Source organism: Urocitellus parryii, unplaced genomic scaffold, assembly GCF_045843805.1.
Source record: "Urocitellus parryii isolate mUroPar1 unplaced genomic scaffold, mUroPar1.hap1 Scaffold_53, whole genome shotgun sequence".
In the NCBI taxonomy this organism is placed as follows: Eukaryota; Metazoa; Chordata; class Mammalia; order Rodentia; family Sciuridae; genus Urocitellus; species Urocitellus parryii.
This window is the reverse complement of record NW_027554068.1, coordinates 151,692-223,780: the sequence shown is the minus strand read 5'-3', so window position 1 is coordinate 223,780 and position 72,089 is coordinate 151,692. Positions and strand designations below refer to the sequence as shown.

The 72,089-nt window shown below is 44.1% G+C and overlaps 1 pseudogene; it reads right to left on the bottom strand.

Annotated features, from left to right (window-relative positions):
- Nucleotides 1-34,148: 34,148 nt before the first annotated feature.
- Nucleotides 34,149-61,051, bottom strand: LOC144252685 (ruvB-like 1; annotated as a pseudogene).
- Between the last annotated feature and the right edge of the window lie 11,038 nt (nucleotides 61,052-72,089).

Genomic DNA, 72,089 nt, shown 5'->3' with positions numbered 1-72,089 from the left:
AAAGCCCATATGCACTGCATCTTCATCTCAACCCAAGCATGCTTGCAAGCTATGAATGAAGTCAACTCCTCAATAGGAACACATCACCAGCCAGAGCAGGAAGCTGGGGAGCAAACTATCAGAGAGCACATGTGCCTGACCCCCCAAGCCAAACTGCTCTGGGTCTATTAGGTTTTTGTTTTTTGTTGAAAGGGATGGATGCATTTGGATTTCAGCATGATGGTGAATCTTGGAATTCTCTGGTTTGTCCTGCCTCATCTATATTCTTGGCTTAGCCATTTTCACCTTCCTGGATTCAAGTATAAATACTTTTCTCTGTTATTGCTACAACCTCCCCTATCTTTTTCCAGGCTGTAGAGCATCAAAGTATTCATTGAGAAATTATTTGTCTGGTAAAGCATCTCTAAAGTTCAGCTGAAAACTCAGGGAGCTACAAACCACTCACTTATAAATGTACAAGACAAAGAACCATTAGGGGCATGCTCAAATTAACTGGTTTATTTGTCCAAAATTTACTCTATAGAAAATTGAATCTCTTAATGTGTTAGAAATCATCTTATTTTTTTTTTCTTTTCTTAAAAATTAGTCTAATTTGTTTTGACAGCAGAATGCAATTCAATTCATATTACACATACAGAGAACAATTTTTCATGTTTCTGGTTGTACACAATGTAGAGTCACACCATTTATGTCTTCATACACACACTTAGGGTAATGAAGTCCATCTCATTCCACTGCCTTTTCTACTCCCACATCCCCTCTCTGCCTCTCCCTCCCCTTTGCCATAACTAGAGTTCATCTTTTCCTCCCATACTCCCCCCTCAATCCTCATAATGAATCAGCCTCCTTAGAGAAAACATTTGGGATTTGGTTTTCTGGGATTGGCTTACTTCACTTAGCATTATATTTTCCAACTCCATCCATTTACCTGCAAATGCCATAATTTTATTCTCTTTTAACACTGAATAATATTCCATGTGTCATTCTTATTTTTTTTAAAAGATGTTTCCAATACTGACATTTCAACTACTAAAAATATAATGCTTTATAATGCCTTCTGAATACTGCCTTTTGCACTACTGATAAAGGCCTATGGAACCCAAGAACCTGACAAAAGGTCATAACCATCAGACCTAGAAGCAGACTGTGACCAGGTGGAAATTTAAAGACTGCTAATGGAAATTGAGCCAAATCTAAAAAGATGATAAAATAGAGAAGCACATTTTCAGAGCTAGAAGATCTCTGAATACTTATTCTCCTAAGCAGTAACTGTTTTTATCTTATAATCTCTAAAAGTAAATTGTAAAAAAAAAATTAAACTAACTGCTGCAGAGCTTTGAGCAAAATTTGTAGTTATGCAAGCCAAGGTCAATGCTACAGGTAAAGTTTGTTTTTTGCTGATCTCATTCTCTGGTCTTTTCATTTACTCAATCTTTTCTCTAGTTTATATAATTACTATAAATATCTCTAGAAACTGTCCTAAATTCCATGCTTATTTCTATCCTTTTTTATTCTAAAAATCTAGTGCATGATCTTGAGAGAATTCTCAACAAAAAACAATCCTTTCTAATGTGTCAAAGTGGGACAATCGCAAGGTAACATGCTGGTTTATTGGAAAGATCACTGGGTAAGACAAAATAAAGGAAGGCCCTTCACAAATTGTAGAAAAGGAAACAGGTTTTTATTAGTACAAACCAGTAATCAAGCCTGGTAGTAATTATTGATATGATGCTTCCTATTATTTGGTACTAAAATAGAAATAAAAACCCCACAGTCTCCAAAGGGTTCATGATATGGAAGAAAAATAAAAGGAAAGTTTTCTTCTGAGCTTGAGAAGTTTTCACCCTAAAACTGACTACGTTTCTTAAAAAGATGCTACTAAACAAATATTTTATCTTAAAAAAATCTGTTTATACCTTCAACATATGACAAGATATATTCATCTTTTTTGACTTAAAATATGCCTTTTTTTCTAAAATACATTCCATCAGATTGAAATCTTTCAAAGAAAAGGGAAAAAAGAAATAGGAATTTCTTCTCCCATGCCACATGGGGAGAAGATGGATGGGACTAGCTGACCATTTATATGCCATATATTTTAATAGGTATTGTAATACATGCTACTATTTAATTTTTAAAGAAATATATTATTATTCCCCACTTTATAGGTGAAAAAAAGATATCAAGAGGGGTTTCTTGGTCAAGATCATAAGGTACATCAAGTTAAATGGTGAACGCTCAGAATTCATGACCTCTGATCTCAAATGTCCTCGCTATGCCTCAGCGCTTCAGCAAAAGTTATCGTTCTTCCAAATTAGTTGCACTGGGCCTGCTAAAGAGTCAGCTATGTAAACAGGGAAAGGAAGAATGGGTCAAAGGCAGACATAAAGGAGGTCCATTTTCTAGAAAATTTAGAAAGACTCAACTGCTTAAATCCATATGTTCTGCAGTGATGTGTATCACACTACTAATTATATATTTTTATAGCTTTCATTTGATTCCTTTTTGTGCTGCCGAGAATTGAACCAGGGACTCACACATGCTAGGCAAGCACTCTACCACTGAGCCACAACCCCAGCCCCACTAAGTATATTTTTACAGAGTAATTTGCAGCCTCTAATCCAGAGAAGATCTATTTTACAAAATTAGGTTTACTTTTCCTTTATTCTCACTTGGAGCCTTTCTATAGACTTGCAATGAAAATAAAGCAAAATAATTTGAGCTACAATATTTATTAAGAGTTCAACTAAGCTCCATCTTCAGATCAGAAAACCAGTAGGTGACAAAATGCTACTCTGTTTTGAAGCCCACTAACCTGATGATCTTCCAATAAAATACAGACAAAATTTCCCAGGCAGGCCTGCTTCCAAATTCTGTGGTTTATTTAGAAATGTATATAGTCATGTTTTGCTCTGGGCATGAGAGTAATAAATTCATATTTTCCATTTTGATTGTGCAGCAAAGACAGGCAGAAGGTAAGCACTTACTAAAAATGATCAAGCTTGTGTTCAATTTAATAAACTTTAATCTAATAGCTCCATAGTACATGCTGGAGACAAAAATGAGGGAGTCACAATCCCATAATCCAGGAGGATAAATTTATCTAGAAAAACATCTGGGAACAGGAGTCATTAGTTCCGTGAACTCAGAAGAACTGCCGTGAAAATGCTCTGAACCCTTGTGTTTGCTTTTATTTTAATTTGAAATTTAAAAATACAATATAATTTAAATTTTAAAATTTTTAAATTTCTCAGGATGACACAACAGGGATGGAAATAAAAATAGAATTTAAGGCAGTCTGTAGAAATAAACATAGTAAAAATACAAATTTGTATATATTCTGCTACCATCTAAAAAGTTAATAAAATATTGATAATTATTTAAAATACAACTTAAAAACAAACAAACAAAAACATAAGGAAGAAACATTCTAATCTATTCACTCTAATAAGGCTCTAGAGACTTCTCCTTGCCACTTACCGATTGCTAATGCATGCAGGATTTACATTTGATTCTAATACTTCCCCCAAAGCATGGGGGAAATTCAGTGATTTCAAATTTAAGAAATAACATATTTCTCATTTACTTGGTTCCCTCTCTTATGTATTTGCCCAAGCCCTTTGCACCCAAATTTAAGAATGTGTGTGCATTCTAGAAGAAACAAAAACTCAGCTGCAGCAGGGGCTTCACTTCAGGGAGGGATGACCTGGCTTGAAGGTGAGAGAAAGGAATCCTTGAGAATTGTCAAGAAATAAAAACTCGTCAAAGCCTCTGTAAAAACAACCATTGATAAATCTGGTTACCTTAAAATCCCTGTAAAGAAGCCATGCTCCAGAAACTATGGTAGCTTTTTAGATTCATAAGGAGTTCTCTGTGAAGACCTTGATGGTTCCGGGATGTTTTGACAGGATTGATCAATTTCTGGGGCCTAATGAGTTATGGATTGTCATCTTCCATGTAGTCTGGCTCAGCCATGATGTTTCTTGAGATTAGATATGAGTCCTTGGGGCTGGTATCCTCAAGAAGGCCATCTGAAAGAGAAAAAGAAGACTTACTTGCAGGCTTTTCTGCCAAGATTTTCTCACAAGCAGAAACCTGGCTGTGCCCAGTCCAGCACACTAGACATGTTACCCTCCCAGGTCCACATCAGGGATATCACTGGCAAATCATCCCATATGTTTTGAAGGTAACTGGGGAGCACAGGAGTAAGGAGCAGAGTGGTTTTCTTCAGTGATGACTATGAGGCAAAGGAGTGTGGTGTCTTGACTCTAATCACTGCCTTTCATATTTGTGCTGTGGTTACACAGGATGCTTACTGCTACCATGTCACAATAGCAATCTTGCAACAAGCATTGGGCACCAGGTCACTTCAGTCCCAGCAAATGAATCTGCACTGGAAACTCACAAGTCCTGACTCTGCATCAAGGTCAGAAACTTCCAGAGCAGTCTAATTTGACCTGTGATGCTCCTGGTCACGTCTCTTCCTCTCTTCACTTGAGCCATGTGGGTTTCATCCAGCCCAGATCCTTTCAGCTCTGTCTTCCAGTGGCACCTGCTCAGAGGGGCCTGAATACCTGAGAGCCCTGCTGAAAGCCACAGTCCAACCCCAGCACTTCCCCAAGTGAGCTATGCTACCAAATTTACTTATTTATGACTGAATGCACAGGGCATGAGTTCCTGAGGGTAAGGGTGACCTGTTTTCATTCCACTGCTCTATCCCCAGGGCTGGACCAGAGGAAGGCAGATAGCAAGGAGGAGGGAGGAGACCTTGCAACAAGAGCCTTTTGGGGCAGGGAGGGGAATGGATTCACTGGGGTTTCACAGAAGGAACAATTTTCTAAAGTGCCTGGACAGAGTCCCTTAAACTTTCAGGCCTCAGCCTCCTCTGGTCCTGATTCTTGGTCTCTCTGGAGTTGTCTATTCCATGACTCAAGTATATGTGTCCTCCTCAGTAAGAGGAGTTCCTAGGGAATAGGGCATTTGGACCTCTCTTTCCTACCCTCCCTGCAGCTCCCTAGGGTGGTGCATGACACATAGTGGGTGCCCTATGAATGCCAGTCCCATTTTGTGAGACACAAAAAACCCTAGTGGGGGCTGGGGTGAGGTAAACAGGATTGGCTGAGCAACAGACTGCAGATAGGGGCCAAGGTTGGCATCAGGTCACTGTGGACCCCAGGACTCAACTCGTGGTATGGATCCCATAACTGCTCCCCTGCCTGCAAAACAAACCTGGCCAGTATTTCATGATAATTACAATGCAATTTATTCTCTCCTGTTTGGGTGTGGTGACTTCAACTTCCAAACTGAAAATCAGATACCAGGCCTCTTTACACAGACTAGCTGATGGTGACCTTCTCTACAAAGTTCATGGTACACAATTCCTTACTGCCTGGCTAGTTCCACTCCCTTGGATAAAAGAATGATTAGAGAATAGAGGAAGGCATGGCAGGAGGAGGCATATCCAAACAGCTCACACCCAAAACTGCCACCTTCCCCACTGGTACCAATAGCAGCGTATGTGTATTTCTGTCACAAAATGCATTCTGACACAGGTTAACCACAGGTTTCTGTCCTTCTCTGCCAGGGCAAGAAAAATTTCTTCCCCAGAATTTTAGATACCTGGGCCAACCAAATGCCTGATACAAGGCACTGAATAAATGTTAAACTAAATGAAATTTGTACTAAAAAGGAGCTCCTCCATGGATGAGCTCCTAAATGCAAGTCAGTGCCATTGAGGTGGCCCACAAGCACACAGCTAAGAAGGGTGTGACAGAAAATAGATGGGAGCAGGGTGAACAAGGGGAGGCAGGTTGTACATCCTTGGACTCCAGCACATGTGAGGGTGGGAGACACTAGAAGAGAACAAAGACATGTTTGCAACTAAAATAAAAAAAGCACAGGCAGCAGCAGCTGCTTAAAAATCAAAGCAGGGACAGAGTTTGGAAGACACCAAAGAAGTCTCCACATATCCTTGAAGTGTCCCCAGACACTACTGGACTCTTAACACATCTGACTAGAAACTATACAAAGTGGCAGCCAGCGATTACAGAGAGCTTTGGATACAGCACATGCAGGTACCAAACCACATTTGATTCTGGCAATGACCTTACAAATAAAAGAACTAGAAAATTTACTTAACAGACAATAAAATGGGGAAATAAAATTTAAAATAAAATAAATCCTGTGCCCACTTATATTTCCAGCGGCATAAAGCTTATGTCCTCTCATCTTAAAACCTGTCTATCCTCCAAACTGTAATGTTTTGTATTTTTATACCAACAACTTGAAAATAAAGCAAATAAGAATCCAAAGAGGAAGTCAATTAAAGAAGAACTGTAGCTACAACTTTTGTTTAAATATTTATATCACTGTATATCAAGACTCAAAATTACTGAAGGATAAGGAATATGTGACAAGTTACCCCAAACATACCTTAGAGACTACCTTAGAATGCCTGCAAACTTAACCAAGTAGAGAATTACAAACCTTGTTCATGGTGAGTCAGAGAACCCATCACAGCCAGCCTGACCAATATGCAGTTTCCGGCCCTGTGGGGACCGCAGTGGAGACCCTGGACAGCAGACTCCCTCACCGCCCTTGATTTTCTCTTCTGAAAAATGGGGTCACTGCAGTGGGAGGGAGAGATGGCCTTGAGGGGAACTCACCACCGCCTTCCTGCACCAGCCCCCAGGTCACCAAGTCCCACTCACCACTCTGAAGACCCAGCCACCGCCCCTCACCTGTCCTCTTGTCCATCCCCAGGTCCAACCTTTCATGCCACCCACATCGACCCAGTCACACACCCACTGCTTCACCCACTCACCCTCATCCATCTGGCCATCCATCAGTCCATCTGTCTGTCAATCCATCCATCCATCTACCCACCCGTTTGTCCACTCAGCCGTCCACCTTCTCTCCTCTCTCATCTGCCCACCATGCCGTTCCCAGCCATCTTCCCCGGCCATCCCTGGGTTTGCAAGGTGACCACAGCCCTGGCAGTCCCATTTTACAGGTGGAGGAGCCTCCATCGCAGTAGAAATGAAAGAGAGCTCAGGGTCACGGTCAGGACCCCTGTTGGCTGGCCTGCCTCGGGGTGACAAGGGACTCTGCGGAGCCTGCTCTCTGTGAGGCAATCCCTCTTGGCACCTGTGGTCAGGGGAAATGACAGGCTATGAACAACACAGCGCTCAAGGTGGGTCTGGCCTGTGGCACAGTTTGGTGAGCACCTACTATGTGTTCCCCAGTTCTGATGGAACTGTCCCCATTCTACAGAGGAGGGGATCAAGTCTCTGAGAGGCCAAGTGACGGGACAGAGCCCAGGCCCCAGATCAGAGAGTGGGACTCTAAATTCCACTTGTCTCCGCTCTGTCACTTGGGTCCTGGTTTCTGCCCTGCCACCGTACACAGTGTGGCCCCAGGACACGCGGAACCTCAGTGTCCCCGTATGTCCTGAGAGTGGCCTGTACAGTTTCTGGGGCTGACGGCAGAAGAAGAGGGGAGAACAGGAGCCAGGGGTCGCCACAGCCCTCGGTGACCCCGGTCACTCACTCATTCAACAAACACCGTGTGCCCTGCATTCACCTACTGTGTGCCTGCCTGGAGCTCAGCGTTGGGAACACAGAGGGGACAAAGGCTTCCACTCTCTGGGGAGAAAATAGTAGCCAAGTCCACACTTATGTTCAGTGATGGTGTGGTGACAAAACTTCTATGAGAAGGGGACAGCGGCAGGAGGGCGGAGGGGACAGCCCTCCAGGAGGACGTGCTGCTTGGTCTCAGCACTGACCCCATCAGGAGATGAGCCTGGTGCCAGGTCTGCCGGGAACAGAGGACCAGGCAGAGGGAACAGCGAGTTCCAAAGGTGGTGATGGAGTCAGCCTGCTGGGGACATGGAACTGGGGTTGGGGACCTTGCCAGCCTCTGCTGGGGACTTCTCCACGTGGCTCCTGTGATATCATTTTGACTCCGGTCATTAATGACGGTGGCGTCTCTCCTGCTCTCTGGGAGAAATGAGCTGCGACTCTGCCTTATAATTCTCCTTCCCTCCAACAATCTGTGTTTCAAAATCATGTCCCTGTGTCCCGAGGCCTCTGGGTGCCAGGTATATTTCTCCAAATCCCAACAAATAAACACAGTAAATCCATGGGCTTCAAGGGGGTTTATGGGCCACTCTGCCAGGGAGATGGGCTGGTCCCCTGCAGGGCCAGGCTGAGTTATGGGGGCACTTGAAGCCTCATGATGGGGAGATGTGCGGCACCCACCTCGTTGGGCCCTGCAGAGTCTCCTTGGTAGGCATCTCCCTTGGGGCACACTGCATCCTCCAGGAGCACTTCATTTCTCCTCTCTCACTTCCTTTCTCTTTTGGTCCTGGGGATCGAGCCCAGGGGAGCTCAGCCACCTCCCCGCCTCCCCATCCTCTTGACTTTTATTTAGAGACAGGGTCTCACCAAGTTGCTTAGGATCTCACTAAACTGCTGAGGCTGGCCTCAAACTCAGAATCCTCCAGCCTCACCCTCTGCAGCCGCTGGGACTCCAGGTGGGCGGCACCAGGCCTGGAGGCTCATTGCTTATTTCTTGGGTGGCTCCTGCCGCCCTTTCTGAGGATCTGCTCCTGTCTTGCTCTTCTGGCTGGGGATGGCCTCATTATGGATGCTCCTCAGCTTGTGATGCCTGCCCTGGTGACCCTGGGCTGTCTGTCCTTGCCTGTTGGAGATGGAAGAGCAGGACCAGCCTGCAGGCCAGGAAGGACCCAGCAAGGGCTGATCCCCACTGGGGACCTGGGAGACCAAGCAGAGGGAGGCCCCAGGGGCTGGGTGCCAGGGAGACCCGCCCCTCACAGCTTTTTGTCATATGCTTTTGGACGCAGAGGGGCCCAGACACTGCGCTGTGGATCAGGCCCCGTGGCAGCTGCGACATGGCAGACAGAGCAAAATACAGAATTCGCAGCTGTGAATCCTTCTCTCTTCAGGGTGGTTGATTACCTTAATTACTTTTATTATCTTTATTTTTGAAAATCCCAGAATGCTCATTTCTGCCTCTCCTGCCAAAGGCGACCACAGATCTTCGCTTGGTGCCTGTGGAGTGGGGACCGTCAGAGGCACAGCTTTCTGTGGCATTTAGAGGAACTTTGATTCCTGCATGTCTTCTTGTGAGTGTCCTGGTGCCAATGAGCAGGAGCTGAGTCCTGGGAGATCCTGGAGGCCACGGAGCATGTGGGGCAAAGCTCCGAGTCTGACAGAGTCTTTCTTTTTCTTCTCCTTCCTCATCCCCCTCTGCATTCTTATTTATTTACTTATTTATTTTTGGTGCCGGGGATTGAACCCAGGGGAGGCTGGACTCCTGAGCCACGTCCCCAGCCCTTTCTATATTTTATTTACAGTCAGGGTATTGCTGAGTTGCTTAGGGCCTTGCTTAGTGGCTGAGGCTGGCCTCCAATTTGCCATCCTCCTGCCTCAGCCTCCTGAGCCACTGGGATGGCAGGCATGCGCCTCTGTGTCTGGCTCCTCTGTGTTTTTAGTTTGATGTGGGAAAAAAAAAAAAAAAAAACTTTCAACCCAGCAAATTTTAACTTCAACTTGAAAGAGAAGAATTACAGGTCTGGACAACTGTCCAACTTAACCCAGAAAATGAAAAGGCAGTTTGGTTTGACATCAGGCCACCCAAGGGGCACATTCTGAGGTTAAGGGGGAGAAAATCACCTGGTGCCTGGATCTGGAGATATTTCAAGCCAGGGGATTTGGGGACTGTCCAGGCAGTGGAAGGTGCCCACAGGCTGAGTGGGGACATGGTGTGGGGAAGGCCTGGGTACCAGAGAGTGACCTCATGAGGGGAGGGGGCGGCTGCTGGGTGAGTGCCCAGCTGTGGCAGTGACAGGAACCTGGCCACCATCCTCTCCTGGAGCTTCTTGGGCCAAGTGCATGGTGGTGTTTGGAGAGAATTTAGCAGTTAGAAAGGGGACTGTCACCAGAGCAGCCACCTAGGGAGCTCACCCGGAAGGCGAGGCACGAGTCCCAAGTCAACCAGGTTTCAAATGCTGGCTCTGCCAAGTTGGAGCTGTGTGACTCAGGCACACACCCCAGTGTCTTTAAACTGCATGGTGGACATGGTAGTCAGGGCACTCAGGACACTTCCCTCTCAGAGCCACTGTGAGGGACAAATAAAATGATGGCAGGTGTGTGACGCTGAGCTCCCCAGTGTGGTGGGAAACTAAAGCTCAGAGAGGTCAATTGCCTACCTCAGGTCAAACAGCTTCCTTCAGGGAGACGATGTCTTTACCCCACTGTCCCCTTCTAATTCTGTTTGGGGACTGGGAATCGGCACCCCCGGGCAGGGCTGCTCGAGATTCCCCGGGAAGGAGGAGTGTGAGGGAGATGAAAGGGAGGTGGGTGTGGGAACCGTCATGCTCACTGAAAGTCACGTAAATTGTTTGCAATTTCCTTTGTTGAAAAGCACCTGGAGAGGTGACAGAGGTGGCCTTAGGGTAAAACATTAGGGTGTAGAGAGAGGAAGATTAGGCACAGTGGCATTTGGGGATGGCTCTTTGGGCTTCCCTGGGCCAGAGAGACTGCAGCCCATTTCCCTACATCAGCACTCACCGGCCTTGGCCCTCTCTGTCCCTGGACCCTCTGTTGGCCTGTCCCTTTCTCCCTCCTGCAGAGCTCCCGCTGGTGCCAGCTCCTGTCTCTCCCTGCACCCCTCCTCCCACCTTGGACCAGAAAAACATGGCACCTGGGGGGGGCTGCCAGTGTGGAGATGGGGGGCAGGGCAAGGGGATGCCAGACTCTGGAAGGGGACAGGCAGGGGGCGCCCTCCAGCCCCCCCAGGGGCCTTGGAGGTTGCACTCCAAGACCTGCTTTCTGCACCCAGAGCCCTGGGCGACTGGAGAGGAGATGTCTGAGTTTTGTTAAATTATATTAAAATAATTTCATGGGCAGGATGAAGTAGGGCCGCCTGTCATCCCAGAGGCTCGGGAGGCTGAGGCAGGAGAAGCGCCAGCTCAAAGCCAGCCTCAGCCACAGTGAGGCCCTGAGCAGCTCAGTGAGACCCTGTCTCTACAGAAAACCCAAAATGGGGCTGGCGATGGGGCTCAGTGTTCGAGTGCTCCTGAATTCAATTCCTGGTACGCACTCCTGACCCCTAAATAAGTAAATGCCAAGTTTTTTTTTTTTTTTAATGTTGCTTTTAGAAAATTCAGAAAGTGCCTGTGTGTGGCTTTCACCCTTTCCTCCTGGACAGGACGGCTCTTGAATTTGAAGATGTCCATCCTGGTCAGCATGGAAGTATCTGTCCAGCCTTAGCCTTTGGTTTGTGGCTGCTTTTGTCCTCTGGTCTGTTCTCTGACTTTAGAAAGGAGAGAACATTCTCCTCCCACTGAAGCGAATGATGTTGAAGTAAGGAGATCAAGGAATTCTTGCCACTAATGACAGTTTCAAGGCCCCCCCTTCTGGAACCCACCCACCGTGTCCTCACGGGGGTCCGGGCAGTGAAGGTGACATCTTTCTAGACTGGGGTCATTCTGAGGCTCTGAGGTAGGTCCCTAGATTCTTCCCCTTGCTGGGGCCTGATATTGACCATACGAGTTGACTGGGTAAGACCCCAATGGAGTGAAGCCTGCTCTTGGCACCCAAGGCTGGGGAGACTTTGCAGGACTGCTGGGGTGGCCCAAGGAGGCAGCAGGGGCTGGTCCAGGGCTGAGTGGGAGCCTGAGGCCAGGCAGAAAGCTGATAGGAAGGCCTACACATATGCCAGGCACCTTCTGTGTGAGCCAGCCTGGACAGACACACTGACCCTGTGCTCCGGAGAGAGTGGCTGAGAAGTCCCAGGCCCCGTCACCCCGTGCTGGTGGGTCATAAGCACTGTCTCACCTGGCTACCATGTTGGTTCCATGAAGCAAGGTTCACTGCGCACCCTATGTCCCAGAAGAAGGGCCTGAGGTCAGAGAGGGGCAAAACCCACATTAGCTGGGTTCCAGTACTTCTGTGCATAGCCCCAGGCCCTGAGCCTCCCTGGGGCCTGCCTTCCTGTATGGTTGTGTCTGAATCCAGGGTCCCTGCTCTTAATGGAACCCTGTAGAACCAGTGCAGTGTGTCCTTTTAGCCTGGGCCACCCTGGGGATGGTGACCCTCATGAGTTGACTCCCTGCTGAGTAAAGGACTGAGCAATTTGATTTTCCCAAATGCCGCTGAGTGTCCGGGGAGGTACGGGGAGAGAAGAGAGGCCTGTCTGGCTCTCATCACCTGCCTCCTCTCAGAGCCTCCACCTCCCTTGGGGGTGGCAGGGGTGCCTAGGGCACGTGGTCAGCCCCACCCTGGAGCATGGACCTCCCTGAACCTCTCCCTGCATCCTGGGCGTGAGGTTTTGCCCAGGAGACCTCAGTTGGCCAGGCCTCCGTTTGCTCCCCCACATCCAGGAACGAGGACCCCAGTCATGCAGGACATGGGGACTCTACTGAGGGACCATGGGAGGGTCTGGAGGAGAAGGGGCTTCCCTGCCCACCTGGGCTTTGGTGTGGTGGCACTTCACTGATACATGTAGGGGACAAAGATGGCTAGGGATATTATTAATAGAGTTTGTGTTATAAGATATCAGCAATCCTTACTGAGACCCGGACACCATCCTGTCCTCACCTCTTCTCCTCTCCTCTCCTGCCCAGTTTCAGCTCCATCTTCCAGCTTCTCAACAGCCAGGCAGCCCCTGCCTCAGGGCCTTTGCACGGCTCTTTCCCACGGCCTGAACCACTTTCTCCAGAAATAGTCGTGGAATCATCCACTTCTCATGAAGGTGTTGCCCAAATGTCACATTCTCCAATAGGCACCTCAGGACTGTATAGAAAACCACAGGCCCTCGCCCTCATTCTCCTAGCTCTTCTCTCTACAGCACCCTTCATTTCCTATCAGACCTTATTTTTAGAAAAGTCTCCTTTTAAGGGGCTGGGGTCATGGCTCAGTGGTAGAGTGCTCGTGTAGCATGTGCAAGGCCCTGGGTTCAAGTCTCAGGACCACACAAAAATAAATAAATAGAATAAAGTCATTGTGTCTGACCACAACTAAAAATAGAATATTTTAGAAAGTCTCCTTTAAAGATATTAATGCTGTTGATTCTTGTCCACTTTCTCCAAAGCCGGAACTTTCGCCTGACTGTCTGTCTCCTGACTGTCCCCTCTGCACCTGGCACACAGCCTGGTCCACACAGGGTGCTCCATGGATGGGGTGGGACCAACCTGATGTCCTCACTCCTGTCCTTCCAGGTGTTGTGCAGGTTGGTCCTGATCATTGTCACACAGGGACAGCAGTGAGGGTGCCATTGGGTCCCCTCCATACCCAGAGATAGTTAGTCATGAACTGATTTATTTCAGGAGGGGTGGAATTCGGCTGGGGACAGTGACTTGAATCAGGGCATCAGGCCTGGGAAGGCTGACCTGGACCCAGGTGCCCATTTTGCAGGTCAGGAAGCTGAGGGCCTTGGTCTCGGCCTGGTGTCACTGACCCCGAGGATTTCCAGCTGCCCCTCCATACCCCCTTGCCCCAGGCCCCAGGCCTGACTCTCCAGGGCTTCTTCAGGACATGCTGCAGGAGAAGATGGGTCCTCTAGGAGCCTGTGGGGGGCATGGAGAGGCGGGGAGGGGACACCAAGTACCAGGGAGGCTCCCCTGCGAGTCTCTGGACACTTAAGGAACATTTGTTCTTATCATTTTTTTAATGTGCACAATTGAATGAGTGCTGTGTTTGGGCTAAAGTCCCCAAAGGCCCAAGATTACAGGCCTGGTCCCCACCTCATAGAGCTCTTGGGAGGTGGAACCTACTGGGAGGTCCCATGTCACTGGGGCTGTGCCCTGCTGGGACCCTGGTCTCTATTTTGTTTTTGTGGTGTTGGGAATTGAACCCAAGTCTTCCTACCATTGAGCCACATTCCAAAGCCTTTTATTTATTTATTTTATGTTGAGACATGATGTTGCCAAGGTGCTGAGGCTGGCCTCAAATTTATGATCCTCCTGCCTCAGCCTCCCAGGCTGCTGGAATGACAGTTGTGTGGCCCATGGTCAGCCTGCTGCCCTCTTTCCCATCCTAGCCACCAGTTGTCCAGCTTGCTCCACCACAGGCTCCCCACCATGATGTGTAACAGGGCCAACTGGGCATGCACTGCAACCTGAAAACCATGAGGCCAAATCAACCTCCTGTCTTTATAAGCTGATTGTCTTGGGGATTGTTACAGTAACAGAAATCCAAGGACAGACAAGAATTGTCTAATTTTAGAAAATGATCATTGGGGCTGGGAATGTGGCTCAGGTGGTAGCGCGCTCATCTGGCATGCGTGCAGCCAGGGTTCGATCCTCAGCATCACATACCAACAAAGATGTTGTGTCCGCCGAGAACTAAAAAATAAATATTAAAAATTCTCTCTCTCTCTCCTCTCTCACTCTCTCTTTAAAAAAAAAAAGAAAATGATCATGAGTCTGTGGATCAGGTGTTACATGCCTACTGAGACTCAGGCTGGTACAAGACCTGACAACTTGATTCAGTCCTAATTTCACTGAGGTGGTCTATAAGGAAGATTAGGTACATTTTACAGATGAGGAAACTGAGGCTCAGAGAAGGAGGAAATTTTACCAAAGCACAGGGCTGATGGACTGGAGGGACCAGGACCCCCCTCCAGGATGACCTCTGTGCTGCAAGGGGCTCCGTGTTGGGGGGATCATAATTTCTTACAAAGAATAGAAAATGGGGTGCCAATAAATGCCAATTTAATAATGAGGACAGAGTTTTTAGAAAAAGAAAAAGGGAGTTTTATTGCTTTGCTAACAAAGGAGAAACACAAGGGACTCTGCCCCAAAGGTTGTGACTCTCTCAATCTGGAGGAACAAGGGGTTTTAAAGGAGTTTCACTTGTTAATCTGGGAGATACTCAGTTCTTTCATCCCAGCAGGCATTGCCCTCTGCAGTGGGGGTGCTCCAGGTAGCCAGCTAGGGGCTTCTCTCATCCTGCTTAACAAAGGGGGGTAAAGTTCATCACAGTTCCTTAAAACACAGTCCAAAGGGGTGTCAGGCTTACTTGCTTTATTACCCATTTTCATGTCCAATATCCTTAAGTTTTTACCATAGAAGTCACACAACAAAAGGCACAAAAACAAACAAACAAATAAACAAAACCCATATAGAACACAGAACAAAACACAAGAAAACAGAAACCTGGTGCCGAAACAGAAAAACAGAGGAGCAATGCAACATCTTGCTAAAGCTCCCAGAGTAGGGGTACGTGCATGCCCTTCAGCACCCTTCCAGAGGAATTTCCTACAGAACAGAACAGAGGACAGAGTGATTTCTCATTACTGTTCCAGGCAGGAGTATATGTGAGCCTCACCAGGCCACCACTCTGTCTTCAGAAGAGATCTCCCTTAACCAGATACCAGATGTTATAAAGGCACCACTTACCTATGGAGGCCTCCTCCACCAGGTGCTTGCTAATACTTTTAGTGCAGCAGTTCACTGCAGTTCTCCAGGGACTGAGGCTCACTCTGAGGCCTTGGAAGGTCTCAAGGTTCACACACCCTAGAGTGGCTCTCCAGCCTGGAGACCTAAAGCAAAGGCCGGCTCCAGAATTTCCAGCAGTCTGGTCTTGTGGTCTGGTCTGGCAGGGTCATCTCGCTGGGGAACTCCAAAATATTAGACCAGGATGCAAGAAAAGACCACTGATTCCAATTAAAATCAAATTAAAGCAAGCTTATTGTTTCAACTGGCTGGGGTGCCTCTCCCACCCAAAACCACAGGAACAAGACAGCAGCAGCAGCTTTCCTGAAGACCAGCTTTATAGCCCAGAAAGTTACACAAAGCGGGGTTACAGATAACAGAACTCTGATGAGCATAACACTAATGGTAGTTTACATTTTTGCTGGCCCCGACATCAGAATTTATGAAGGTCATTAGAGGCTCAGAGAAGGTCATGTTCTTTCCAGGGAAGGCCAAGATTTGTGAGGTGTCACTAAAGTTTCAGAGAGGGCTGCTATCTGGTCAGAGAGCCAGGCATGGATGAGTTGAAGTTACAGGCAGGCATTCCAAGCAGGTTCAGAATTTGCAGTAATTTATAGTAAAGCTGAAATTATCTTTTCATGGCTTTGTGGTGAAATAGCTCCCAATTTTGAAAAAAAGATCAGGTTGGGTCTATCATTAATACTATTTAACTCAGCGGCACAGAGACACCACCTCAGCCCATTTATGTTTTTGTATTTATTTAGAGAGAAGGTTTCAATTAGTGGCTACTATAGTGCCTTGCTTTTACTGAGGGTGGCTTTGAACTCATGATACCCATGTCTAATTTTCCTGAGTCACAGGGGTTATGGCCTGTTCTACCAAGTTTGCTTTTAAGTGAGTTTTTAAATATGTAAGACAAGTTTATTAAAATGACATTTAGAAGGATTCCTAATATTCAAGAAAATTCCTTTGTCCTGGTGTGGCTGGAAATAAAAGCGGAACTGGACTTTAATTTAAATTAAAAGCAAGTTCAATTGCAAAGGCTTAATTAGAACACAGTTAATTAGAAGGTCAAAGGCCATGGCACTATTGTACTTTTTTAAAGTAATTTTTTATACTTGTAGATGAACAAAATATTATTATTATTATTATTATTATTATTATTATTATTATTATTTTAATGTGCATCCAGTATCTAACACACTTCCTCATGCATACTAGTCAAGCACTCTACCACTGAGCCACAACCCTGGACTCTTACCCTGTTTTTAAAAATATTTACTTATATTTTATTTATTTATCTGTGGTGCTGAGAATTAAACTAAAGGCCTCATATATGCTAGGGGAGCACTGTCCCACTGAGCCACACCTTCAGTTCTTTCCTGGTACTTTTTAAATACCTGTTTTATATAAATTTTAATTAGTAGCATTAACCCTTTTCCAATATCTATTTGGATTAAATTTCTTCACTAGAAATCAGTGAGGCTGAGAGCCTAGTTTTATCTCAAAGTCTGATTTTACTTCCTCTTTCTTCTACAGACTCAGAAAGCTTATCACAGTGTCTGAGTTAAGATTCCCTCTTAAGGAATTTACTGTGTGTTGTCCACCTTCCAAACCCAATATTTACCTATTCCTTAGTTTTAGAAAAGTCTTACACAATTTGCCCAGAGGTACCAAAATCTCTTAGAGTATTCAGAAAAATCAGTATCTCAGTTTTGCCTTTTAGGGAGCAGTTAGAATTATAAGTATGCAGCCTTTAAGGCAAGTAGATAAAAGGACCCTTTTCATCAATACCTTGTATATAAAATGCACTTCATTTGATTCCTTTTATTAGATACTGTGAATAAACCTACAATGAAAATGGAAATAAAGAAATTTCTTTAACAAAAATGTTCCAATTTCTTTTGATATATATCCAGAATTATAATTATTTGGTTCTAGGGCATTTTTTACCGAAGAATTGTTGTTTATTTTTATTTATTTAGGCACTTTACCACTGTGTTACATCCATTTTTTAATGAGACAGTGTATCATTGAGTCACTTAAGCCATTGCCAAGTTTCTGAGGCTGGTCTTGTACTTAAGTTCCTCCTATTTCATCCTCCAAAGCCACTGGGAGTACAGACATTCACAATAATACTCTTCATCAAAATATTACTATTAGTGGTTTAGATGAAACTTGTATTTTGAGCTTTTAAGAACCATGATAGGTTTTTCACAAGTATCTGTATTCATTTTATATTTTAACCAAACTTTTTATCTATACATATAAATATATACTCTGGAGTCCCTATTATCTTTCAGATATTTGTTTGGTTTGGTGTGGTTTGGTGCTAGGAATTAAACTCTGGGGGTGCTAACCACTGACTTATGTCCCCAGTCCTTTTTTTTTTGAGACAGGTGATATATCACTAATATCTCACTAAGTTGCTTATAGCCTTGCTATGTTGTTAAGGCTGTCTTTAAAATTACAATTCTCCTGACTCAGCCTCCCCAGCCACTAGTATATTTTCCACCACACCTAGCTCTTTGAGATTATTATAATAACCTATTCAACAACACTGATCAGGCTACAAAAAATCTCTTTGACTGATGCAATTTATCTCTGAGGAAAGTTTATATGAAGTAGCCAATGTAGGACTATTCAGTAAAGATTTGTTGGAATAAACAGGGATCATTGGTTTTTAACTTTCTGAATTACTCTTTGGTATCATAGTTCATAAAAGTGCTGGGAAAGTATGTAAATTCATTTGTTTGAAATCTACAGAGATTTACATAAGCTCAGTCACCTTTTGTTCCAGAGCTTGGAACTTCAGGACATAGTAACATAAAATATGTGAAAGTTGAAACATTCAGTACACACATACACACACACACACACACACACACACAATCTTTTTCTAGGAGCAATTGGTAATTCTGGAATTATTACTAGTGTATCAGAGACATAGTAATGTAAACAATATGTTAAAATTGAGACATTCAGTACACATATACACACACACACAACTTTTTCTAGGAGCAATTGGTAGTTCTTGCATTATTGCTAGTGTGTCAGGGTTGGGGCAAGATTCAGGAAGTGCTAACATGTCACTCAAGCTAAGAGTAGATTACTGGATTCCTCCCTATTTCCCCTAAAATACAAGCTCGAGTGAACTTCATCTGTCAGCAACAGCAATTGGGAAAATATGCTTGCAGATGTTTTTTGAGATAAATTGACAGCTTTGATATTTGGGTATTTCTGTGTCTTGATCACAGCTGATGAAACACATGAAAAAGCTTTTATGGCTCCTAGCTATCACCACATTTTTTTTTTGTATCACTTCTCCCATATTTTCTTCTTTCTTTCTTTCTTTCTTTCTTTCTTTCTTTCTTTCTTTCTTTCTTTCTTTCTTTCTTTTTTTGTGATACTAAAGGTAGAATCCAGGGCCTTGTGTATAAAAGGCAAGCACTCTAAAAACTGAGCTACATCCTCAGCCCGTCTCTCACATTTGTGTTTACTATAAGTGATGATGGTAATTGGGAATTATGTCTTAAATGTGATACATTGCTCAAGACATGACTAATATCCAGTATATATAAATCTCCCTATTCATTATAATTTTGCCAAAGAGACACTCATAGCAGTTTTTTTTTTCTAAAATGTATCTATAGATGGAGAGAGAGTGTCTCATTTTAATATTCTGCTTTATTTTCAACATCATTCCTTCTTAACATTTGCCTTTTATAGTGTTGCAAAGGTTGGAACTGACTACCTTGCACATTGTGCACACACACACTCTTTCAATGAATTTTGCCACTAGGTCCCAATTCTAACTTTAGGTTGGATTGACTCATTCATTCAATCTAATGTTATTTTTCATATGGCTGGTTTTACATATGCCTTTCTATTTGTCTTAACAGTACTATTGATATACATATGGTTTCAGATTTGATTCATGTTATGATTTATTCTTCTGTATTATTGCAATATAATTAAATGTATCACATAAAAATAACTATATTATTTGTTTTTTATTAAAGGTTTTGAAGTATTTTACATATTTTATTTCCAAGATGAATTTTTTTGGTCCTTTCTTTTCTTTGGTACTGGGAATTCAGCTCAGGGGAACTTAGCCATTGAGCCACATTCCAAGACCTATTTTGTAAGACATTTAGAGATGGTGTCTCACTGAGTTGCTTAAGGTCTCACTTTTGCTGATGCTGGCTTTGAGTTCACAATATACCTGTCTCAGTCTGCCAAGGTTTTGGGATTACAATTGTGCACCATCACATCCAGCTCTCTTATTTTATTAAAAAATACATGCTAAAATTTTGATTGGAAAATTTTATATATTAAATTGAATTAAAATAATTGTCTTTGTAATGATTAGTTTTATTTACACATGGTATTTTATGTGTTTTGTAATTTTTATTTAGTTTGTGATAAGTTCTATATATTTTCCTTGAAAGCCAGTATACATGTAATGTATTGAACAGATGTAACTTCAGTATAATACATTTATGTGGTATTTTGTACTCTAATTAAATCAAAAATATTTCTGGGCTCTATTTACCAACTTTTCTCAAGCTTTATTATTTTTATGTTTTTGAATGTACCTCCTCTTTCCTCCAAGGCCCCAGATTTCCACTGTTATGACAAGTACAGCTCTAGCCTTATGCTATTATGTAACTGTACACTGTCATGGTAAACACATACTATAACTTCTACAGATATATGCTGCTTGGTGAGGAATACTTCATATATACATAAACAGTTTTCATGAAGAAACAACAGCAATTTCTACTCCATCTTTACTTCATGAGAATTTGTTTTGTGTCCTCATCAATACTCTGTATTCTTTTGGTTGCTGTTGTTTCTTACTGGAAATTTAAATCAGGGGCACACATAGACTGTGTCATACATAGTTGCTTAGGGCTTTGCTAAGTTTCTGAGGCTGGTTTTGAACTCAGGATTATCTTGCCTTAGGCTCCCAATCCAATGGGATTAGAGGTGTGTGCCATGGAACCTTGCTCTATTTTATTCTTATATTGAAATATATCTTACTTCTGAAAATCATTTATTCTTGATATTAAGAAAGCATAGAATATCATTTTTTCCCACAAATAAACCTCTTTTTTCTTCTGGAAAAGATGTCATTTTTTAAAAAAAGATATCAGTATTACCAGATGTATACTTTATTGTTTTCTAAATGGAAAGTTGTTTATTATTATTATTATTATTATTATTATTATTATTATGCTATGTATTAGTTACAAAAGTTTATCTGTTCATATTATTATAAGGTATATACTCTTTTCTATAACTTCATAGCATACTTCAGTGTATATCAAAATGACTGTTGGGGGTTGGGAGGGGAGGGTTATTGGGGTTAGAAATGATGGTGGAGGGCTGGGATTGTGGTTTTCTGGTAGAATGCTCACTTATCATGGGTGGGACTTGAGTTCAATTCTCAGTACCACATTTAAAAAAAAGGCATTGTGTTCTGTGCGTCTACAAAAAAAAAGATTCTCTCTCTCCCTCTCTCAAAAAAAAAAAACTCTATTAAAAAATGATGGTGGAATATGATGTATATTATTATATAAAGTACATGTATAAAGAAGTGAATTCAGGTAAATATTCTTTGTATAAGACTAGAGTAATGAAAAATTGTGTTCTCTATGTTTAATTAGAATTGCAATGAATTCTGCTGTCATATAAAATTAAAAACTAATTAAAATGAAAAATAAATGATGGCATTATGTTCTAATTGGAAATAAATACTATTCCTTTTAAAACTTGAAAAAAAGTCTGTTGGTTGGTGATAAACTTTATAAAGTATAAAATGTATCCTGAATAATTGGTAATACATAAACCCAGTTTTAGGTATTTCTAGTGTTTTAGCAAAATTAAAAAAAAAAATATGTAGAGTTATTTTCTTGCAACATATACTCATGATTATATGACATGCATTATATATATATATATATATATATATATATATATATATATATATATACACATATATAGTACCATTATATATAATTAATAAATGATTACTACATCTCACATTAACCACATTTATTTCGGATTAATTTGTCTTTTGAAAGCACCAATATATGACACTCTTTGGATATATATATACTTGTTGTGTCTTCAAATTTGTCACTTTATGTATTATGTTCTTTTCTTTACTCTCCTTTTTATAGAATTTCTTTTTCCAAATTATTGAGATTAGTGAATTTTAGACCCTTCAGTTTAACAGTGCAGTCTGTAGATTTTCTTTTTAACCTCAGCTAAAATACATCCCACTTTTTATAGGCTTATTGTTATGTAAATGACTTCTAAGAACCTGTAGATATAACACCCTAATCTGACATTACTCTGGACTATTGATATCTGAGTGGAGGGGATCTCAAGTGATCCATGGAAAAGGCAGGATTGGGATGGGTCAGGATGTGAGATTGGAGGATTCTGAGTATGTAATAGTGAGTATTCAAGAAAAAGTATTGGTGAGTATGTAATAGTGAGTATTCATGAAAAAGTATTGGAGGGTAGAGAAAAAAAAGTGCTGTGAAGGAAAGAGGGAAAGAATGACAAGCTCAAGGGTTCAGATTTAAAAAGTCTAGTGGTGGATCAATAGTAGCATGAGGGTATGGAGTAGTTTCTTTGGAGGCAGAAATAAGGTTGAAGCAAAAGAAGAAGGTAACTCTGTCACAGTACCCAAAAGAAAGAGTCAGATGAATGGATTATGTGTTTATTTCTTCCCACTTTGGAGTGGAATTGATAATTCACAGAGTATATTTAAGTAGGTAGTATAAAACCATTTCCAAGTAGCTTTACAAATTTCTGTGGCCACAATCAACATTTGACAATTCCAGTCACATAAAATCTTTGTACTTTTTATCTGTTTTATTTATTTATTTATTTATTTATTCATTACATTTTTTTCATTCACTTTTGCTTTACTGTTATTGTGTATATACAACTGCTGAGTATTCAATGATACACACACACACACACACACACACAAACACACACAATGGTATATATATAATGCTAACATCTATAACATTATTTCCTAAAACATTTAAGTCAGCTAGCTGCAGCAACTTGGTGAGGTTGTAAGAAAATCAGCAAATCATTTTTCTTTATAGAAAATTTTATTAAAGGCTGAGAGTGTTTCCTAGCAAAAAAAGCATATCTGATTTCAATTTGTAATATGAGAGAGAGAGAGAAAGAAAGAGAGATATCTTGCAAAATTTAAAAAAGTAATCAGTGACACTCTTAGTGTCAAGGATGTAAATAATTTAAAAATAATAATGAGCTAGTTGGAAAACACATCTAGGTTATTAACTGCTGCTTTGGAAAGTTAGTCTGCTCTCCATCATATAAAAGTGAGAGATGAATTCTTTATTAAAGTTTATATAAGTAAAAAAGGAGTTTTAATACAGCTTTTAGCTGATCCAGACTGGGTCAACTTTAGTATTAGGGTTCTGCCAAGTTGATAGATCCTTGAGTCATTTGGAATGATGTGATTTTATCTAGTCTTCAAAAACAAAGATTAAAGTCTAATATAAATCAGGCTTGGCAAAGAAAAAAGCATTTAAATGAAAAGTCAGTATATGAATAAACACATAAAACAATATTTAATAAAAAGTTAACATTCAGGATATTTATGCAATTATATAATCACCAGTAATGTAAAAACAATTACTACTAAAGAAAAAGTGAATTAATAAAGGAACAAATAAATAATGGAAAATGAAAAATGTAAAGGTACATGGAAATGGTGTTTTCCTGCTTACTGAGATATACTCTATGAACTATAAATTCCACTCCTAGGTGGGAAGAGTTGAACACAGAACCCATTCACCTGGCTCTCTCAATTGGGAACTGTGCAAAAAATTACCTTTTCTTTCCCTCCAAATTTTATTGTTGCTTCCAAGAGCACTACTCCTCTACATTCATCCCACCATTGTAGACTTGTAGCATATGAACCTGTCTACTGCTCAAGTTGTAAAGGTAAAATTTCTAAGCTGATTCTAAGCTGCAGAGCCTGAGTTAAAGTGTAAAAGACCAGGCATCCTAAAGTTTCCAAAGTGCAGAGATTGGGTTAAAAAGTAAAGACTAGGTATTGTTAGAGTCCCTCTGCTACCCCCAAAACCTGTAATCCCTGTAGCTGTTAGGACAGTGCTGGAACTGCCCAGTAAATATTTCCACTGACTTTCTGGTTGTTTAATAGCTAAGGATTCTGAGTTGCTTGGCATGTAGGCATTGCAGGACCTAAACCAATCAGTTTGAATGTGTACCCCACTTAAGAGCACCAATCACCCCTGTCCAATCTGTTCCCGCCAATGTATGCACTAATCCTGACTCAGGGTTGTTGTTCAATTTTCCCGCGCCTCATGATGATTTGTTTTGATGTATGCAAAGCCCCCCACCCTCTCCAAAAAGTGTACTTAAGCTCTGCTTGAACTCTGCTCTGGGCTCTGGGCTGCTCTCCCTTCTTGAGTGAGCACAGAGTCCCAGCGCGCTGGAATGGATCCTCAATAAATCCCCTTTTGCCAATTGCATGGAGTCAGTCTCTTGAGTGGTCTCTCCCTCCGACGTTTCGCTGGACCCCCCTTACAAGTTTTTCTATTTTTTTTTCATTGCTCTTTTTCTCCCTACTTCCATATAGTCCACCGATACTTATTTTGTAATGCAAATTCTACATACTCAGCAATCTCCAGTCTTACATCTTACTATATCCATTTTCTGCCTTGTGCATGACCACTTTGAGATCCCCTCCATCAAAACATCAATAGTCCAAAGTGATCAGATTTCAGGGGAAAATATGCGAATATTAGGGATCAGTTACACAACAAGAAAGCTATAAAAATTGGGCTTCATTTAAGGGTGAAAATAAAAAGAAAATATATAGACTTCACTAGTTAAAATAAAGGATCCAAAATTTATGAGTGTCAATAATTTGAATTATAACTGTGAGTCACTTTTTTGGGGGGAAGGGATATGGGGACATTGCTAATGAGTTTAAAGCTCAAACTGTTTTTTATGAGACAAAGAACAGAGAAGTTGAAAAAAATTAAATAAATTGTGATATCATTTTCATAAATATAGACATATTTATTCACAAATTGCTTTAACCTTATAAGCAGTTATGAATGTCTATGCACTTCCTTCTGGGATAGGTCCTAGTATTGGAAGAAAACTTTGCCTTAAAATAACTGCATTCACAGATCCTCTAATAATAATAATAATAATAATAATAATAATAAGAAGAAGAAGAAGAAGAAGAAGAAGAAGAAGAGAGGTGGGGATGATTTAAGAATTGTGAAGCATATCTGTAATATAAGTTACTTGAAAAGCCATCACGAGGAATTTTATACACTATCTGAAGACATATATGTATAAATTATATATAAAAACTGTTTATGAGTTCTGTAGTGAGGGTGCACAAGTCCAATACACAGTCTTTATTTTTTCTTGAATATTTTTTGGTGTAGATGGACACAATACCATTAGTAGTTTGTTTGTTGGTTGGCTTTTTAATGTGGTGCTGGGTGTTCAACCCAGTATCTCACACATGCTTGGGAAGCACTCTACCACTGATCCATAACCCTAGTCCCCAAAGTCCTTTACTTATTTTTTTTGGCAGGAGTGTGTGTGTGTAGTGCAGGGAATTGAATCCATGGCCTTATATAAGCAAAACAAGCACTCTACTGACTAAGATATATTCTCAAGCCTGATCTCTAGTCTTTTAACAATGACAATGGAGAAGCCTATAATTCAGACTTTGATTCTGCACCCACTTGACTCAGGTTGGAGGCATGACCTGAATCTTTGACTAATCAGTCTCTTAGGTGATAACTCTCCAATCCTCACGCAGCTGGTGATGAGGGAGCGGGTTTCCATAATCTTCAGTTCCCTTCCTGTCTGGAGCCCGCCATTTTTTCAATCTTTTGTAGGCTTTCTGTCCTGGATCCAGAGCCCAGGTGTCTGTGCTATGCATAATCTGAAAACAAATCACAGGGAGAATGCTGAGAACCCTGAAAACCAGAAAATGGTAAGTGTGCCTTGCTATCTTGAGACTGGGTAGGAAGGTGGCTTAAAGCTGACAGGAGTGGCAATGGTGGAAACTGGCAATCGTGTCTACAGACTCCTCATGGTCCTCTCCAGAATCTTGTGGCCAGAAGGTCTCTGTTGGGCAGCTTAGCCTTCACTTGCCTCTGACTAGTCTAGTGAGGCTTAGATTGGCAGTTGAAAACCTGGGCATTTTTTTCCATAATTGTATGGTGTTTTCAGCTTCTTTCTAAAGCCCTTTATGGGCTTCCATATGCCATGAGTCCAGCATGTCTCCAGATTGCATGGTGAAGACTGAGATAATTACCAGGAGAGAACTACAAATCCATTTATTGTATTCATGCATGAGAGAGGCTGTTGATTTTAGGGCTTGTTACTCGTGAGTGTTTGTTTGTTTGTTTTATTTTGTGTGTGTGTGTGGGGGGGGGTGTGGGTGTGTGTTGTTTTCTTTTTTGGTGCCAGAAATTCAACCCAGAGGCATTCATCCACTGATTCACATTCCCACCCCCCTTTTTTAAATATTTGTATTTAGATACAGGGTACCTTTGAATTTCTTTGGGCCTAACAAATTTGATGATGCTGACTTTTAACTCATTCTCTTCATGAGTTCTGAGATTTTTGAATGTAGAGGAAGCAATATCTCAAATCCAGAACAAAAATCTGAAATCCAGAACTTCAGTGTAGCTCTCCATAGGTCTCAGAATAAACCCCTAGTTTTCTAGCTCTCTGTTCACATATCCAAAACTATTGTTTTCTGTTCACAGTGACTTAGTATAAAATAGAATAGATAGTATAATGACCATGTAATCAGGATAATGGACCTCACTCAACCACACAGCTAACTGAAAGATATGTTAATGAGCACCATTAAAGCCTATTTCAAATGTAAAAGACCTTGTAGCCCAGTTGTGGGAACACCTTTAACAAAGTCTTTTGTCCAGGGGTTATTCCTGATTGAATTTGAAGAAAAAAGGATTGGTCACCAAAGGAATAAAAGTTAACCCATATGGTAGTCAGGATGCCTTTTCCAAAGCCTATTCTAAATGCATTATGACTTCCAAGATGGCACACAAAATGAGTTTTTTTTTTTCTGGTATCATTCCTCATACCACATGGTGGGAGTTCTATTTCTTAAATACAATAGCCACTATCCTGAAAATTCACATTGATTTGACACACAGTCCCTTCTTATACAGCATGAGGACTTGTTGGGGCTGGCTGTCTTCACGAGCTCAACAATGGAAGGGGTCAGATTCCAAATTTTCTGTCTCCCACCTTAAGCAGTTTTTCTCCTGCCCCTAGGGTCCTAACCAAACTGACTGACCCCAGGGTGGTCAGGGAAGCAGTGGTCTCACCTGATCGGCACCAATGTTCCATGGTTCATAGTTCACTCTCAGAGGTCCTGACAGGTGTGCAAAGCTGACTCTCTAGTGAGCATTTGGTCCAAACAGCACAGCCTTGTTCAGAGAAGGCCATCGCTGCTGCTTCCTGCTCCTATTTTCTTGGAATCTGTTCCTGGCAGAAGAGCAGAACCTCACACTACTCACTTCTTCTTGCCCTGGCCAGCTGCCCCATCCAGCCAACATGTCATCTGTGTGTGCTGCAGTAGGAGTCACAATTCTGTCGGGCCCAGCAGATGCCTTGTTCCACTGCCCCTCCAGTGCAGCCACCCACTGCACAGTGACCAAGGCCTAGCTATCTGCAGGGTAAATCCAGGCCAGGCACCTGTGGCCATGCCCTCCTAATAGGCAGATACACCTGGAACTCTGTGCGGTTGCCCTGGTTGGTCACATCCCCCTATCTAGTTTTGCTTCTTGTGTGGAAGGGTGTGGAACTCACAGCTCTGAAGAAACACCCTTGGGCTTTCCTTGCCATCCCCAAAGTACCCAAGTGTCTGATTCATGAATATCCCCAGTGCGGGTGTCTTGGAAAAAATAGCTTCTGGTATAAAGAGAGAAGGACCTTGATAGTGAAGATACAAATAAAAAGGAAAGCCACAAATTATTTTCTTACCCCTCTTTATGAAAAAGAGTAAGGCCAGAGACTAATGAGGCTGAGGTTGAAGGATCACAATTATAAAGCCAGCCTCAGCAACTTGGCAAGGGCTTGAGCAACTTAGTGAGACCCTGTCTCAAAATTTAAAAATAAATAAATAAATAAAAAGGCTGGGATGTGTCTAAGGGTTTAGGAACCTCTGGGTTCAATCCTCAGTAGCCACCCCCCCCCCAAAAAAAAGAAAAAAAATCAGAGGGATTTGTAACTAATCTACTTACCATGAAAAAAAGTTGAAAACAGGAAGCAGAGGGGAAGAGGAAGAGAGGCAGCCAGCCTCTGGACCCTTCTTGCATCTTATAGAGGGGCCTGGGGAGCAGGGCAGCGCTGAATTCCCAGCCCTTGCCCATATGCACCTGCGCTTCACATCTCCCACAGCTACAGTCAGTGTGTCTAAGGGGTGGCCAAGTGAAAAGGCTCCAGCTTGAGCAGCTGCATCCACTTCAGAACTCAGGCCAAATTGATTCCTCCTGGCCCAGGGAGAAGCCACCTGCACTGACACATCATGACCCCTGCCCTGTGGCTCCAACTCCATCCAACGTGCAGTAGAGACTCTTGAACACAGAGCCTTTTCTCCTAGTTCGGAGGCACAGATGAAACAGAAACAATTGCTCATATCTGATGGCACAGCTCAGTGGGCTGGACACATGCATACTCCTGGAATATCCTAGTGAGGCACAGGTCTCCTGCCTTTCTCTTACTCCCCTGTGTGCTTTGCTTTGTTTTGCAAGAATACTTAACCTGAGAGCAAAAGGGCAAGATGCCAAATTTACCACATTCTGAATTATGGGCAGTTCAGATGCAGGAGATCTCTAGGTCTCACTCACATGGCACACATGTGAGCATGGAGCTTTGACCAACACCTATTCCTCACCACTCTCCCCCTGGTGACCATCATTTCTCAACCTCTGTAAGTTCACATTTTTAGGTTTCCTATGTAAGTGAGGTCATGCCAGATTTCTCTGTGTCAGGCTTATGGAATTCAGCACAACATCCTCTAGGTACATCCAAGTTTTTGCAAGTGTCAGCATCGCCTTTCTTTTCAGGTTGAATAATATTTCACTATAAAACCACCAATTTACTTATCCATCCATCCAGAGGACATTAAAATGGATTCTGTCCCTAGCTATTTTGAAGGGTATTCAGCAAACCCATAAGTACACACATCTCATCCACATGCTGATTTTATTTCTTTTGAATATATGCAGAAGAGGGCTTGCTGGGCCATATGGTCATTCTATTTTTATTCTTCCAAGGAACCTCCACACGGCTCTCCATGGTGTCTCCCCTTGCATATTTGCAAATCCTCAGTGAGTAATGCTTCATGGAAATTGAGGAGAGGGCAGGCTGGGGAGTCAGTCACAGCTGCCAACCAGAGGAGTTGTTCTCCCTGCAGCAGTGTGACCTCATCTTGACTAATTCTGGAACAACACGATTGATTTTAAATCTGTTTGTATCCTGTCCTCGGGGACAAAGTGTCTACCTACCTTTTGGCAAAGACAACAATCACAGAACTCCACCCCTGGCCCAAGACTGCAAGTCCTTTCCAGGTCCACATCCAGGCCCATCACCCTCATAGTGCCATTCATCCTTGAACTTGATAAGTATCAAAGTCAATGTCAGACAGACACCTTAATCTGGTTTGGGGGTCTCCAGAGAGGAGGCCTGGGGAGCTTGTGGCCAGGGACCAGAGGCCAAGGGTGGGCACCATGTGGCAACTTCCACTGAGAACCCCTTATGTGCCTTCCTGGGTTGTGGTCCCAGGGACTGAACCCAGGGGTGTCTACCCACCAACCATCCCAGCCCTTTAGAGACAGGGCCTCGCTGAGTTGCTGAGGCTGGCCTCCACCTGGCAAGCCTCCTGCCTCAGCCTCCTGAGGCACTGGGATGACAGACACACCTCACCGCATCAGGCTCCTTCGGACTTTCCAAGCCATCCCCCTCCCCTGTGCCAGCAAACACCTACTGCGGGTGTAGCCTTCCCAGATGGCTCCCCAATGGGGCACCTTCCCACACTCTGCTCCTCTTCTGATGGGAAGCAGGCGGCAAAGGAGCTGAGCGAGCATGGCTACGACTCAAGGGCGGGGAGTGGGCAGTGCAGGAGGGGGGGGAGTAGCCACAACCCAGGGGCGGGGGGAGTGGGCGGGGCGTGGGCGGTGCAGGAGGGAGGCAGGGTGAGTGGGGCGTGGGAGGCACAGGAGGGGGGGCCGGGGCGCCGGGGTGAGCGTGGCTACGCCTCTAGGGAGAGGTGTGGGCGGGGGTGTGGGCGGAGCCAGGACTGCGCTGTGCAATTGCATCTGCACGGGGATGCTGCAGCCTCCCGGTTTCTGACCACGCTTTGCTTTGAGGCGAAGGGCAGAGCCCCCAGGAACTGTGAGGAGGCGACAGCGTATCTCCACTGCGGGTTTGGTGAGGCCCAGACGACCCAGCCAAGGTCCATACCCCATCCCTGGTGGCAGCTGGGCTCCTCCAGGAAGGGCGCAGCTGTCCCCCGGCCCGGTGGCCGGCGCTGCGCTGCGGGATGCCCCCGACCTCCGTGGCCCCATGCCGGTCTCGCTGTGCTCAGGGCCACTGCGGAGCCGCTGGAATGCATCCGAGTCGGGTGGGGTGCACGCAAGCCCTGAGAACCTGATAGCTTGTTGCCACCAGCACTGCGTCCTGAGTGCGACAAGTTCCCGCTTAGGGTGAAGAGTACAGGTGGCCTGCGGCCAGAGCTGCCCCTAGGCTGCCGAGCACGGGTGTCTTGGGTTTGGGATTCACCCCTGGGATTGGGACAAAACTGAACCCAGGGGCGCTGGCCACATCCCAGCCCTTTGAATTTTAAGACAGGGTCTTTCTAAGTTCAGAGGCTGGCCTCAAATTTTCCATCCTCCATCCTCAGCCTCCAGCCTAGGATTATAGGCGCCCGGCTCAGATCTGGGGTTCTCCAATGGCTGGGAAAGTCGGAAAGGGGTCTGCAAGAGACAATGATGGTGGCCCTAGAGGCTAAGTCTGTTGCAGGCAGGAGTGGGGTCAGGAAGCCTGCTTGGTTGTCACTGCGCTCCCGCCCCCATCCCTGCTGAAGTCCCTGTGGTCCTTGCGTGAGCCTGGTGCAGGAGCCGAGCCCTAGGGGTCCCCTTGCGCGTCCCCAGGGCCACATCTGCCCTGCATCCCCTGTGTTCCGCATGGTGTCCTGCGATGTCCTTCCCCAGGGCTGCTGGTATTCCCATTAATCACATGAGGCTGACAGTGCAGACTTGCAGGCTGGCGGCATGACGGTGGTGGTGACAGCAGGTGATGGAGAGGACAATCGGTGGGCGCCCATTGGCCCATCTTACTGCACAGCCTGTTGATTACCACCTATGGCAATGATGAGGGCAACAGAGGCCTCCTGCACCAGGCTGCAGGCCTGCTGTCTTCCAAGTGGGAGGTGGCAGTTTGGTGAATCGCCCTGGGGAGGGGATAAGGCACAGGGCTGCCCGATGGGTAAGCAGGGAGAGGGGTGGCCGCTGCCCTCAGTCCCTGGCTCTGCTTCCCAGGAGGCCTGGGACCAAGGGAGTCTGCTGTTCCCTCCCCTCAGTGTAGCCCTGGGACAGCAGCCCTGGGTCTTTCTCCCAGTGGGGACACTGGGTGGAGCAAGTACCTTCACCTGGTCTGATCCTATGGGCTCTGAGGCCCTCTGCAGACCTTGGGTTCTTATCCCCCAAAAGGAGATTTTTCTTCTAAGCCCAGCATCTGGGAGGGGATGGTGGAAACGGCCTGGAGAGGGGGGGTGTCTCCTTGTTGACAGACTGCCAAGTCCTCTTCCTGGAGGGACCCAGATTGGGGGCGCCTCTCAATCCAGGCTGCTTGGGTGGCTGATCACACATCACCTCCCAGGTCCATGGGATATGGTCACACACCTCCAGCAATAGGAGACGGAGGCCCATCTTACAGATGGGGAAACTGAGGCTCAAGAACAGAAAGGAACCTGGCTTGGTAACAAATACCAGCATTTTGGGAGGCTAATGGGGGAGGATTGAAAGTTGGAGGCCAGCGTCAGCAATTTACAGAGGTCCTGAGCAACTCAGAGAGACCCTGGCTCTAAATAAAATATATAAAGGGTTAGGGATGACGGGGTTAGTGTGTAAGGGACCCAGGGTTCAGTCCGTGGTCCTAAAAAAAAAAGCCCTTCCTGTCCTGGGTTCTCACTCCCACAGGGCCCCCTGGGAACCAACAGGAAGCTGGGATTGATGGGCCTCCCAATCCTGTACTTGGAGGCACCCCAGAGCCTGGGCCCAGCTGTGACCAATTCAAACACTTCAGGGGACCAGCCCTCCCCCTTCACCTAAACATCACAACCATTTTTCAGGCTGTACCTGAAATAGTGCAAAAAATGGGAGTGCTGTCATGGCCGGTAGATGGAGTGTCAGCGCAATAAGATGTGACAGATACCCTGCTCTGCCCAGGCTGTGTCCGTTTCATAATGGAGGGAGAGACTTCCCCCCATGGAAGAGGGGTCGCTTGGAAAAACTGCCTCTGGGAGATGAATGTGACCATCAGGCCCAGTGGCTGGGGAGTCAGAGGAGATCCAGGCCACCCAACCTGCCCACCCAGGGCCACCTCTGCCCAGAGCCAGCTGGCCACCTGAGGAGCAGGAACAGAAGACTACACACCTCTCTGGTCACCAGGGCACCTCTGTCCCAACCCACAGCTGGGGCCTGCTGTCACTGCGGCCTTTCGTCTGTTCCTGGGAAAGGTTGGAGCCTGGGTCAGAGGAGGGGCCAGGCCGAAAACTGCCCTTAGAGGTCAGATCTGAAGACGCGCAGCAACCTCCAAATACCCAGGACTCAAGTGAGACCAGTTCCACGCACCAAGGGAGGGGGTGCGGCCCAGGGTGCTCTGGACTCTCACGGCCAGTTGTCTTCCATCTTTTGGGGGGGGGTATAAGGGATGGAACCCAGGGTTATTCAACCCTGAACCCCATCCCCAGCCCTATTTTATATAATATTTAGAGACAACATCTCGCTGAGTTGCTTAGGGCCTGGCTAAATTGTCGAGGCTGGCCTCCAATTGTGATCCTCCTGCCTCATCCTCCGGAGCTGCTGGGATGAAAGGCCAGCCCCACTGCACACACCTCCTTGGAAATTTTGACGACCATGTGAGGCCCTGGGTTCGATGCCCAGTGCCACAGTGGGGGAACATAGAATTTTAGAACAGTTTTAGATTTGCAGAACAGTGTGACAGTGGAAGTGCGTTACAGTGTGCCACCCATCATCCTTTGTAATTGGCACCCAGTCACCACCTGTACCCACTGCCTTCGTTTTACCTGATGCCCCTTTTTTGTCCTAAAATCCCAGCCAGGGGCCTTATTGTCCCATCTCTAGAGGCTTCTCTGGGCTGTGACCTTTTCTTCAATGGCCCTTGTTCTTGGTGACCTCAACAATTTGGGGGAGGACTGGTCAGGTGCTCTGCTTGTGTCCCTCAGCTGAGCTCATGGCCTGATCGGGACCCTGGGTGTGGGGAGTCCACCATACCCTTGTGTCTGCAGAGGTGCTTGCTGTGGATGCGTCTAGTTGGCTTTCACTGCCAACTCCTGGCTGGGTTGAGGGGATGCTTCACACCCACCCGGTCCCTTCTCTCCTGTCCACCTGTGAAGGGTGGTGTCCTAGGCTCAATGGCTGCACATTTACCTCAGTGACTTGGAACCCGCAGGTGGCCAAGCTCAGTCCCCTGTGTTGACCAAGTTCCTCTGACATCAGCGTGACTCGAGAACGTCACTGCGCACTGGGTGACAACCCAGAACGACTCTCTGGTTGCTCAGGCTGGACCAACTGGGCCGTTGATAGCCTTCTGTTGGCTCCTGGGTCCGTTCAGAGTTTCCCCATCACTGAGCACCTCAATGTTAGAGGGCCCCTGAGTGAGTGGAAGGGGGAAGCACCTGACAGCTGGCCAGTCCAGAAGGTTCCTCCCCAATAGGCTGAGCACAGTGTTCACGGGCAGGACATTAGCTGTCAGGGTGTAGGGACATGGGATGGAGTAGACGAGGAGATGGTGGGCAGAGGTGGAGGAAGATAATAGAATTTCATTTGATGAGACAAATGGAAGGGAGGGGCGGGATTGGGAGACAGGGAAATGAATGGACGTCCCTTTCCCATGTTCCCATAGGAACACACAATCAGGGACACCCCACAGCAGGGCCAGCTACAGGAATGAAAGTCACATCCCATGTAGATGACATGGCAGGTTGCACACTGCTGTCATGGGGAGCTAAGAAGAACAAAATCACAGACAAACCTGTGTTCCCACCTATGACATGGGACAAGGTGCGATTTCAAAAGATGAAGCGGGCTCTGCTGGCCTCTGGGAGCCAGTGTGAGGGAGCTGACACTCAGGTCACCAGAGCGGCCCCACTTTCTCAGGCCTTTGCTCCCCACAGGAACATTGAGCCTCAGAGGCCCACGGAGACCCTGCCCATCAGGTAAAGGGTAGCTGTGGCCTTCAGTCACTCTGCTGTCTCCTCCCAGGGGCAACATGCACTCCCTTCGTCCCATCCTGAGTTATGATGTCATGGGTGGTAACAGGCCCAGGGAGAAGGGACAGCTGGCAGCACCTACCTGATAACACAGTTGCCTCGGTTGGAGGCAAAAATCACTATGGGGGCAATGGAAGATTCCAGGGCTCAGTGAGCAAGGTAAAGCACTCTATGTCTAGCATGTGCACCTTGTCCATGAACAGCAACTGGGGACCAGCTCAGCCATGCCCTGGTCAATGTACTTGTTCACCACCTAGTTGATCTCACCTCGGACAGGGTCCCAACCAGTGGGAGAAATGCCACCTGCTGTCTTCTCCCCACCTCAATTCCCTCCAGACCTAACTCTTCAGCCTGGATCTCCTACTAGCTCTCTGACCTCAGGCTGGGTACTGGACCCATTCCAGGTTTGCTGAAATCATTTGAAAACAAGAATCATGCCAGGTTTGGTGGCACATGCCCACAACCCCAGCATCCTAGGAGGCTGAGGCAGGAGGATCGCAAATTGGAGGCCAGCCTCAGCAACTTAGTAAGGCCCTGAGCAACTCAGTTGTGACCCTGTTTCTGAATAAAATACAGAATAGGGCTGGGCACAGGGCTCAGAGGGCAAGAATCCCTGTACTCTCATCTAAAAAAAAAGAAAATAGGCATCATCACACCAAAATGCCACAAAAAGCCTTTTGTTGAGCTGTGTGGGGTGCAGTGTCCAGGAACTGCCCCAACGAGCCCCAAGCCTGATGCTGAGACTCCCCACTTGGGAGCCCCAGGGAGAAGGTTTTCATATGTGAATTATCCTCTGCTGCACTCAGTCAAGGAGCCCTTTTGGGGGCCCTGTGTGACAATGCTCAGGTTCATTAACTTTCCATCAAGTGCAGTTAGAATCCTCTCCCCAGGAAACCTGAGCAAGGAGGGTCAGAGTAGGCCCAGCCTTGGCCCCAGAACCATCAGCCCCTGCAGAATGGGAGGCCTGCCTCAGGTCTCAGCCCTCCCCTTCCAAACCAGCGCCTCCTGTCATCAGGATGGAGCTGTTCCCAAAGAACCAGGATCTGAAGCTTGTCCTCACCCAGAGCCATGACTCGAAGGTGTCAAAACCAAGTTTAGAGACAGATCTGCTCTTGGTCACTCATGGAGGAGCTTAGGCTGCTGCAAGTCCTCAAGGCAACAGTGGATTCATGTTGAACTTACATTTTCAGGGAGTAAAGAGGTAATGGGCCAGAGAAGGACATAAAATTGGGGAAGAGCCAGGCGCAGTGGCACATGCCTCTCATCCCAGCAGCCCCAGGGGGACTGAGGCAGGAGTATCACAAGTTGAAGGCCAGCCTCAGCAACCTAGCAATGGCCTAAGCAACTCAGCCAGACCCTGTCTCTAAATAAAAAATAAAAGTGCTGGGACGGGGCTCAGTGGTCGAGGGCCTCTGAGTTCAATCACCGGCATCAAAAAAAAAAAAAAAAAAAAAAAAAACATAAGTCCACAAAGGAGCAAGGGAGACCCACTGCCTGGTGTCAAAGTCAGCACCTTCCTGGTGCCTCAAAGGAAGCAGATGCTGACCTCAGTGGGGCCAGAACACACAGTGTGGCCACGGCATCTAAATGGAGTAAAGACGCAGAGCCGCACAGTGGACAGCGCTCAGAACCGGGAGCATGTCAGAGGCAGCGCCTCAACTCGGCTCTGGGCTCAGGCTTCACCACGTGTCCTCCCTGTGATCTCTGTCTTCTTTGGCTTCATCAACTGGCCCATGATGGACAGAACATCTTGTCCCCCTGTAGCAGAGAGGACTTTCTAAGGCAGCTACCAAGGCCCATGCTCCTGCCTCCTGTGTGTCCCTGATGTCACTCAACTTGGAAGCCTGAGGTGGACATGCTCAGGACAGCTCCCCTGGGAAGGATGAGGGGCTCCTGAACTCAGAGGGATATCCTCGAGATTTCCTGTGACCTGCAAGAATCAAGCAGAGTCGTGTATGGTGGCACGTGTCTTTAAAAATCATGGCAATTAGGGAGGCTGAGACAGGAGTACCGCAGTTGGAGGCCAACCTCAGAAACTTAGTGAGGTGCTGAGCAACTCAGAAAGACCCTGTATCTAAATAAAATGTAAAAAGGGCTGCAGACGGGGCTCCATGGGTAAGCACCCCTGGGGTTTAAGCTTCAGTTCAAAAAAAAAAAATAATAACCCCCAGCAAGGTAGGAAGAAACTCCAATCCCAAGAGTCTCTGGCATCTCCTGGGCAAAGCTCCAAGGGACAAAAAGCAAAACCAGATTCCCAGCAGAAAGCCTGTTCCTGGTGGGAAGGAGGAGGCCCCCCTTCAGGATGAAGAGCAAACCTGACTCTGTCCAGCGGGGCCCAGAGCAGCGCCAGCTGGGAGCTGGAGGACTCGGGGCTTGGGCTCTGCAGAGGCCGGAGCCTCCGTGAGGCTGTCTGAAGCCCTGTGAAGGCTCCCACCAGGAACCCCCAGCCCGGGGTGGAGAGCAGCCCCCACCAGGCTGGCAGGCGGCCAGGGGCAGACAATGCCCAGAGATCAGCTGTGACGGCATCTGGACATTGGGACAAAGGGGCCAAAGCTCATGTCGTACTCATTGCTGAGCCTCCCAGAGGGCCTCCAGGAGGACAACATGGCCCTGGCCACTGGTCCCCAGGGCCTTGGGCATGTGCTGGACCAGCAGGGCCTGTCCCTGGTGCTTGGCATGGGCCACATCCAGGTCATGCACCGTCCTGTCCTAGATGACCTCCTTCTTCTTGTGCACGTCGCCCTTGGGAAGGGCATGTCCTCATCGGCCTCCAGGGTGAACTCTGTGGCCTAGGATCTCCCTGCCTCTGCCAGCAGACCACTGGGCACTAGGACCACACAGAGCTCAGTGACAGAAATGCCCCCGCTGCCCACTGAGGTCCCCCAACTGCGCCCTCCGCCGGCACCCTGTGGCTTGGTGCCACACTGGGCTCCCAGACCCGCCCAGGCAACACCTGAGACTTTCTGGAAGATTCTTTCCCCTTTATTTTCACTCCTGATAAAGGAGCATCCAGGGGACTCACTGGAGTCAGGGTCCCGGGCTCTTCTAGGTGGTGATTTATGGGTGACACGAGGCCTGAAGCTCATCCATCAGCCATGGAGGCATGGCCACCACAGGACACAGCAGCAGATAGAGGAGGAGCCACCCGGTGCAGTCCCCAGGCTCAGCACTCAGGGACGGACATAGGGAGATAAGGGAAGATGGAAGATGCCACCTGGTGCAATGGGAAGGGACGAAGTCTGTCTGGTCCCTGTCCCCCACAGGGTTTGGGTCTTGAGCACTCTGCCTGCTTAAGTCACGAGGAGAGAAAGATAGAGAAAAGCCAAGTTGAGTTAGGTAAAGGGACAGCTGTTAACCTTCCCCCACCCAAACCCGCTGAGCAATATGACGCCCTGTTCACCCAGGTCTCCCTCTGGCAGACCCTCAGGCATGGCACTGTCCCCCAGGTAGCATACCTTCACAGCCCCATTGGCCTCCATGTAGATGACGTCCCTGGCCTTAACTCGCTTCTTCTGCAGACTTTCAAAAATGCTGGGGTTCACCTAAAACCAAACCAAACGAGACAAATGGAAACTCAGTCAACCATGAAGCACATTCCAGTTTCTTCTGATCCCGAGGAAAGGCTCCTTTCTGTAACAGACCTGGGGGGCCAGGCACAGTGGTGCACACCTGTCATCCCAGGGACTCAGCAGGCTGAGGCAGGAGGATCACCAAGTTGGAGGCCAGCCTCAGTAACTTAGCAAGGGGAGACTCTCTCTCAAAACAATACAAACCAAAATAAAAAGGGCAGGCTTCTGGCTCCCTGCTTAAGCACTTTGGGTTCAGTTCACAGGACTAAACACAAGAGAGAGACAGACAGACAGACACCTGAGGTAGCCAGCGACCCTAGGATTGGGGGGGTATGAGGGTATGTGGCAGGGCACAAGAGCCTGGACTGGGGGCTAAGCACACCAGGAGATGAACCTGAGGGTGAACGTGTCTGCTTCCAGGAGACAAGAGAATGTCACCATTACTCTTCCTTGCCTTGACTTCAGGGGTTGCAAAGTGGTAGGAGCATTCTCACAGGGACCCGTCTACCATTAGAGGGGACATGTGTCCTTGGCCATGCCCCACAGCACTCCCCAGGATCACCACTGCAGCTCCAGTCCTTGGGTTAGGGACACCAGAGCTTCCTGCTTAGCCACCTGAAGCTGCATTTGATGTGGCCCATGATTCCGGCTCTCTGGATCTCAGTCTTCTCCTCTATGTGAGAGCACCTAGAAGCACCCACAGAGGAGTCCAGAAGGGGAAACATAAGTTGGAATTCCCCCAAACTTTCTGGGTCAGGAGGCTGAGGAAGGAAGATCATAAAGGTGGAGGCCAGTCTAGACCACATAGCTAGGCCGTAGGGCTGGGGCACAGCTAAGTGGCAGAGCGATAGTTCACTATGGCCAGAGCCCTGGGTTTGAGCCCCAGGACCACAAAAAGCAAATCCTAGCACCCTCTGGTCCCCGGGGCTGTGCACACAAATCTTGGGGTGACGGTGTTCTATGGGGCCTTGCTCTTCCCGAGGGGTGTGCACTGGGAAAAGACAGAAGCCTCTGAAGGACCAAGCTGACAGACAGGTCCTGAGGCTGAGCTTCCAGGGCAGCTGCTACAGATGGCCACCCTGTGGAAACACACCTGAGCTCTGTCCCAGGCAGAGTCCAGTGTCAACACCCACTGCAAGGCTCCCTCGGCGGGAGGGGACACCCAAAAGGCCAATCCAGAAACAAAGTCGGTATGTGGTGGTCAAAGGCCAGGGGGAGGGAGAGCAGGTGGCCATTCATGGGAATGAGATCCCTTGGAAGGTCATGACAATGTTATAGAATTAAGATGGGGAGTGTAAACTATGTCATGCATCAAAATCCTCTGGGCCACACACACTTAAAATGGGTGGATCATGTTTCCAAATGCACCCCCAAAGAGCTGCCAGAAGCTCACTAGGGTCCAGCCTCTCTGGCTTCCTTGGGGCACTGTGCAAACAGGACCAGGGCTGGGGAGTCCCTAGGCCAAGATTCGTAAGCCTCCTTCAAACTCAGACACTTCACAACTCCACACAAAGCACCTGAGGTCCTTCTGTCCCAATATCTCATCCATGTGGGAAAACTGCCCAGAAGGACTTGGGTTTTGGGGTGCAGGTGGTACCAGGGATTGGACTCAGGGGCCCTCGACCACCAAGCCCTATCCCCAGCCCTGTTTGGCATTTTATTTAGAGTCAGGGTAACCCTGAGTTGCTTAGTTCCTTGCTTTGGCTGAGGCTGGCTTTGAACTCACGATCTTCCTGCTTCAGCCTCCCGAGCTGCTGGGATCAATGGTGGGTACCACCTTTGATTTGGAAGACAACTTTCCTCTTCTCCATTAGGCTATTTTCTTCAAGAAGCTGGATGATGCAGACCGATGGATGCCTCAAATTTCCACTGTGTTCCTGTGTCCTCTCTCCTACATGGAAGAGGACAAATTTTCTCTTTTCATCTCAGAAAAAAACAGAAAAATAGCCGTTGGAAGAAGTGACATTTTCATGATCTCCATAAAGCACTGACCCAGAAACCACCTCAGAGAATCAAAGAACCATCCAATTATAAAAGGGGGAAAGATGGAGAGATTCTATGTTGAATGGAGAGTGGTCTAGAGATGAGAAACTGAGCCACAGAGAGCTCAGAGGACTCACAGGGGTCACCCAGCACCAAAGGACTCACAGTCACCCTGCCCCTCAGCCAGCACTGGATGCAGGATGACTGTGGAGACTCTTTCTGAGCCTGAGGCCTTGATCTGGAAAACAGGGAAATGAGATTCATGGCACCTGCACACACAGGCACACAGCTGCGAGGAGCCACAGGTAAAATACTTCCCCAAGCCTGCAGCAAGGTACCTGGCTATGTAGCAGAGGACAGGTACAGAGCTAGTGTGAGTCAATCATAAAAACAGTGAATGAGTAAAAATAGTATGAAAAAGAAAGAAAAAAGAAAACAAAATTATGTCCACTATGACTTTTTGGGGAGGTGAGGGGGCAGTACTGGGAATTGAACCCAGGGGTGACTTACCCCTGAGCCCCGTCCCCAGCCCCATTTTTTATTTTATTTGGAAACAGGATCTCCCTGAGCTGCTAAGGGCCTTGACTAAATTGATGAGGCTGGCGTCACCTTGTGATCCTCCTGCCTTAGCCTCCTGAGTGGCTGGGATGACAGGCGTGCTCCACTGTGACTGGGTGGCCAATAGTCATCATGTGGCAGGCGAGATGGAAGAAAACATTTCTTGACTTAATCACACAACTCCCAGGAGTAATAAGAAAAGAACGAGCTATCTCATGAAGGGAACTTCGTCCATGCCCTCTACGAGGTGTCCCTTTGTACTACACGATGTTATCCTGAGTGTCCCATATGGCATCTACAGTGCAGAGGCCAAAGAAAGAGGGACACAGAGGTCACACCACCTGCCCGTGCCACAGTGCTGAGGACAGGGCTCAGGACAGACTCCCCTTGATCTGCTTGATGCCCTTGGCTGTCTTGAGCCCTATGATCACGTGGCTGATGGTCTTGCCGTAGCCGCCCATGGGGTTCTCAGTCCCACATGGTGTCAGCTTGGTCATCTCCCCTCATAGACCTCCTTGGCCTCCTTTATCTGCAGCACTGGGAGGGATGGCTGACGGGGACATGGTGAGAAATGGGAACATCCTTCTCTTCACATCCATCTCCTCCTCACCAACAACCTTCTTACCTCAAACTGCCACAGCACAAGAACTGACAAGTCACCTTACAGTACAACGCAGTGACACCATCATGGGTGGAGAGCAACACTGCAGGGAGCGGTGGCCAATGCCTGTCATCCCAGCTTGGGAGGCTGAGGCAGGAGGGCAGGCTGGAGGCCAGCCTCAGCAACCCAGTGAGGCCCTGATAAACTCAATGAGACCCTGTCTCCAAATAAATTCAAAACAGGGCTGGGAGGTGGCTCCATGCTTAGGTGCCCCAGGTTCAATCCCTGGTGCCCCTCCTCAAAAAAAAAATTGAAGAGCTGAGGGTCACTGCTCTCCTGACAAATGGGGAGGTCACAGAGGACTTCTGCTTGCAGGCTGCCATCGGGCTCCTTTTGAGCTGATATGGAAATTTCCCAAAGGCAGAGACACATGGCCACAGGATCAGACACTCAGGCCACTTCCCACTGTTCAAGGGGGGGCCTTATCTTATCACAACATCCCTTGCCTTCTCTTCTTCAGAAACCCAACCAGGACAAGGACACTAAAGACTGGAAGCTAAGGGCCAGCTCTCCTCTGCCTGTGATCCACCTGAGAGCCTATAAATGGGGCTTTTGGAAAACACTCAAAAGAGAAGCCTCATTTTGTGTTTGATGAACCAAATTTCCAGCTCCTGAACCCCAAGACAAACTTCTCAAACAAAGTCCGGAGAAGCTGTGCACACCCCGAGTCCCAGCAGCTCTGGAGGCTGAGGCTGGTGGATCATTTGTTAGAGGCCACCCTCCACAACACTGAGGCCCTGAGCAACTCATGGAGACTCTGTCTCTAAATCAAATGCAAAATAGGGCTAGGGACGGGGCTCAGAGGTCGAGGGCCCCTGGATTCAATCCCTGGTACAAAAAAAAAAAAAAAAAGAAATTTTCCAGACAACATGAAGTTATCAGAAAACTCTGTCCTGCTTGGAAAATTCTGGGCTTTCAAGTCTACTTTCATTTTTTATAGAACCTTTTCTATTCTGCAAAGAGGAAATTCCTCCAAATGGAATGTCTGCCCATATTCATTGTGAGGAGACAGTGACATGAAATTCCCCCAGGAGGGGAAGAAAGGCATCCCTGTCTCTCAGCTACTCATATTTGTCTAGAAGTTTCTTGGTGGTGACCAGCAGACAGGGGAAGAACCCGTGGACAGCGGGACCAGCTGTGGGCCAGTGGGCGAACTGAGCGTGGTATCTCTAGCCACAACAGTACAAAGGACATGGGTTTCATCTGCTGGTTCAGGTTTCTAAGTCCCTGACAGGGACCTTTATCACATCAAGGGAGCGACACAGACGGGGACAGATGACCCTCTCTCCCTCCCTCTTTAGCTTCCCAGGAAGTCAAAGGTGTGGGGACAGCAGGCTTATGTCTGAGGGGAGGTGATGGCCTGCCCTTTCATTCTGTGGCAGGATCTAGAAATTTCTCTTCAACTGCTGCCCTCAAAAGCCCCTGCTGTGTCCCCCTCCCCACCCCACCCCAGGGGCACTCCCAACCAAGGACCCTGGTGACCTCTACTTTTTCAAATTTTAAAGCATTTTAGTTCCTGCTGAGCAATTGCAACACAAACAACTGTGTGAAGGCCAGTTTTATCACGTTTCTGTCTCACAAAAAATGTGGTTTTATTATTTTATTTTATTTTTTTTGATAATTTTTAATATTTATTTTTTAGTTCTCAGCGGACACAACATCTTTGTTGGTATGTGGTGCTGAGGATTGAACCCGGGCTACACACATGCCAGGCGAGCGCGCTACTGCTTGAGCCACATTCCCAGCCCCTATTATTTTTTTTAAGTTGTAGATGGGCACAATACATTTATTTTATTTTTATTCTTATTTTTATGTGTTGCTGAGGATTGAACCCAGGGTCCCACACATGCTAGGTGGGTGCTCTACCACTGAGCCCCTGCCCCAGCCCAGAAAAATGGTGGGTTTTTTAAAATTTTAGTTCTTAAAAATAATAATATTCAGGAATTTGAAAGGTTGTTCTATCTTACTGGTCACACTTTTTTTTGTTCTTTTTTGTACCAGGAATGGAATTCAGGAGCCCTCAACCCCTGAGCCCCATCCCCAGCCCTTTATATATTTTATTTAGAGACAAGATCTCACTTACTTGCTAAGGGTCTGGCAAGTTGCTGAAGCTGGCCTCCAACTTGTGATCCTCCTGCCTCAGCCTCCTGAGCTGCTGGAATATTGTTCATATGTTTAATTAATGAGTTAAATAAAATCACTGGCACATGTTTACATAAGGAAAAGTAAGCCAGGAATAATAGCACACATCTGTAGCCATAGTTACTCAGCATACTGAGGTAAGAGGATGGTTTGAACCCAGGAGTTCTCCATAACTGTATGGTGTTTTCAGTTTCTTTCTAAAGCCCTTTGTGGGATTCCATGTGCCATGAGTCCAGCATGTCTCCAGATTGCATAGTGAAGACTGAGATAATTATCAGGTGAGAAATTCAAATCCATTTATTGTATTCATGCATGAGAGAAGCTGTTAATTTTCGGGCTTGTTACTCATGAGGGTTTGTTTGTTTGTTTGTTTATTTATTTATTTATTTATTTAGTGTGTGTGTGTGTGTGTGTGTGTGTGTGTGTGTGTGTGTGTGTGTGTTGTTTTCTTTTTGGTACAAGAAATTCAACCCAGAGGTGTTCATCCACTCATTTACATTCCCACCCCCTTTTTAAATATTTTTATTTAGAGACAGGGTCCCTTTGAATTTCTTAGGGCCTCACAAATTTGATGATGCTGGCTTTTAACTCATTCTCTTCATGAGTCCTGAGATTTTTAAATGTAGCAGAAGCAGTATCTCAAATCCAAAACAAAAATCTGAAATCCAGAACTTCAGTTTAGCTCTCCATGGGTCTCAGAATAAAGCCCTAGTTTTCTAGCTCTCTGTTCACATATCCATAATCTGTCACGACCGGCAGGACACATCAACATGGATGGTGAACCTAGATGGGGAGGAATGAAGGGACAAGAGACATGAGGGATGACAGCAAGACAGGAGTTCTGATCAAGCTGCAAATTTTATTGTTCACACAGGGGTATTTATATGCTGGGGATGGGGAAGCTCTCTAATCAGCAGTTGCTGGAAGTGGGTGGTAAAACTGCCAGCTGCAGGATTTCTGATGATCCTGATGGATGTTTCAGGAAGATAGGTAGCTGCAGGATGTCTCCCAGGCAGGATGTCTCCCAGGGGGCTGTTTCTTGTAAATGTCAGGCTATTCTTTGAAGGAGAATTTCCTTCTAGCCCCTGACACAAATCTAGGGTTCTCTGTACACAGAGAATAAGTATAAGATAGAATAGGTAGTATAATGACCATGTAATGTGAATAATGGGCCTCACTCAAACACACCTGGTGGCTAACTGAAAGATGTTAATGAGCACCATTAAGGCCTATTTTAAATGTAAAAGGCCTTGAAGCTGACTTGTGGGAACACATTCAACAAAGTCCTTTGTCCCAGGGGTTATTCCTGATTGAATTTGAAGAAAAAAGGATGGGTCACAGAAAGAATGAAAGTGAATCCATATGGTAGTCAGGATGCCTTTTCCAAAGCCTGTTCTAAATGCATTATGTTCCATGTTCTGCCCAAAACCATCTGTAAACTTCTGAGATGGTACACAAAAATGAGTTTGTTTGTTTGTTTTCTGGTATTATTCCTCATACCACATGGTGGTCATTCTATTTCTTCTTAAATAGATTTTTTTTCTTCAAAATTTTTGAGACAAGCACCCAGATTCAATTTGCAAACTGAGAAATTTTGGTTCATCTCAAAACTCCACTTTCAGCATTATTGATCATTATTTTCCCATGTTTTATTTCAAATGTATGCATCATTTATAATGTTTTTCTTCAAGAACTGGAGGGAATTTTTAAAAGATTTTAATTTATCATTCTGAAATTTTCACATGAGAAGAAAGCAGAATAAAATTAGGTGACATGAAAAAGAATAAATCTCTCCTAAATGAGGTTTATGTGTCTCAATTAAGGATTTTTTAAAAGTGTAATGGGTCATCAATTGAGGGTTTATTTATTTATTAATTTGTTTGTTTGTTTATTTATTTATGGTCAGACAATCTGGGGTTGTGGCTCAGTGACAGAGCACTCACCTAGCAGATGCAAGGTCCTACATCTACATCACAAAGTTGCTTAGCCTATGTTGATGTTGAAATTATTTTACCTTTTCTTTTTAAGTATATGGTCTTTTAGCATCATATACTACTAAATACAGTGTTTAAATACCTTATTAAAAACACTTTGGCATATCTTCTGTTTTTCATTCATATTAACATATTTCTTTACAGTGAATGGTTTATACATCATATCAGTAAAGGATACAATGACATTTTTTATTAGGCAGATACCCCACTGTTTCAGCAGTTTTTTAAAGCACTCTTTTATTCATTTTTAATACAGTGCAGTTTTCTTTCCTTTTTTTTCTTTTTTCATTGCCTAAATGACCAGATTCTTTTAGATCATTTTGTCTTTAGTTCCACAGTGCTAATTATTCATCACATTATGAGGTCTATATTCATTGCTATAATGTTGAATCCTATAGTCATATATGCAACAATGTTTTTTATTAATAATGGACTTTATGTACACTAATGTCTAAATTATAACCTAGGTATGACACCTAAGAATGTATCAGTATGCTGTATCATTTTTAAAATAACAGAATCACCTTATGATGCATTTTCCAGAATATATCTGCATCATTAACTGAGGCATCATTATATATACCTTACAAGTTACAATTATGTAATGCCTAAAATAATTTAAAATTTTTACTTTTGAATTTTATCAGAGCTCTTTTAATTTAATTTGTGTTCTAAATCCTACATCTGGTATTACTGATAATTTCTATGCTCTGTTTACTGTTAATGTTTTCAATTTTGCTCCTTTGGTTAGTATTTATTCTCTATTTATAAAAATTGCCTTTCCCAAAATATTGAGATTGATATTTAGCTAGTGAATCCTTACTTTTATTTATCATTTAATAGTGTATTTTATTTTTAATCTCAATTTAGACACAGTTTTTTTCAGGTTTATTGATATAATTATATACATTTTTTTCTCTGGTCCTGGGGATTGAACCCAGGGCCTTGTGTTATGTGAGTCAAGCACTTGACTGAGTAAGCTATATCCCAAGCTCTATTTAAGGTGTATATTTTTATTTTTCAACATATGAACACATCCAAATAACCAGATCAATAATCAGTTAATTTAGGCATTACACCCAAAGTATTATCTAGTACCATTTTTTTAGTTGTAGATAAAACACAGTATCTTTATTTATTTGTATGTGGTGCTGAGGTTCAAACCCAGTGCCTCACATTTGCAAGGCAAGTGCTTTTCCACTGAGGTACAGACCCAGTTTACTGAGCTACAGCCCCAGCCCTCTAGTACCCTTTTATAATCTCTGAGTTATGCTCTTCCCCATCACATTTCATGAAATAAATTTGATATTATTTAACAAGGCTAACACTAAATTAGAATTGAAATTATACAGATCAATGAAGTATTACAATGGGAACATAACACATAACCACTATTTCTATCAAGAAATAGAACATTAATGATGTTACAAAAAAACCCATCAAGTCATCTTGATTTCTCCCTAGTGGAAACTTCAACTATTTTTTTCAACTCGCTTTTTAAAAGTATTATTAAAAAAATAAAATAATAAAAAAAAAAAACAGAACAGAGATCACTTATTTATTTAATTATATTTAAAATGGTAGCATTAGGTAGCCCACTGTGTAGGAAACCAGACCTAAAAAACAATCATGCTTCATGCACTTTTGGTGGAGCAAATCTGAGGGTGATCCAGAAATCAGAAGACAGAGGTGCATCTCAAAATGCCAGGGATGGGGCATTAAAGTTTAGTTATGAGAAATTATCTAAGGATATAAATTGGTTGAATAGTTTGAAGAAAAAAATTGTGGTTACAAGTTACTGGAGAAAATCTGAGGGAGCTCAGATAGACCAGGTCAGGAAGTAGAGCAACAGCACATTTAAGCTGTATAAACTGTGCCTGGAGAGGAAGAATTTAGAAGTTTTGAGGGGAGAAAAGTGTGGCATCTCTGCTAGAGCTTGAGGAGCAGAGAGTCTTGTGTGTGGCATACTTGTTTGATTATATCATGAATTCCTTGTTTTTAGGAATTTCCAAAAATGAGGCCCCTTGCATAAGTATGATGCTGTCGTAATATTTCTTTTTTTCTCCCACATAGGATCCAACTTTTTCCCATCTCTGCGTCTTATATATTCTCAACAGTTTCTTCTTTCTTCTGAGATCTATTTTCCTACCCCCTCACTAATTTTTTTCTGCTCTTTTTACTTTCTCTTTCCTTACCCTGTTTACTAATTAAGATCTTGAATCTTAACTATATCACTTTATCTATGCTTTTCTCTAAAATTATTGTGGGACTGGGAATAGGCTCATTGGAATATTGGTTTTGCAGGGCCTGACTTACAGGGTCTGTATGGTAAAAGGAGGTGTGAGATGCAGTCTAGTTTGGTGAAAGCAGAAGTGGAAGCTACATGTTGAAAATTTCTACGAACATTTGGTGTCAAAGAGTAGAATGTATCCTCATATAGGTAGTACCAAACCAATTTTCAAAGTGGCTCTAAGATTTTGCATGGCCATCAGAGGGGTTTGACAATTTCAATTAACATGTTTGTACTTTTTAGACCTTTCTAGATCTTTTGCCATTCTATTTCAATTATATATATATATATATATATATATATATATATATATATATGCTTAACTCTTTTTTTATTGGTTGTTCAAAACATTACAAAGCTCTTGACATATTATATTTCATATATTAGATTCAAGTGGGTTATGAACTCCCATTTTTACCCCAAATACAGATTGAAGAATCACATGGGTTACACATCCACATTTTTACATAATTCATTATTAGTAACTGTTGTATTCTCCTACCTTTCCAATCCTCAACTATCCCCCCTCCCCTCCCCTCTTCTCTCTCTACATCTACTATAATTCATTTCTCTCCTTTTTTTCCCATTCCCCTCACAACCTCTTAAATGTAATTTTGTATAACAATGAGGGTCTCCTTCCATTTCCATGCAATTTCCCTTTTCTCTCCCTTTCCCTTTCACCTCATGTCTCTGTTTAATGTTAATCTTTTCCTCCTGCTCTTCCTCCCTGCTCTTTTCTTAGTTGCTTTCATTATATCAATGAAGACATTTGGCATTTGTTTTTCAGGGATTGGCTAGCTTCACTTAGCATAATCTGCTCTAATGCCATCCATTTCCCTGCAAATTCCATTATTTTGTCATTTTATAGTGCTGCGTAATACTCCATTGTGTATAAATGCCGCATCTTTTTTTATCCATTCATCTATTGAAGGGCATCTGGGTTGGTTCCACAGTCTAGCTATTGTGAATTGTGCTGCTATGAACATTGATGTGGCAGTATCCCTGTAGTACGCTCTGTTAAGGTCTTCAGGGAATAGTCTGAGAAGGGCAATAGCTGGGTCAAATGGTGGTTCCATTCCCAGTTTTCCCAGGAATCTCCATACTGCTTTCCAAATTGGCCACACCAATTTGCAGTCCCACCAGCAATGTACAAGAGTACACTTTTCCACACATCCTCGCCAACACTTGTTGTTGTTTGACTTCATAATGGCTGCCAATCTTACAGGAGTGAGATGGTATCTTAGGGTGGTTTTGATTTGCATTTCTCTGACTGCTAGAGATGGTGAGCATTTTTTCATGTACTTTACCACTGAGTTACAGACCCAGTATATATATTGTGCTTAACTCTTTTGGTATGTCTTTTTTCCTCACAAACATAAAATCTCATTCATTCTGTTATATTCACTTTCCACTACATATGTACTCTGCAAATAGTTTCTCCCACTTTATGTTTTAGCTTGACTAACTGGATGTACATTGCTCAGAAATTTTTTTAAATGGCCTTCTGGTATATAAATTCATAGAAATTCACAGGGAAATGACTTTAAAATGGAGTAGCAGAGACCACTGATATATGTAGATTCTCTTTTTCTGGTATTCAAAAAATTACCATGCATATTAATTGTTAGGGTATGATCAAGGTCAGGCACTAAGAGTGAATAGAGTACTAGTTGAGAGAATTTAAACCTTCAGAAGACTGGGAGAGTTTTTTTTTTTTTAAGAAAGTAGAGAAGAGAGAAAGGAAGGAACACATTTTTTTTGAGAGAGATAGAGAGAGAGAGAGAGAGAGAGAGGAGAGAGGGAATTTTAATATTTATTTTTCATTTTTTGGCGGACACAACATCGTTGTTTGTATGTGGTGCTGAGGATCGAACCCGGGCCGCACGCATGCCAGGCGAGCACGCTAACGCTTGAGCCACATCCCCAGCCTCCTGGGAGAGTTTTTATAGTTCTCAGCAAAAATAAATAAAACCTGCTCTCTGGACATGGCTTTGTCCTCTGCTCTGCATCTGGAGACAATGTATGATGGCACTCTATCCATCTCATTCACTTTTGTGGATCTTTGATGTGTCTTCCTTCATTCTGCTGGCCCATTCTCCCCTCTTCTTCTTCATTTTTTCATGCCACTGGGCATGACATTTTTCTGTAATCTCTCAGATACTCTGTGCAAGTATAAGAATAATCTCATTGGGTATCTGCCATCTATGGTGCTATCAGATTCTGTGCAGTTTTAATGAAGAAACCTGTTGTGACATTACCATGATATATATATTTCTCTCTTTATGCTTTTGAAGGCTACATCACCATAAACAAAGAAGAGACATTTGTAACCACAAAAAAGCTTACCAGCAGCCACTCGAAGCTAGAATGATTCTTTTCTAGAGTTTCTGGAAGGAGTATGGCTTTGCTAACAAGTTGATATTAATGTTGTATCATGATAATAAAAACATCAATATCCATAAAAAATGATTTTCTATTATTTTAAGTTGGTGTGTGTGTGATCATTTTCATTAGTAGTAACAGGAATCCAGGGTTTTTATGCAAGCTGAATAGATTATTTGACCAAACTGACTGCGGCTGAAGTGGTAGTTATCAAATATAAGTAGAGGTTTTCAGGTTGTGTACATGTGTGCAAATTATAATTGAAAGATGCCTACCTTATTATCAGAAATGGCAATTGCTTAGGCAAATTCTTCAGTATTTTAATTTTTTTTCTTACCTGATGCTTTCTGAGTGTGTGACTTATGTGGTGTGACCTGGGAAGTATTCTCTTAATCTTTGAAATAATGACTCATTACTTTATAACACATCATTTTCAAAAATAAAAATTTGGAAATGGGGTAAGATCAAGATTGCAAATTTGGCTCTATTTGGTGGTAAGAAGGGAATACAGAGGAAGTTTTATGTTAGAGACAAAATTTTGAAAATTGTGTTATGAAGATATACAGAGGAAAGTGCTATAGTAGAGACAAAAATAGGATGTGGAGATATACAATTAATTCTTTTATAATTTTGATACCAGGAATTGAACTCAGCAGACTCAACCACTGAGCCATATCCTCAGCCCTATTTTGTATTTTATTTAGAGGCACTGAGTTGTAATTTATCTAGAGGGACTAAGTTGCTTATGGCCTTGACATTGCTGAGGCTGGCTTTGAACTCACAATTTTCCTGCCTTCGTGTCCTGAGCCACTGGGATTACAGGCATAATCCACCACACTTGGCAAGAATTAATTCTAAAGCAATAAATCCTACAATGAAAGGTTGGGGAAAAGCAAAGGAAACACCAAAATAGATAAAGAACAATTAGTGCAGCCAGTAGACCAAGGAACCATGAGTGAGAATTCAGGTTCATCATGCCCTCTACCAGAATGGCAAGGCCTCACACCAAAATAACAGTTCCCCCTCTAGAAATCCTACTAATGAAAACAGAATAAAATCTGTGTCCCATTTTTCTCATTTTCGAACTCTGTTCTCACCATAATTCCTAACATAGTCTAGAAGTTTTAAGTATAAGAATATTATATTGTGACTGCATAGAACATGGGTTCTGGATTTTGTTCTTATTACTAAAGAATCCCAATGTGCCTTAAAAATAAATAAGAAGTAACACTCTTGTTCTGCAGAAACACTTTTTGCTCAAACCTAGTTTATCTGCCAATCTAACTCAAGTACCTACATTATCTACTAGCCAGGAAAGATAAAACCATAATATATCACCTAAAGAGAAAACTAAAACTTTTTCCCCTCTGTTCCATTGACTTGTTTATCTTTTTACAAAGTTTCCATATTAAGAATACATTTCCCATTGAATCTCTCTATTGAGGATATCTTCAGGCATGGGCAATGAGGAAAGTGCTAGAAAAAGTATATTAAGATCCTTCTATACCAAAGTACTTAAAAATACTAATGCTCTGCCATGCCAGGGGTCTCATAGTTTGTGGTGGAATTTCTGATAAGCATTGATTATGAATAATTTTACTGGCATTAATTAGATACTGTGCTGGAAAAGATGTTAGAAGACTTGGATAGAAATTGCAGATGTAATTCACCACTATTTATGTGACCTTATTAAGTTACTCAGATCCTTTGAACTTTAACTCAGACAAGATAAAACAGAATCTAACCCTATGACCTCTGATTTGAGGGTTGGCTTTGATACCTGACTCTCTCAACTGCAAGATCTCTGGGACTCAGTTTTCTCATTGATATATCTATGTATAAGTTATTTAATTAATCTTTATTTTTTATTGTTTAAGTAAGGCTTTAATTGTACCTACTTATATGACTACAGAAACATGATCAGTTTTGTTTGGAAATGCCTTCACCTCATTGCTTAGCACTCCCTAGCTTGAGATCCTGGTACTGTGAACAGTCACACCTCACTCTTTAGAAAGAATTAGGGCCTACATCAGTCAAGAGTGAAGATGAAAAATGAGAAAAATGTGATTCTGGGCACCACAGCAGATGGCATAGCAATGTCTTGAGTTTTAATGGCACAAAATAAGAGACATGGTAGTGTTTTAGTTGGTGGCATTCATAAGATGGTGCACATATTCTCTTGGAGAAAGATACCCCATCACTCAGCACTGGGGGACTATTCCAGGGTAACTTTCATCCTTTTGCAGTGTCATGGAATTATTCATGGTCCTGTGACTCCAACTTCTCTTTCATGCTCCCATTTTATCTGCCATCTCAATCACTACCTGGGACATAGAGATCCTGATAGGACAACAGAGCCCTCATTACTGCCTCATAAACCTCACATAAGACACACTGAGCCCCTCCCCACTTATAAACCAGGTGAGAAAGAAGTTCAACATCATTATGGTTATATGACAGCAAGTGGGGAGGATCTAAGTGGTACCTGGAAGAATAAAGAGAAGGTGGTAGAGTCAAAGGTAGAGAAGGAAGTTTCAGGCCAAAGGAATAGCATGGGCAAAGGCTAAAAGGGACATTAGAGTTGGGTGGAGAGTGTCTCAGGCTGGTACTGAGCAGGAGAGAGGTGGGGAGCTAGTGTGCTCTGGTGCTGAAGAGCCTTTGAAACTCCTCCAGAGGAGATCTCTTCTGAGCAAGGCACCTCCAAGTATATGAGATAGCCCCATGGGTTGACCTTGTACCTCTAACTTTATGTCACTGAGGCCCATAGCAGGAGTGCCCAGAAAATATCCACGGAAGCACCACCATCTTCAGTATATCTATGTCTTTGAGCAGAGTGCAGACTTGTGATGATTCTTGATGGAGGTCTTTACTATTGGCATGACAGCTTCATGCAGTGCTGTGAGGGTTCACAGCTGAGGATCTAAAGTCCTGGAGGCTAGAATCATGAGAAGCCAGTCCAGCCCAGTAATAAAGTGGTTCAGGAAGGGCCAAGGCACAGTGTTGGATTCTGTGTGTTGGGACTCTGGGCACTCCTTGGCTCTTCAGTCTCTCATCTGTCTCAAGGACACACAAGACTAGGGTTTATCCTTAAATATTAACTATTAATGGCAACTATATGAATAGATATCTGAGCTAATAATCTGTATAAGTAGACCATAATAAAATAAGTGTAATTTAATGTAAACTGAAGCCTTATATTAGGAAAAACATATTCAAAAATATTAAAAGCTTACTTGTAACTAGATTTGAACTTATGAGATTTAAAATAATTTTTTTGTTAATTGTACTATATATGATCTGTCCATAGCTATGAAGTTATATGTGCAAATATAAAAACATTTTAGGAGAAAGGTAACACTTAACATGAAACTACTGGAGCAGAAATACATTTAATATATCAAATAACTGAAAGGACCTTTTATCAGAGTGCCACTAAAAGCTTTTACACTACATAAGGAAAATTCATTTTTAAAGTGTACAGAGATGGATGCATTATTGAAAGTCCAGCAAAGCCTCTTCAACTTCTTTCCTAGTGAAACTCTTTTTCCTAAATATAATATGTTCCTGAAGAGAATAATATCAGAAGCTTAAAATCCATCTATTACCATCTATTAGCTAATGAGATTAAGGGTTTTCCTTAAGACAAAAAGATTATTCCAAAATATTGGATATATGTTTGGAAATGAGATATTCCTCTCGTAATTTCTATTGGGATTGTACCTCTGTTTGACATGTTTTATTGGATATTTCCTGGAGTTGAGTCATCCTTGTATGTCCAGGAATATTTCAAAAACAAGCTCTTCATAGTAAAGAAGCATAATAAGCAACTGCCTCCTATCAATTTGGAAGAATGGCAATAAAAAAACATGCTGAAGTCAAACTGATTGATGACTAGGGGAAAGAACATAGGGTTGCATCTACAGGAAGTGGCTTCCATCTTAGAGGGACTCAAAATAGTTGACCATTAAACTTGTGTGAAGGGGATCTCTTGGCCAATTTGTTCTGGTTCATCCTGAAAGTGCTCAAATGTGGAAAATATGATGTGACTGAAGGAATGATCATGGTCAATGAAGATTGAAAGTCATGATGTGTTATGATGAACCATCTGAACCAAATCTCTATCAATAAAATAAACTGGGAATAAAAAGACTAAAATTCATCATTTAGGAGAAATCATCTTATTGTGTGATCATCAAATACCATGAAGGAAGGTTCAAATTTAAGCTAGGAAAACTCATAAACACTAAGGAAACCCAGGCAGAAGCCCCAAGTGAAAGACTGAATAAAGCTTCTATGGATGAATGGCTGAGAAGAAAATAAAATTTTGCAAGGTGGAAACATAAATTTTGTTCACTTGTGGGAATCTGTGTACACCAACAATATAATTGGGCAATAAAAAACTTTATATACTGCTTTAGATCTCAAAATAATGCTGCAGATTTTTTAAGTTTGGCAAGGGCCCCAGGTTCAACTCATTCTTAATGGAGAATGTATCACCATTTCAATAAAAACAAAGCCACTCTCAACACAAATTGGAATTTATGTATGAGTCAGTGCTAACACCAGACTATCTATTCCTTTCTCTACAACATAGCGTAACTTTACTCTTACCTTTTGCAACACATAAAAAATTAGAGCATGAAGGAAAACCAGACATTACAGTTAAGATAATTAATAGAATATTCTGACCAACTTACTTAACAAATTCTTTCCTTTATTGAGAGTGAGGTGGTGCACTTAATGATTTTCTTGCATTGGGTCAGACACTAATGGCATAGAGGATAGGGAACTTTCAGGGCACTTCTCATGCTGAAATATTATAATTATTCAATAATCTGAATTCATGACTCTCTCTTCACTTGCCTGGCCAGAACATGTTTTCTGTCTGCCAAACTAAAATATGCAATTGTAACCATATAGATGATGATAGTCAAGGCCCTCCTAGAGAATGTGGCCATTACAGAAACAGCTGCCCTCCTTACTATATAGAGAAGCTGGACAAAGCTTAAATGATTCAGCTTGGATTATTTTATTTTATTTATTTTTTTGTCTTTGGCTTAGGTGCCTCATGAGCCAAAGAGTGTGGGAGGGATTTCTATATATGGACAGGAATCTATGGGAAGTTGTTATTTCCACCTAATGGAAAACTGGTGACTCTAATTGCCCACTTTATTAAAATTATCATGGTAGGAAGGCAATTCAAATAAAACAAGGCTTGTCCAAGTAGTGACTAAGGCATCCGAATTCCCTAATGTGATGAGCATTTCACTGGGTGAAAGTGAAGAGTCTACAGTCTGTCTCTGAGAACATGAATCCTAACTCCAAATCAACTACTTATATACTATTTCACAAACTGTTTTGACTCTATAAATCTCAGTATTTCACTCTGAAAATGGGGAGTAATTATAATTATTAGTTATGCATAAATCATTCATAAGCACACTTAATGGCTGGTGCAGAATATACATTTAGTTTAATTAATACTGCCTTTTATTATTTTAACTCATATATATGCAGTTATTCCTTCCCTGGGTAATAAAGAAATGAGGACATTTTGAATGTGATATGCACACTAAAGGGCACACCTAATAAAAAACCCTATAACATATAGGTATCTGATTTCCCATTGCATTGTTTTGGTGGACACAATTAATTAGAAATTTGGTTCCTGAATATACAAACACTTTGAATATTAAAAGAACCTTATCTACATCTTGTTTAACATAGTAAAATGATAAGTAATTTGGATTTTTTGTTTGTTTTTGCAGTGCTGAGCATTGAACCCAGGTCCTCACAAATGTTAAGGTCATGCTCTACCACTGAGCTAAGCCCCCAACAATAAATAGTTGTTGAATTAGGGAAAAGTAATGGGTGTTTTATATTCCTAGCACTTTTCTATATAAGTAAGAGTACCTTTTCTACATAGTTGAGAGTCATTGTGGTTAAATAATATAAATGATAAAATGTGTTTAGAAAAATTTATTTTGTATTCTACTAGATTTTGAACAAAAATTTATCTACATGAGTTTGAAAAATAGATATTTTTGAACAACAAAGCACTTAGTAAACAGGAATTAGTAGATAAGTGTTAGAAACATGCAAAATTGACATAAGAATGTTTTGAATAGTCTCTTATTTATAGACAATACATATCACTTTACATTATAATTTAATGGTGTTTCATTAAACACCATGCTTTTTAGAAAAATTACAAAGTTACAAGGGTAAACTCCCAGTGAGGAATAGGTCTGGTGGTGTGTGCTAATTAACTATTTTTTAAAATCAGCACAATAAAAATAAGGAAATGGAAAAACATCCTGCCTGGTTTTCAATTAGTGTATTTTGCTCCTTGTCATTTGTACCCAATTTTCTTATTTTGCCTAAACCTTGCATTTTCCCTTGCCAAGTACTTTTTTTTCTTATATTGTTTTAAATTAGATGTTTATCTTCACTTGTTAGTGATACAACAAGTGTTTTAACATTGAGTAAGTAAATAATTTCATTTATGAGTAGCTGAATTTACTCATAGCTAGTCTAAACAAAGTTGAAAATGATTGTGGAAATACATTTTAATTTCTCTAGCATTTTCATTAGGTTGGTCATTTGATCAAATTGAAAATCAAAGAATAAACCTGCCTCAAGTGAGGAAAGACCATTTTTATTGCACAAGTATTACCCCTGTTTTAGTCAGGTTTTTTGCTGCTGACTTAAAGACTCATCCAGAACAACTGGAGGAAAAATTTATTTAAATGCTCACAGTTTCGGAGGTCTTAGTCCATAGAAGCCTGGCTCTATTCCTCCAGGCTCAAGGTGAGGCAAAACGTCATGGCAGAAGAGTATAGTAGAGGGAAGCAGCTCACATAATCAGGAAGCAGAGAGAGGTCTCTACTTGCCAGATAAAAATATATTCTCTAAACCTACACCCCAATTTTAGCCTCCTCCAGCCACACCTTACCACTTCAGTTACCACTCAGCTAATTCTTATAAGGGGATTAATTCACTAATTTGGTTAAGACTCTTATAACCCAATTATTTCTCCTCTGAACCTCCTTGCATTGTCTCACACATAAGCTTTTGGGGGAGACCTTACAGCCAAATTATAACAACGTCTTTTCCTGTCGTCTTCTCTGGCTAATATAAAATCATGTACTGATATATGTAAATGAGGATTTATAATATTGCAATGCATGCTAATGGTAACTACTTTCTTAGTTTGGAGATCAACCAACATTTACTTCCTTTCCCCTGACTATACTTTTGACAGATTTTTGTCACTTGGTAGGCAAACATTTAGATGGGAAACTCTCATTAATTGGCATCATATTTTGTGTTTTACATTCTATTTGACATAAAAAACATTTTACCCTCTTGTTTTAAAATCAGCACAGGGAAATATCAAATACAGCAACATCTTTTAATAGTTTAAAACTGCCCCTGTCATTATCATGTAGGTTACATGAGACCTTGTGTGTGTATGGCTATGGAATTCTTTCAAGACATTTTTTTAGAAGCACTGTTGGATAACACTGCTTATAAAAATCTAAGAATTTTAATTATTAGAAAATATATGGATACCACAATTGTAACTGAATGATGGCCAGAAAGCACTGTGATTTTGTTTTCCAATCATGGCCAGTCATGGAGAGTTTTGGAAGTGTGGTCATTCTATTTTTGGAAGGTATGAGACTCTAGAAACTGTGCCTTATCAGGCTATGGTTGCTAGATTTACCCAAGTCTGTAAAAAGATGTGCCTTAATAAATTACCTCAGTGCCAAATGATTTATTTCTGTCTCCATCATATAGCAGTGTCTGTATCACCTTAAAATGTTCTGCCAATATAACTCTTTCCTTTGCTGGCTGGTCTGTTGATAGGAAGATCACAAGTAATTACATTTTAGTCAGAACATTCAGGTTTGAGAGTCTTCTAATGAAAGCACACCTACTCCAGGGACCTAGAAAATCTATACCTACAGAACTTAACGTTGTCTGGAAGGAAAGCATTTTTCCTTAAATGAACTAGTAATAATGAAGCCAGAATTAGATAGGCAGTCAGTATAGATAGGTAAATCAAGTCAGGTTGGATCAAGGAGGCCAATTTTGAGTCCAGTAAAATGAAGAGTAGCCCCTGAGGGATTGAAATGTTAATTTCTTCAGAGCTCTTCCTCCACCCTTATCAAGAATCTGTCCTTGCTCCAACCTGTTGCTAAGGCAACCTGTTCTAGGAATTGCTGCTCCCTATAGGGAGCTATAAAGTTGTTAATGTGTCCCAGGCTGTACCATACTGCCCTTCCCCCTTCTGCTCAACTTTTTCCCACCTTTGGACCATCCCACTGAGCATTCCTGGACCTAGGCACTTATGCAGGAAGGAGAAAGATAAGGGGAAGAGGATAGAAGAACAAAGGAAGCCGAGGACACATAAAAAGTTCAGAACTCCTTGCTTTTTGCAATACCGGAATACGAGCTATGGCCCCCTTCTTCCTCCTGGGAGTAATCTATGTTACCCCTTATTCAAGTACTAGTTGACTTATCAGAATGTCACAATTTTTTCTGGAACAATCCTATTGACATATATGCTGGAGGTACAAAATCCATGGTGTCAGAAATGTTGCCCCCTTGACATGAATCAAGGCAGTGGGCGCAAACCACACTAATAGAGATTATAATTGTCATAACCAACTAGCTTAATGAAAAATGACTGTTTCAGTTAATAAATGTTCTAGATGAAGCAGTAGAGATGATAAGTGTTCTTAAATCTTGACCATGAGAAATTTCAAATGTGGTAGGAATGCAGATTGGGGAATGACATTGATAGCTAAATGGTAAATGATAGCTTTTTGATCTGATGAAAGTGTTCTAAATTTTATTGAGATGAAGAAAATGTCCATGAATTTACTGCATAGGCTGCAAAGTAAATAAAAACTTTAGAAATCTTATATTTGAGGGGTGAATGAGAATGCCTTTCTAAATTTTTTTGGTAATGACCTGAAGCCAAAATAGTAAGATGTTATCAGGCCACACCTCACCTCCTTGGCACAGCCTGACCAAGATCCCAGGAAACAGGAAACTCTGAGCAATCCTGCCCAGTGCACACAGACCAGAGGATATTGCAATTCTGATTTTCAATAAAGGTCCAGTTACTGAATGGCATGCACAAGAAGCCAATTCCTGTGGTCACCATCAGAAATCACAGTATTTCATTAATGAGTGGAGTGGATCTTGCTGTGGTGTCAGATGAAGTTTCTTTCCCTGAATGACTAGCCTTGTCCTATCATCAAGTTGCCAATGGTCTTGGCCATTTGGAGACCTGTCCACTCTCACCATCTAGCATCTTTCACATAATCAGAAAGAAGCTTTAAGAAAAATACTATCCCCAGGCTTACTTCTACAAAACAGGTTAATGATACAGAGGGTGAAAGACTCAAAAACAGCTCTCCTTCCAAATGAAAAAGAAAGGTCCAATGATCTTAAGAGTTACTTCATTAAAAATTGTGCTTCTGTCTTCAATGGCCATGGCTGCCATAAAGACCTCACAGTCACTTGGAGACTTTTGTTTCCACAGCAGGTCTATCCAGGATGACTCCACCCTGCAGTTTCTCTGGATGACTCTATGCTTAAAGGACCTTCAGCAGTTCTCAATCTAATGTGTGAGGAGCCCCTCCCCTGCCTGTGCCTAAGCAAAAATTCTCTGGGTATATGAAAGGACACTGTGCATGCTTGAGCCCACTTTTTGAATTCAAATAAACTTACTTTCTCAAATTCTTTTTTTTTAAATTTTCTTTACTTTATTTTTAGTTTTATTGATTTTATTTTTTAAAATACATGACAGCAGAATGCATTACACTTCTTATTACACATATAGAGTACATTTTTTCATATTTTTGTATATAGAGTATGTTCATGCCAATTCATGCCTTTATACATGTACTTTTGTTTTATTTTGTTTGCATTGCAATTCTTATTACACATATATACCACAATTTTCATATTTCTGTTTATATATAAAGTATGTTTATACCCAATTTGAGTCTTCATACATATATTTTGAATAATGATGTCCATCATATTCCAGTGCCCTTGCTAATACCCTGTCTCCTCCCTTTCCCTTCCACCCCTCTTCCCTATCTAGAATTTATCTAATCCTCCCATGCTCCCCTTCCCTATTCCACAATGAGTCAGCATCCTTATATCATGGAAAACATTTGGCATTTTTTTTTCCAAATTGACTAACTTCAATTAGCATTATCTTCTCCAATGCCATCAATTTATCTTAACTCAAAATGGATCAAAGACCTTGGAATTAGAGACTTTGCATCTAACAGAATAAAAAGTAGGCCCTAATCTTTATCATGTGGGATTAGGCCCCAACTTCCTTGGTAACACTCCTATAGAAAAATAGTTAAAACCAAGAATCAATAAATGGGATGGAATCAAACTAAAAAAGTTTCTTCTCAGCAAAAGAAACAATCTGTGAGGTGAACAGAGAGCTCACATCCTAGGAGCAAATTTTTACACCTCACACATCAGGTCTAGAGCACTAATCACTAGAATATATAAAGAACTTGAAAAGCTAAGCTCCAAAAAACCCAAATAACCCAATGAACAAATGGGCCAAGGACCTGAACAGACACTTCTCAGAAAAGAATATACAATCATTCAACAAATATAGTAAAAAATGATCATCATCTCTAGGTATCAGAGAAATGCAAATCAAAACTACTACTCTAAGATCTCATCTCACTCCAGTCAGAATGGCAGGTATAATGAAGACAAACAACAATAAGTGTTGGAGAGCATGTGGGGAAAAAGTTACACTCATACATTGCTGGTGGGATTGCAAATTGGTACAGCCAATATAGAAAGCAGTATGGAGATTCCTTGGAAATCTGGGAATGGAATCACCATTTGACCCAGCAATCCCTCTCCTTGGACTATACCCAAAGGACTTAAAAACAGCATACTACAGGGACACAGCCACATAAATATTTGTAGCAGCACAATTCACAATAGCTAAACTTAGAGCCAACCTAGATGCCCTTCAGTGGGTGAATGGATAAAAAAATGTGGCATATATACACAATGGAATTTTACTCTTTCTACACACCCCAAAACCTCCTCTTTCCTTCCTTTTTCTGAGGAACAGCAAGAACTATTCTGAGTGAGAAGGACCCTTTGGCCCTTAAGGTGCAGAATGCAGTGAGGGTGAAATTTCACCAAGACCCCATGTGAAGGGCAGCCAACCCAGAGGACACACAACCCACCAACCCTACTGTCCTCAGTGTCTTCTGCTTCTTCTTTTTGTCTGATGACTTACACTTCCTTTTCTGAGTCTGTGGGGTCCCAAACAGCTCCAGAGCCAGATCTTGCACTCCATAGATCTGGAGGTTAGATACAGAATGGGGCATGATTTCCACATGACTAAATATCCAGCTCACTCTTTGGATTGGCAACTGGAGGGGGATGGAATTTGAGGAGTTCCATGCAAATTCCATGGCTTTGGGATAGTCCCAGGGTTGTAGATGGTGCTGGAGTGAGATGGGGACAAAAGCCTCCTCTGGACAGCAGGGGCCTGGTGTGCTTGATGTTCTGAGCAGAGAGTTTCTGTGTGAGGTTTCTGGCCATGGGACAGTGCACAAGGAATGAGGTAGTGCTGGGATGCTAGGAGCAAGTCAAGGCTTTGGAGGTCATTGTCTCCAATGCATGCACTGGATGTCTCACATGACCCCCCAGTAGGAGTAGGTGTTTTGGCTTCCACTACATATTTGTTCCCCAGATTTACAGAGGAGGATCTGATGTTCTGGGGAGGATAAGTAGACTGGATGGCTCCCAATGAGAGAGATCCATGACAATTCAGAAGGATACTAGTATTCTTTGGTCCCAGCAACTCTGGGTCTGTTCCCTGCACTGCTTCAAGTCCCAGGAAGCCTAGTAAGTCACCTCTTCGGGCCAGGTCTCCATGCTGATCACCTGATCAGTGCAATGGTTGTTTGTGTTTACCTTGGCAGGCAGCTACCTTGAAAGCTCTTGAGTTCTGATGGGACATACCATAATCTGGAGGTATAAGCACCCTCTTACTTCCATCCAGGGCAGGAAGTGTTTCTCTACCAGCTTCAAGAGGAAATGAGCACTGGCTCACTCTTCATCATGCATGACAAGGGCCACAGGGACTCAGGACATGTATATTTGAATAGGATTTGGGAACTGGAAGTGTCACCCATCTTGGTCTCAGAGAGACAGACTGAGGCTATGTTGGCCTTCTCTTCAGCTTGATAACCTGAGCTCATCCCTGACTCTCTTGTCCCCTTCCATTTTGTCATCATCTACATCTTCTATCCTGGAGCAGTCTCACTCAAGAAGCCAAGTATCACAGGCAGAATAGGGATAGATAATGACCCTTTCCTCATCTACTTACTATCTCTTGCCCCTTTGTTCACCCATGGCCACTCACTTTTCTGTCTACTTGTGTCCCTTTTTCTCCTACTCTATCAGATACTCCTCTCTTCCTTATCTACTTGGTCTCCTTCCCCAAATCCTAGTAAAACTTGTGCTTCTACCTCTGTAGTTCTAGTTGGTGACCATCTCTCCCTTCTCTACCTTTTGATTTTCCCCTGGTGTTCCTGGTGATTCTGCACTTGTTTATCAGGTGTCTATACATCTTTTAAATGACTGGTGTACCCCCGGACCCTGGTGCACTGGGAGACCCCCTTTCCCATCTCTACTTGGTCAGGAGTGAGTCCTTTCTCCTGCTTTAGCAATTTTGTTAGGTCCAAGATATTCATTTATGGTTTGGAGGAAAGTAATTCTTCCAGGAATTGGGAGCGAATCATGGTCTCCACCTGGGAAGACAAAGAAGAGAGTGTGAGTGACCTTGGGTGGAAAAGATCCCAAGGAAGCAAGTCTTCTAGGAGAACATGAAGCAATGATGACCTCAATCTTGTCAGCAAAGTAGGGTTTTTATATACTATCAACAGCTATACACACATACACATACATGTACACACACAAAAAAAGGCACACACACACAAAATAGTGAGAATATAAAGTATGAAGCTTATTTCCAAAGGTCCTGAAAACTTGAAGACACCAAGATTCTAGGCCCAGCATATCTTAGAAACAAATTCCTCATCAATGTAGCTCAGGAGATTGGATCTGGGTATAAATCATTCTCTTCTGCCTATTGCTCCAGTTCTTCCTCTCTCAAGTTTGTAGCAGGCTCTTCTGGGACAGGTGGCAGATCTCCAACATGGCAAAATTACTATACCTGAATATCTTATTAATGATGTCCGTGTATTCTTGGATGGCTTCAGGTGGGATTTCCTTGGACACCATGGTCTTAGGCACCTTGAGTATGGTTGCTAATAAACCAGTACCCTCGGGCAGGTCTTTCTGGATGTGCACACTAGGACAAGGAGAACCAGAACAGTGCATGGATGGAGGATCCAGCTTCATCCTAAACACTTGGAAGAAGGTAGAGTTCAGGGAACCTAATCTGATCTGCCATGCACCAAGACACCCAGATCTGAGGACCCAAGGGAGTTGACAGTGCACCAGATGGAACATCTAGGATAGTCACATGGGAGGACATTTGGAGCAACTGATAATCCGTTTCTCTGCCCACCCAGGACTTAAATTTCTGGCAGATGGTGCATTAGTATTCAGCCAAGCAATTAGAGCAAAGAGCTGTGTACAAGGCCCAGTTAACACAGAGTTCAAAACACAGGGTGGCTGGACCTCAGATGCTATGTGGCAGTTGTGCTTGCAAGACAAAATCCCCCATACTAAAGAAAAAGTTTTTGTTTGGGACAAAAACCTTTCTTGACCCTCCTTTCCTACCATCATGAGTTCCTGTGGGAATGAGAAAACTCTGCCTGGGTGTTGGACAGCCTCAGGGACCGGGGGCCTTGGAAGAACCAGCCTTGAAGGTACAGGAGGATGCAAGCACTGGAAAACTCCTGACAACTGCATCCTTGGATCCTTCATCTCCTCTGCAGCCTTAAACTCCACATACCTAGGTGGGGTTTGGGTAAGAAAGGCACAGGCCAAGCTGAGAAGCAGGTCAGGTATATCAGGCAGGAGCTGGTGGCAGTGATGTGGAGCTGTGTCTTGGAGTGAGCTGGGTCAGTCCCAGGAAAGAGCTGCTCCCAAGGGCAAACCACAGTTCTGGGGACACAGTATATCACCTAACATCTGAAGGGAATCAGATCTGAGGTACCTAGGCAGGGCCCCTAGCTCAAGCTTATTCCAGGTCTCTCCTGTCCCTGCCAAGAACCACACAGATTAGGTAAGTGCCAGAAACTGGTCAGAGATGTTATTTATATCAGGGAACACCAGGGGTCCTGACCAAATTCAAGGATACTGAGGCTAGGACCATGAGCTTTGGAAGGACGGTACAAGACGGGTCATCTGAAAGAGTAAGATAATCTGAGAACATTGGGTTGCTTCCAATGAGGACCGGTTCTTTTTCTTCTTGTTAGAATGACAGAGATTACATAGAGAAAATATAGTAAATACAGTAAAGACCAGACACATGTCCTTGGGGCATCTGAGGAGCTAGATTCCCCTGACCAAGCACTCCCCACTGCCACCCTCTTCTGGAACATCATGTTGAAGTAGTGGCTATTTTCATGAGTTATGACCAACTCTTTTCTGTAAACAGGTGCCAGTTCCCAGGCAGGTGGCCTGAATGAGGATAATGCAACTTTTCCTTTCTGCAGAGCCAAGAAAGCAGAGGGAGACCTTGTTACTGGGCCGGTTACACCTCTCTATCCTGACCCTGAACCTCAAGGCAGAGTTGGAATCAGGAGTATGGAGGCTGTAGTGCTGGGATTGTTGCAAAGAGAATGCCCTGTCAACCAGCTAGAGGGAACCGCTACTTAGAGAGCTAGATGCCTTGAAGCCAACACATAGGTGTATTGTACCAAACCGTGCTGTGCAAACTATGCTCCTCCAATACTTGGGTCTGGGCCCTGAAACCTGACCCACTTCTGCAGTCTTGTAGACGATCATCTGATCAAAGTTGCTTGTGTGCTGCCATTCCTGCAAACTCTTCCACATGGCCTCTTCCATGGTTGTAGTGGGCTTCAGTTATCCACTGTGCCACGAACAATCAGACCCATGTTTTAAGATGAAATGTCTAGAGTAGGAACCAACATATGGAGCAAGACAGCCAACTCCAAATCCTGACCCACATTAACACATGAACCTGCTCTGACCTTGGGTCCTCTGTGTAATGGTGATGATCATTAAAAATAAAGATTGCTGCTCATACAAGGCAGTGATTGCAACTGTCATGAGGCATATTTTATGCATGGGTGTGAGATAATATGGCAGTGAATGTATACACACACACAAAATATAGAATGATTCAAAAGTCAAGCTTATTAATATTATCTATCTAGTTCATTGCTCATCTATTATATTTTTGTGGTGAAACATTTTAAACTTACTTTTAGTTATTTTTAAATATATAACAAGGGTCTCATTTTATTCTTCTGCATATGCTATCCATTTTCTCAACACCATTTGTTAAAAATGGCTGTCTTTTCTCCAATGTATGTTTTTGACATCTTGTCAAGGATTAGATGATTCTACATGTGTGGATTTATCTCAGTGTTTTCTATGATATTCCACTGGTGGATGTGTCTGTTTTGAGCTCAGTATCTGATACCAATCATTTTGCTCTTTACTTCTATGAGTTAAATTTGTAAATCTAAATTAAAAAATGAAACTCTAAGACATTTATAAAATAACATGAGAAAATATCTAGGTAGCCTTGCATTTTACAGTAGCTATTAAATTCAATATCAACATATAATCCATGGAAGAAAATACTGGTAAATTGGGACTTTGATAAAATTTAAAACTTTTAAGAACCCGTGAGACTCAGGTAGTAGGAATGCATGAGTTCAAGAGTTTAAGAAAAGCCTGTCAACAAAATGAGATCCCATCACAAATAATGCATGAATCAATAACTTATGGTCTGAAAAAGAAAAAAAAGATAATGAAGAAACAAACCACAGACTGGGAGTAGATATTAAATATCTTATTTTTTGTCATGTACAATTTTATTTCCTATGAATTATTTGCAGTTTATTGTGATTTTGCATTTAAAACATAGTGAATCCCTCATTAACTTTCACCAAAGCAGTTCTTTTTCTCCTCCCAGATCCCCTGTGGAGTGTAGGCCAACTCCTTTTCAGGAGATTTGATGCCTGTGGGCATCAAATCTTCTCAAAGATGGAAAACCTTCAAGATACAGGGATCAGAACAAGGTTCTACACTTGGTGTCTCCCACATTGTCTCATTGGCACCAGAGCACTGCCCTCAAGGGGGACAATAAGTCCATTTCAGAATGAGGAGAGACACGAATCCTAAATGAGTCCACATAGACTAAACCCAGGCCTCAACTTCAACATGGCAAACCTCCCCTTTATCACTCCACCAATTGTACCATGCCAGGCCCAGTCCTGAGAAGAATCCCATCTGCCTCAGGGCTGTCCTTCCTTGCTTGGCTCCTAAGGACAGGGGGCTCAGTGCCTAACAAAACAGCAGCCTCTACTGCCCGTGCTGAGTTTCAGGGAAGCTGCCTTCCCCCAGGAACAGCCCTTATCCACATGATGCCCCAGCCTGTCATGGCACTGACCCACCTCTTGAGCCTTCCCATGACAAACCCCATTTCTTGCCTCTTCCTTCTGAAGGGGACTCTGGGTGCTCCTCCCTTGGAGGGTTTCTGGCCTCTTGGTCTTCAATCTACGATGTCACGGACATTGGGCCCTTGGATTTGGAGGCACCTAGGAAGGGTGACTATGAACAGACTGCTGGCCCTGGGGGTGACAGTCTGTCCAGGACCAGAGTCCAAGGATGCCTCATCCCAGCATCTAATTCTCAGCCACTTGGTGAGAGGAAGCCAAGGACACTCCTGGGCATGCATGGACTGAGGCCTGAGAGGAGGACCTGCCAGAGCTGCAGAAGTCACCCTGCCAGGACTCAATGGTGAAGTCATACTTTGACAAGTTAAAAAAAGGCAAGAACCAGCAAACAGGAGGCTGAGTAACAGCTGGGCTGAGTCATGGCAGGCAGAGACCTCTGGCACATGGTCAGTGGCTGGGTATAGGTTACTGTAAGGTGGGAAGAGGGGAAATGGGCCCACCTGTCATGCTCCCTTGGACCTCTGGATGCAGCTGGCAGACCATACAGAGAATGTAGTCTCTTCTGGTCTGGTGTTACAGGTCTACATACCTTGGGCTGCATGAAAGCTGACCAGAACCGAGATTCACAGTGCAGCTTGGCAAAAAGTAGCCCTGAGTGACCTGGGCAAGTGACTCAGGCTTTCTTAGCCCCAGTTTCCTGTCTGTTTAAGGCATCAGGGGCTGGTCCTACTGTGGTGTGCTGGTTACAGGAGGCTGAGAGCCCAGGACTCCAAGTCCAGCACATTAGGACTGAGTACAGGCTATCCTGCCATGTTCTCTGTCACCAAGGAGAAGCCCTCATGGCCTGAGTGGGCATTACTCTACAGCAGGGACTCTGGGGGTGCCCATGGGGCCTTCTATCCAGGCTCAGACCCTCCCAACCAAAACAGGGCTTTGGTGACTGGGCTGTTTCCATTATTTTAAAATTTTTTTTTGAGAGAGAGAGTGAGAGAGAGAGAAATTTTAATATTTATTTTTTAGTTTTCGGCGGACACAACATCTTTGTTTGTATGTGGTGCTGAGGATTGAACCAGGGCTGCACGCATGCCAGGCAAGCGCGCTACCGCTTGAGCCACATCCCCAGCCCTGGGCTGTTTCCTTGATGAAATTTCACACCTCTCTTTCCTTGGGGCCCAATATCACTGAGGGTTTCTGGTTCCAGTGGACTGGCTTTTCAGGCATACAAAGCAGGCAGGATCTCATATTTCAGTCAGCTTCCTGACCAGCATCCTGGCCATACACTTTACCATGTGGTTCTTGCTGCAACCTAGGAGGCTGAGGGAAGCTTACAAAGGGTCTTGCTCTGCATGGAGACCTCAATGACCACCACTTAAAGCTCTGTAGGAGCCTCAGCCTCTGGATGCAGGGTGGAGGCCCTTCCTCCACACCCTGAGGGGAGTCTAGTAGGGTTGCTGGGGTCCTGTCACTTCCTGGCCAGAGGACCCTGCAGACGGCAAGCATGTGTGTGCTGATGAAGCCCCTATCTTTCCAAGCTCAGGGATCAGGAAATGAAAGCACCTGAAGACACCAAACCCTTTCTTTCAGGCCCTGAAGAACTGAGAGGGAAGGGACATGCCTAAGACCACCCGACCTGGCATGACAAGGGCATGCCAATCCTGTCCTGCAGGGTCCTGCACACTCTCTGAGGCTGGGCCCAAGCTACCTGTGTCTAGGATCTGCCTTCTGGGCCCCACCCCAAACTTGGAGCCCATGTGATCCCAGAACTCTCCCTTAGATGTGGTCCCTGCTCCCCCAGATAAGAGGTGCCTGCCTCTTCCACCCCATTCTCCCTGCAAGAAAGGGTTCCTATGGCATCCCTTCCCTTTTACACACTTAATTCACTGGCAGTCATCTGCCCCAAGATGGTAGCAGCAGATGCCTCATTGCACAGCAGTGCCTGACATGTGGTTGCCCAGCACCTGCAGCAGATGTGAACACTGTCAGCCAGGGCCAGGGCCAGGGGCAGAGACCCCCCAAACATTCTGTTGGGACAGAAGCACCTTGTCCAGGGTGTAGCTGGGCAAGTCAGAACACCCAGATGGCCCAACAGGGCTAGAATAAGGATGCTGGTGGAGTTGGAGTCAGAGCTGCCTTGGCAGTAGCCCTTCACTCCAGCTGCCTGGAGGGAGTTGATGAGGGCCCCTCTCTAGCAGGCTGCACCCTTGAGGGATAAGACTCTGCCCCTGCTTGACTCCCTGGGAAAAGCCCACAGTGTTGGGGTGCTAGTTCCAGGCCCCAGATCTACCCCTGCCAAGAAGGAGTAAGTGAAACCCTCAGTCATACTCCATGAGACTACCACTTCACAGAGAGCAAGCACAGGCCAATGGAAGGGCATCCTGAGCTTTCTAGTGTCCCAGAGGTTCAGAAGCTCAGCTGGAGCCAAGGGCAAGCCCCACCCCCAGCGCTTCCCCTAGACAGCCTGAGCATCCTAGCCTTTCATGTCCTGGATCCCATCTCCATCTCCTCTGACTTCCTATCACTGCAGGGGCAGATGGTCATACTAGGTCAGGGGACCATGATCCTACACCTCCTGGGAGGTGGTGGCCATGAATCTCAAACCCACTGGTCATCTAGGATGCACGTGGCCAGTTGGTGAAGAAGCCTCTTTCCGGGCAGCAAGCTCCAGACCTGAGTGGGGAGGAAAGGCTGCTTAGGACCCTGAGACCCTGACTTTTGTCTCATCTCTGCCCTCTCCAGTCCCAGGAGTAGGGTTTTTTGGTGGTTAATCCTCAGCTGGGCACTGGGGAGGGACCACAGAATGGAGTGGGGGCCTGGTGGGGAAAGCACTGGTGAGTAGCAATACCATAATCACTGATACGGGTCCAGGCCACCCCCAATAAAAAACAGAAGACTCTGGTCTAGAGCTCTCAGGACTTTGGTTCAATATGAGATAGAATGTCTTTGTTGGAGAAAGAACTAGAACATTTTAGGGCCTTATTTGCTGGGCTGCTGAGCCTCTGGTGCATCTATGGTCACTGGCTCAGCATTTCTTTGGTGTGAAATGAAGGGAGATGATGGGGCCTGCTGTCAGCTGATCTCTTGCTACAGCCAGCCTGCCTGGGCCAGGATGGCCAACCCAGTTCCTTAGGACTTCATCAACTGAGGCCCAGGAGTCTTCTAAGACCCAGAACCCACTGCCAAGCCTGCAGCCTGCCCATGTTACCCCTTCCTTCCTCCCTTACCCCTGCAATGCTGCATACAGACACACACAGTACGCTCAGGCTGCCCTCTGCTCCCTAGCATCTTACATTTGTTCTGCTTCAGCAGGGATCTAATGAGGACATGCTTCACTCTCTCAATTAGCAGCATCCTTGGACCAGTGGATCCATGTGGAGGTACCATATGTCAGTATCATGAATAGACATAAGGCTGGAGGGCTGGGGATTGGTAGCTCTCAATCACTTGCTGAGTAGACCAGGGTGGGGTTATCTACTGTACCAGAGGAGGTGCTGGGGCTCTACCATGGGCAAAGCCATGGGTAGGGTATGTGAGGGTAGTCCCTGGTCCTCATCTGGGAGACACATCCCAGGCACCCAGAACACATGAGTGTTTCTGGCCAGAGAGGCAAGAGCTGAGTCTGGCACCTGATCTAGCCCACCTGCTTGAACATCTGTCCCTCTGTCCCCTGTTATTCCCCTCTTTCAGCCATGACTCATTTGGGCAGGTGACAAAGAAATGAATGAGGTAGCAGATACCAGAGTGCATGCCCAGCGTTCCTAGTTCCAGTAAAGGGAACAGTGAGGCCCTGCCCTCCTTCTTGGCCCTGCTGGAGGCTGAATCCAATTGTTGCCCTAGTTGATTGGCTCTCTCTTTCTGTGAGCATGATGGATCCTTCCTGACATTTTCCCAAGTAACTTGTCCTGGAGATCTCATTATATAAGTGGATCGTCTAAGCCTTTAGCATTTATGTCCCAGAAATGAGATTAGCAAGTTAATAATGTGGCCCTAAACACACTTTTCCCTGCTGGCATTGGAGGAGAATTACCAGGAGATGGGACAGGGTGCTAGTGGGAGGAGACGGTGCCTTACTAGGCCTTCAGAATAAAGCTTCATGAGTCCCTGGAGCTTCTATACTTCTGTAAAAAGCCCCAGCCTCAGTTTCCCCACCTGGTGTTTTTTCTCTTGCAACAGAGCTTTGATGTTATACTGAGAAACCCCATCTCCATGGGTGGGTGAAGGCTGGCTCTGACCCTGGCTCTGGCCACCACAAGCCACAGTGACATGCTCAGGGAAAGGCCTGTGATAGGCTGGGCCAGTCAAGGCACACCACCTGTGGCTTTAGCTGGAGCCACTCAGCTAGAGCATCCACATGCATGAGGTCACTAGATGCAGGAAGGAGGAAATCTGGAGTTTCTGCTGAACCCCCATGGGTCAGGGATGGTGAAGAGCCAGGAGGCTGGTAAGCCCTGGAGAGACTCACCCTGGAGTCAACACACAGGACTCACTTTTGCTTCAGGTAGTTTCTGTCACATGTGACCTGGAGTTCTGATCATACACAGGATGACTTGGCTTGTACACCCGCACATTCTTGCTCCAGGATTCACCTACATGAGAGACTGTGAGGAATCCCCAGGGAGGATGACAACCTGGTCAAAAGATAGGCCTGGAGCAAGTGTGCTTGAGGATGGCTCCACTCTGTGCTCAGGGGTCTGCTGCTCATGCTGGGAGCCATGGACAGGGGAAGATAACAGAAACAGATAAGCAGCAAAGGTGGAGGAGGTTGGCCAGCATCTTGCAGTCCAGGCAGACAGCCCAGCCCAGTGGTGCCATTGTTTGGATTTTGAGTGTCACTGAGAGGCCCATGTGTTAGGCTTGGTCCCCAGCCCATGGTTCTATCCAGAGGTAGTGGAACCTGTAGAGAGTGGGCCTAGTAGGAGTCCTAGGTTGATAGGAGTGTGCTCTTTAGGGAAGAGTGGGCCTCTGGTCTCTTCCTGTTCTCTTCCTGGCTGCCGTGAGGTGAGCAGCTTCATTCCTGCCATGATGTGCTGCCTTGCCACAGGCCCATCATGGACCTGTGGTGACCATGAACACCATGCCACAGGACCAGGTGACCATGAACTAAAACTTCTGGAAAACATGAATGCCCTCTTTTTAAGGTAATTGTCTCACTTATTTTACCACAGTAACAGAAATCTGGGTGGCTCATGTGGGCTCAAACCACCTAAAACTGTGTGCCCAGAGGAGGAGCCAAAAGGCCCTCTAGGCAGCTGGGTTTTCAACATGCAACCATGCTGTTCATATCAAGACTGTTGACAGACATCTGAAGTAATGTGTCCATGTGCTTTAGGAACTCATGAAATCAACAAAAACAGCTCCACTTTCAGGTCTTTCTTCTGGAAGATCAGGGCTGGGATGCTGGCTGAGGCAGGGAAGGGTGGGCTGGTACTCTTGCCACTCAGGATAAAACCAGAGAGCTGTCCAAAATATAGGGCTGTGTGGGATGTAGGAAGGAGGGAATCCACCCAGAAGCTGATGGGAGAACTTACCAGGCTGGAGCAGAAGGAAGTTCCTGCTGGTGCAGCAGGTGTGAATGTGACAAAGACATGTGAATGCCTAAAGACAAATGGCTCTGTGTTATTTATCTTTTGCTGTGTAATGAGTTATCCCAGAACAAAGGTTTACTATCGAACAGTTTTGGGGGGACAGAAATTTGGAAGCAGAATGGTGGAAGACTCTTTCTCTGAGTGTCATGGGTATTCTTGTAGCTAATAGGATGGCCAGGGCACTGTCCTCCCAAGTCTTGATGGGGGCTGAA